This window comes from Bos javanicus, chromosome 15 (assembly GCF_032452875.1).
Source record: "Bos javanicus breed banteng chromosome 15, ARS-OSU_banteng_1.0, whole genome shotgun sequence".
NCBI lineage: Eukaryota > Metazoa > Chordata > Mammalia > Artiodactyla > Bovidae > Bos > Bos javanicus.
Window position 1 is genome coordinate 48,567,085 of NC_083882.1, and position 72,089 is coordinate 48,639,173.

The 72,089-nt window shown below is 40.7% G+C and overlaps 1 protein-coding gene and 2 pseudogenes across 1 annotated transcript; 2 read left to right on the forward strand and 1 right to left on the reverse strand.

The window, feature by feature from the left end:
- The first annotated feature begins 10,049 nt into the window (after positions 1 to 10,049).
- LOC133260981 (olfactory receptor 51Q1-like) lies at positions 10,050 to 10,995 on the forward strand (annotated as a pseudogene).
- Positions 10,996 to 22,251: 11,256 nt separating this feature from the next.
- Positions 22,252 to 23,665, reverse strand: LOC133261288 (olfactory receptor 51B6-like). Its single transcript, XM_061439791.1, is given in 2 exon segments — positions 22,252 to 22,466; positions 22,469 to 23,665. Coding segments are annotated over 2 exon segments (924 nt in total). The 5' UTR covers positions 23,178 to 23,665.
- Positions 23,666 to 28,967: 5,302 nt separating this feature from the next.
- Positions 28,968 to 52,790, forward strand: LOC133260982 (olfactory receptor 51B4-like; annotated as a pseudogene).
- Positions 52,791 to 72,089: the final 19,299 nt, after the last annotated feature.

Sequence of the window (72,089 nt, forward strand, 5' to 3'; positions counted from 1 at the left end):
CCATAAAATGCTACTCTTTTCACACCAGAGCACTACAATTGAAACAACAGAAAATGACTCAGTGTGTTGTTAATAGACATGGAGCACCTGGAATTCTCATGTGTTGATTGCAGGAGAGTGGAATTCTTTCATAACTGGAGAAATACTCAAGAGTTGAGATATCGAAGCATGGCATATTTGTATAAATCTCTCAAGGTCTCATAGAAAGGCTCAGAATCTGAATAAGAACTCAACTCTTTATAAAAATGCAAGTCAGTGATGTATTAGACAAAGTCTTAATTTTTCAGTCCTTCATATTATCTATTGGAAATGACTTTTCAGACTACTTTATTATTTTGTGCTTTTCTATATTGCACTTCAAAGGTCATGTTTATTTGCAAATTGAAAGTGCATAGCAACCCTGCATGAAGCAAATCTATCAACACCATTTTTTCCCCACAGCATTTGTTCGTGTCTATGTCACATTTTGGTAATTCTCTCTATTTCACACTTTTATATTATTACTATATTTTCTATGGGGATCTGTGATCAATGATCATTGATGTTACTATTATAATTATTTTGGGCTGCTGCCAACCACTCTGATACAAGATGACAAGCTTTATCAGTAAATGTTCTGATAACAGCATTCTGACTGCTCCACCTACAGGCTGATTCTCCATCTCTCCCCCTCTCATTGAGCCTCCCTATTCTCTAAGTTTCAACAATATTGAAGTTAGATCTCAAATAATAAGCCTACAGTCATCACTAATTGTCTAAGCAAAAAGAAGAGTCACACATCTCTCACTTTAAATAAAAATCTAGAAAAGATTAACCTTCAACAATATTGAAGTTAGATCTCAAATAATAAGCCTACAGTCATCACTAATTGTCTAAGCAAAAAGAAGAGTCACACATCTCTCACTTTAAATAAAAATCTAGAAAAGATTAACCTTAGTGAGAGAGGTGTGTAAAAGCCAAGATAGGCTGAAGACAATCCTTTTGTGCCAAAAATAAAAGAAAAGTTCTAGAAGGAAAGTAAAAGTGCTACTCCAGTGAACACATGAATGATGAGAAAGCAAAACAGCCTTATTGCTGATATGGAAAAAGTTTCCATGGACTAGATAGAAGATCAAATCAACTTTGACATTCCTTTAAGCTAAAACCAAATCCAGAGCAAGGCCTTAATTCACTTCAATTTCATCAAGGCTGAGAGAGGTGCTGCTACTGCTAGCTAAGTCACTTCAATTGTGTCCAACTCTGTGCGACCCCATAGATAGCAGCCCACTAGGCTCCCCCATCCCTGGGATTCTCCAGGCAAGAACACTGGAGTGGGTTGCCATTTCCTTCTCCAATGCATGAAAGTGAGAAGTGAAAGTGAAGTCGCTCAGTCGTGTCCGACTCTTACCGACCCCATGGACTGCAGCCTACCAGGCTCCTCCGTCCATGGGAGTTTCCAGGCAAGAGTGCTGGAATGGGGTGCCAGGAGGAAGCTACAAAAGAAAAGCTTGAAGCAAGCGGTGATTGGTTAATGAGGTTTAAATAAAGAAACCATTTCTATAACGTGAAAGTGCAAGATGAAGCAGCAAGTGCTGATGTAGAAGCTGCAGCAAGTTATTCAGAAGGTCTAGCTAAGACAATAAATGAAGGTGGCTACATAAAGCAACAGAGTTTCAGTGTAGATGAAACGGTCTTATTTTCAGTTCAGTTCAGTTCAGTCACTCAGTTGTGTCCGACTCTTTGTGACCCCATGAATCACAGCATGCCAGGCCTCCCTGTCCATCACCAACTCCTGGAGTTTATTCAGACTCATGTCCATTGAGTCGGTGATGTCATCCAGCCATCTTATCCTCTGTCATCCCCTTCTCCTCCTGCCCCAATCTCTCCCAGCATCAGGGTCTTTTCCAATGAGTCAACTGTTCACATGTGGTGGCCAAAGTATTTGAGTTTCAGCTCAGCATCAGTCCTTCCAATGAACACCCAGGACTGATCTCCTTTAGGATGGACTGGTTGAATCTCCTTGCAGTCCAAGGGACCCTCAAGAGTCTTCTTCAACACCACAGTTTAAAAGCATCAATTCTTTGGTGCTCAGCTTTCTTCACAGTCCAATTCTCACATTCATACATGACCAGTGGAAAAACCATAGCCTTGACTAGACAGACCTTTGTTGGCAAAGTAATGTCTCTCTCTGCTTTTTAATATGCTATCTAGGTTGCTCATAACTATCCTTCCAAGGAGTAAATGAGCATCTTTAATTTCATGGCTGCAATCACCATCTGCAGTGATTTTGGAGCCCAAAAAAAATAAAGTCTGTGTTGCAAGAGGGTATCAGAGGGCAAACACACTGAAACCATAATCACAGAAAACTAGCCAATCTGATCAAACAGACCACAGCCTTGTCTAACTCAATGAAACTAAGCCATGCCATGTGGGGCCACCCAAGACGGACAGGTCATGGTGGAGAGGTCTGACAGAATGTGGTCCACTGGAGAAGGGAATGGCAAACCACTTCAGAATTCTTGCCTGGAGAACCCCATGAACAGTATGAAAAGGCAAAATGATAGGGTACTGAAAGAGGAACTCCCCAGGTCGGTAGGTGCCCAATATGCTACTGGAGATCAGTGGAGAAATAACTCCAGACAGAATGATGGGATGGAGCCAAAGCAAAAACAATACCCAGCTGTGGATGTGACTGGTGATAGAAGCAAGGTCCGATGCTGTAAAGAGCAATATTGCATAGGAACCTGGAATGTTCGGTCCAGGAATCAAGGCAAATTGGAAGCGGTCAAACAGGAGATGTCAAGAGTGAATGTCGACATTCTAGGAATCAGGGAACTAAAATGGACTGGAATGGGTGAATTTAACTCAGATAACCATTATATCTACCACTGTGGGCAAGAATCCCTCAGAAGAAATGGAGTAGCCATCATGGTCAACAAAAGAGTACTAAATGCAGTACTTGGATGCAATCTCAAAAACGACAGAATGATCTCGGTTCATTTCCAAGGCCTTATTTTGGAAGATGCTATTTAGGACATTAAAATTTTTTTTTAAATTTTTTTTTCTTATATTACTATTGTTTGAAAGAAAACAAAAGTGATTTATTTAAAACATGACTGTTGATAGAAGAAGAGTTTAGATAAATTACTGTAGTATATTTATTAGAGTTTCAGACTGATTGTTTAAATTCTTTCCTTGTACCACACCATTGTTCCATTGTATAGGTTTTTTTGGTTTTGTTTTGTTTTTTTTAGTTATTTAGGACTTTTATAGTTAGAGAGGAGAACTCAATGCCTGGCTTCAAAGCTTCAAAGGACAGACAGGCTGCCCCTCTTGTTAGGGGCTAATGCAGCTGGTGACTTAAGAGCTGAAGTCAGTGATTATTTCCTATCCCCAAACCCTAGGGACCTTAAGAATCATGATAAATATAATCCATCCCAACTTTCAGCAACCACTACCCTCATCAGTCATCAACATCAGTTCAAGACCCAACACCAACAAAAAGATTAGGACAAGCAAATAAAATCAAAACCAAAATATGTAATAAAGAAGATTGTTGGAAGTTCCTGGCTCAGTGTTTCATATGATGAATACTTTGAAAGAGAATTTACTCCCAATAATTTTTCTCTTTAGAAAGAATTCCAAAAATCCTGTTGAAAACATCTCTAGAGAAGCCATCTGTACAAAATGTTTTATTGTTTATTTGGTTGGTTGTTTTCTGATTTTGATTTGATGTTGCTCAGGTTTTCCCTGAAAATCAGCTTGGAATCTCTGTGCATTTTTTTTTGTCCCTTGTCCAGATGTGATCCAGAGCGGTCCAAGTCACACAAATCTTCCTTGCTTCTGTTCCATGGGATCCTGTAAACAAAGATGCTATCTCCTTCCTTGAGAACTTGAAGGAACATCTACAAATCCTTCTATTCTGCAGGGTGAGAAGTTCTACAGAAAGCTGAAGGTGCTGGCAAGCTGAGACAGGTGAGGTACATGGTCATAGAATACTGGAAAGATGTGATAGGAAGTGAGGCTGAACAAGAACTGAATTGTTCTGTGAACTGAAGAGAGAAATGTGTGCCACTAAAGAGCTGTAGAAAGGAAGGGTGGGGCTGGGGGAGCTTGAAAAAAACATTATCTAAAGCTCTAGATCATGTTATGATAATTCACTGGAATTGCACCGAGACACAAATTACTGAAGGAAATTTTCTATGGGTAACTTTTCTGGGGTAGAGAGGGTACCAAGGAGAAGGTTTCTGAATGATGGGAAAGGTGCTGGGACTCTGAGGCTATCAGTATGGGGGCAGGATAGTGATGGATCAGCAGAAACAGATTGTGTTTTCCATAGTCTTGGATTTCATCCTTTCCTGCTTTCTTCTCCTCCTTTACTGTACCAGTCTTCACAATGATTTAGATAACACCTATGATGACTCTCATTTGCTGAGGGATTCCTGAGTACCAGTTTTTATTTTCTGATGGAGGGCAGAAATACCAAGACATTTTGAGTTCTTCAAATGTAAGTTTGGGGAAAATAACAGGGATGTTTTGCCAGATAGCAACATTAAAAACAAACTGATGAAATAGTTTACCCAAACAACTGTACAGAAGGAAAACAAAATTTCCCTTTACCCTCTTCTATATTTCTGGCTGAATTCCCCTGTAATAAAAGACAGATAAAGAGGAGGAAAGGCTTCCCTGGTAGCTCAGCTTGTAAAAAAATCCACCTGTAATGCTGGAGACCCCAGTTTGATTTCTGGGTCAAGAAGATCCCCTGGAGAAGGGATAGACTACCCACTCCAGTATTTTTGGACTTAATTGGTGGCTCAGATGGTACAGAATTCACCTGAAATGAGGGAAACCTGGGTTCGATCCCTGGGTTGGAAAGGTCCCCTGGAGGAAGGCATGGCAATATACTCCAGTATTCTAGCCTGAAGAATTCCCATGGACAGAGAAGCATAAGGGGCTACAGTCCATGGGGTCGCAGAGTCAGGCAGGACTGAGCGCCTAAGCATAGCGCAGTACAAAGAAGAGGAAAATAAAAGTTTAATAATATGTATGCCTCCTGTATATGAGGGAAATACTCAAGCAAACTGAGTAACTACTTGAAACAACACAAGACATAACTTTAAATGCCATTTGAAGCTAAATAAAAAGAAAGATGTTGGCTGGTGGGGCTGCTAATGAGAGATTATCAGGAAAAGTACAGTGAACAAGGGTAAAGTTATACAGAGTTAGGGCCTAGTCTTCTCCATTGGTAAGAGTTTGCAGGGGTTTACTCATCCTTCTCTTCCTGGTAAGGGGAGCAAGACACATTTACAAATAAATTTCTTCTTTATACATGTAAATATCTCTTTCAGATAATTAACTTCTATTCAGTTATCAGAGATTTTCCTGTCTGCTGTTTCTTAAAATGAAGCAGTTATTCTTCTGCCTAAGAGGCATATTTGGGGGTGGCAGATTCTTTCCTCCTTCACATCAGTCAGTATGAACTTAAAAACCTTACAGGAAACTGCTGGCTTGTCAAAAAGAAAAACACTCTTTTATGCACCAAAAGGATCTTTCAACTTAATCCAGCCCTGAGACTGTTCCTACAGAGATGCTCCAAGCTGTGACAGTCTTTTTCAGAAAGTGCTTCCTGGGCTAGTTTTTTTTTTTTTTTTTTTAATATAGGATCTTCTGACAGAATCTGGCATCCAAGATATACCCACCTGATCTAGGTCCTTTTCTAGTCTGTCTATCAACAGAGTCCCTATACCATGTAGCATCTAACGGTTCTTCTTTCTCAAGATCCCTAGGCTGTAAAGACAGGCATTATCTTTCCCCATTCCTCACCTCAGTTCTTTTCTCTCTTTGTGACTTTGTTGGCTCAAAAAGTTAACCAGTTCAGTTCAGTTCAGTTCAGTCGCTCAGTCATGTCCGACTCTTTGCGACCCCATGAATTGCAGCACGCCAGGCCTCCCTGTCTATCACCAACTCCAGGAGTTCACCCAAACTCATGTCCATCGAGTCAGTGATGCCATCCAGCCATCTCATCCTCTATCGCCCCTTTCTCCTCCTGGCCCCAATCCCTCCCAGCATCAGGGTCTTTTCCAATGAGTCAACTCTTTGCATGAGGTGGCCAAAGTATTGGAGTTTCAGCTTTAGCATCAGTTCTTCCAGTGAACACCCAGGACTGATCTCCTTTAGGATGGACTGGTTGGATCTCCTTGCAGTCCAAAGGACTCTCAAGAGTCTTCTCCAACACCACAGTTCAAAAGCATCAATTCTTCGGCACTCAGCTTTCTCGACAGTCCAATTCTCATATCCATACATGACCACTGGAAAAACCATAGCCTTGACTAGATGGACCTTTGTTGGCAAAGTATGTCTCTCTCTGCTTTTTAATATGCTATCTAGGGTGGTCATAACTTTCCTTCCAAAGAGTAAGTGTCTTTTAATTTCATGGCTGCGATCACCATCTGCAGTGATTTTGGAGCCCCCCAAAATAAAGTCTGACACTGTTTCCCCATCTACTTCCCATGAAGTGATATGACCAGATGCCATGATCTTCATTTTATGAATGTTAAGCTTTAAGCCAACTTTTTCACTCTCCTCTTTCACTTTCATCAAGAGGCTTTTTAGTTCTTCTTCACTTTGTGCCATAAGGGTGGTGTCATCTGCATATCTGAGGTGATTGATATTTCTCCTGGCAATCTTGATTCCAGCTTGTGCTTCTTCCAGCCCAGCGTTTCTCATGATGTACTCTGCATAGAAGTTAACTAAGCAGGGTGACAATATACAGCCTTGATGTACCCCTTTTCCTATTTGGAACCAGTCCATTGTTCCATGTCCAGTTCTAACTGCTGCTTCCTGACCTCTATACAGGTTTCTGAAGAGGCAGGTCAGGTGGTCTGGTATTCCCATCTCTTTCAGAATTTTCCACAGTTTATTGTGATCCCCACAGTCAAAGGTTTTGGCATAGTCAATAAAGGAGAAGTAGGTGTTTTTCTGGAACTCTCCTCCTTTTTTCCATGATCCAGCAGATGTTGACAATTTGATCTCTGGTTCCTCTGCCTTTTCGAACACCAGCTTGAACATCTGGAAGTCCATGGTTCACATATTGCTGAAGCCTGGCTTGGAGAATTTTGAGCATTACTTTACTAGCGTGTGAGATGAGTACAATTGTGTGGTAGTTTGAGCATTCTTTAGCATTGCCTTTCTTTGGGATTGGAATGAAAACTGACCTTTTCCAGTCCTGTGGCCACTGCTGAGTTTTCCAAATTTGCTGGCATATTGAGTGCAGCACTTTCAAGCATCATCTTCCAGGATTTGAAATAGTGAAACTGGAATTCCATCACCTCCACTAGCTTTGTTCGTAGTGCTTCTTTCTAAGGCCCATTGACTTCACATTCCAGGATGTCCGGCTCTAGGTGAGTGATCACACCATCGTGATTATCTGGGTTGTGAAGCTTTTTTTGTACAGTTCTTCTGTGTATTCTTGCCACCTCTTCTTAATATCTTCTGCTTCTGTTAGGTCCATACCATTTCTGTCCTTTATTGAGCCCATCTTTGCATGAAATTTTCCCTTCATATCTCTAATTTTCTTGAAGAGATCTCTAGTCTTTCCCATTCTGTTGTTTTCTTCTATTTCTTTGCATTGATCACTGAGGAGGGCTTTCTTATCTCTCCTTGCTATTCTTTGGAACTCTGCATTCAGATGCTTAATTCTTTCCTTTTCTCCTTTGCTTTTCACTTCTCTTCTTTTCACAGCTATTTGTAAAGCCTCCCCAAATAGCCATTTTGGTTTTTTGCATTTATTTTCCTTGGGGATGGTCTTGATCCCTGCCTCCTGTACGATGCCACGAACCTCCATCCATAGTTCATCAAGCACTCTATCAGATCTAGTCCCTTAAATCTATTTCTCACTTCCACTGTAGAATCATAAGGATTTTGATTTAGGTCATACCCAAATGGTCTAGTGGTTTTCCCTACTTTCTTCAGTTTAAGTCTGAGTTTGGCAATAAAGAGTTCATTATCTGAGCCACAGTCAGCTCCTGGTCTTGTTTGTGCTGACTGTATAGAGCTTCTCCATCTTTGGCTGCAAAGAATATAATCAATCTGATTTTGGTGATGACCATCTGGTGATGTCCATGTGTAGATTCTTCTCGTGTTGTTGGAAAAGGGTGTTTGCTATGACCAGTGCATTCTGTTGGTAAAACTGTTAGCCTTTGCCCTGCTTCATTCAGTATTCCAAGGCCACATTTGCCTGTTACTCTGGTGTTTCTTGACTTCCTACTTTTGCATTCCAGTCGCCTATAATGTAAAGGACATCTTTTTTGGATGTTAGTTCTAAAAGGTCTTGTAGGTCTTCATAGAACCATTCAACTTCAGCTTCTTCAGGGTTACTGGTTGGGGCATAGACTTGGATTACTGTGATATTGAATGGTTTGCCTTGGAAATGAACAGAGATCATTCTGTCATTTTTGAGATTGCATCCAAGTACAGCATTTAGGACTCTTTTGTTGACCATGATGGCTACTCCATTTCTTCTAAGGGATTCTTGCCCACAGCAGTAGATATAATGGTCATCTGAATTAAATTCACCCATTCCAGTCCATGTTAGTTTGCTGATTCCTAGAATGTCGACGTTCACTCTTGCCATCCTCCTGTTTGACTAATTCCAATTTGTCTTGATTCATGGACCTAATATTCCAGGTTCCTATGCAATATTGCTCTTTACAGCATCAGACCTTGCTTCTATCATCAGTCACATCCACAGCTGGGCATTGTTTTCACTTTGGCTCCATCCCTTCATTCTGTCTGGAGTTATTTCTCCACTGATCTCCAGTAGCATATTGGGCACCTACCGACCTGGGGAGTTCCTCTTTCAGTACCCTATCATTTTGCCTTTTCATACTGTTCATGGGGTTCTCAAGGCAAGAATACTGAAGTGGTTTGCCTTACCCTTCTCCAGTGGACCACATTCTGTCAGACCTCTCCACCGTGACCCGGCCTGACTTGGGTGGCCCCACACGGCATGGCTTAGTTTCACTAAGTTAGACAAGCTGGTGGTCCTAGTGTGATTAGATTGACTAGTTTTCTGTGATTATGGTTTGTGTGTCTGCCCTCTGATGCCTCTCACAACACCTACCATCTTACTTGGGTTTCTCTTACCTTGGACGTGGGGTGTCTCTTCAAGGCTGCTCTAGCAAAGCGCAGCCGCTGCTCCCTAACTTGGACGAGCGGTATCTCCTCATAGCTGCCCCTCTTGACCTTGAATGTGGAGTAGCTCCTCTTGGCCCTCCTGCACCCCCACACCTAAAAAGCTAATAGGTGTATTGAATTGATTTTTACATTTCCTGGTCTTTGCTCTTTCCTTCTAACTTTTTGAAAATATATATATGTTTCAACCTTTTGTTTTTATTTTATTTATTTATTTATGGCTGCACTGGGTCTTCACTGGTTTGTACAGGCTTCTTCCAGTTGCAGCAAGTGAATGCTGCTGTTTGAGCAGAGGATAGTCTTCCTTGTAGTGTGCAGGCTTCTCAGTGAGGTGGTTTTTCTTGTTGCACAGTGTAGGCTCTAGATGTGCCAGCTTCAATAGTTGCAGCATATGGGCTTAGTTACTCCACAGCATGTGGGCTTTTCCTGGACCAGGGATCAAATCCATGTCCCCTGTATTGACAGGTGCATTCCTATCCACTGTGCCATCAAGGACGTTTATCTCCTAACTTTTTGATATCAAAGGATATCCTATAGTAAAATCTTCTCCACATCTATTTTCTCCAAGAGCCATAAAACACTCCTATACCTTCCTTCTGTAAAAGCATAACTGCTTTCTGGACATATAAAGATTCCCTTGGGTAAAAATCAAAATCGCTTTTATGATCTTAACTAAGAAAATAACAAAAGAAGAGATGACAAGCAAACACAATAAAACATCCATTAACTTATGTCCCTGCTGTTTCCCTTCCCCAAGTCTTCCTTGATGATTTATTACATAGTGATTTCAAGTGGTCATAGAATGTTTGCTCAGTTTCTATATTTTCCACTTTTCATAGATTAGACAAAGAACTCTGGTCTTGTGGCTGCCTCAAGTCATGTTTTTGGTTACTAGCTCCACTCAAGTCCCCTTCTACTTCATCCTCATGGGCATCCCTGGTGTTGAGGTCTTCCATACCTGGATTTCCATCCCATTCTGCTGTCTCTACACTATCTCTATCATAGGCAACAGCATCATACTGGCTGTCATCAGGGCAGAGCCCTCTCTGCGTGAGCCCATGTACTTTTTTCTCTCCATGTTGGCCCTAAGAGACCTGGGACTTACTATCACCACTTGGCCTACAGTCATGGGGATCCTCTGGTTCAATGCCTCAGGGATCAGCTTTGAGGCTTGTTTTGCTCAGTTCTTCTTCCTCATAGATTCTCCTATATGGAATCTTCATGGTGCTGTTGACCATGTCCCTTGACCACTACATGGCCATTTGCCACCCCCTCTATTAGTTTTCCATCCTCACCAGGAAGGCAATCTGTGGAATAGGTCTAGCTATCGTTTGCTGCTGTCTTCTGGCTGTTCTTCCTGCATTGTTCTTGTTGAAAGGGCTCCCCTTTTGAGGCTCCCATCATCTCTCCCACTCCTACTGCCTCCATCAAGACATGATTCACCTGGTGTGTGCTGACACCTCTACAAATAATGGGTATGGATTTGTTCTAGCTCTGCTTATTATCATACTGGACCCCTTGCTCATTGTGCTGTCCTGTGCACTCATCTTGATAAGTGTCCTCAGAATTGCTTCCCAGGTTGAAAGTCCCTGGGCCCTCAGTAACTGTCTGTCCCACATTTTAACTGTTTTCATCCTCTATGTGCACCTGGTAGGTGTGTCCATGACTCACTGCTTTGCCAAGCATGCCACTCCAATTGTACATGTCAGTATGGCCAATGTTTATGTACTAGCACCTCCTGTGATGAACCCCTTTATCTACAGTATAAAAGCTAAACATATCCATCAAGGGATTTTTCACCTCTTTACTTCTAAACAGTTCTAAACAACTTTTTCTTTTTGCTTATATTTACTCATCATATTTCTGTCCTTAATTCTACCTGGCTAATACTATTCTTGTTGTTCAGTTGCCCAGTCGTGTCCGACTATTTGTGACCCCATAAACTGCAGCACACTAGGCTTCCTTGTACTTCACCAGTGCCTGCAGCTTGCTCAAACCCATGTTCATTGAGTCAGTGATGCCATCCAACTATCGCATCCTCTGTTGTCCCCTTCTCCTCCTGCCTTCAATCTTTCCCAACATCAGGGTGTTTTCCATTGAGTTGCTCCTCTCATCAGGTAGCCAAAATATTGGAGCTTCAGCATCAGCAACAACCTCTCTAATGAATATTCAGAATTGATTTCCTTTAGGATTGACAAGCTTGATCTCCTTGCAGGCCAAGGGACACTCAAGAATCTTCTCCAACACCACAGTTCAAAAACATCAATTCTTCAGTGCTCAGCCTTCTTTATAGTCCAACTCTCACATTCACACATGACTACTGGAAAAACTGTAGCTTTGACTAGACAGACCTTTGTTGGCAAAGTAACATCTCTGCTTTTGAATATGCTGTCTATATTGGTCATACCTTTTCTTCCAAGGAGCAAGCATCTTTTCATTTGATGGATGCAGTCACCATCTGCAGTGATTTTGGAGCCCAAGAAACTAAAGTCTCTCACTGTTTCCATTGTTTCCCCATCTACATGTCATGAAGTGATGGGACCAGATGCCATGATCTTAGTTTTCTGAATGTTGAGCTTTAAGCCAATTTTTTCACTCTCCTCTTTTACTTTCATCAAGAGGCTCTTCAGTTCCTCTTCACTTTCTGCCAAAGGGTGGTATCATCAGTATATCTGAGGTTATTGCTGTTTCTCCCAGCAATCTTGACTGCATTTTGTGCTTCATCCAGCCCTGCATTTCTCATGATGTACTCTGCATATAAGTTAAATAAGCAGAGTGACAATATACAGCCTTAACACACTCCTTTCTCAATTTTAAACCTGTCTGTTGTTCTTGTTTGGTTCTAACTGTTGCTTCTTGACCTGCATACAGATTTCTCAGGAGACAGTCAGGTAGTCTATATTCCCATCTCTTAAAGAATTTTCCACAGGTCTTAAACTATTTAAGACTGTAGAATACTGTTGATACTATTCTTATCTGTTAATTATTATTAATTCTTGGCATCCATGATTTTATTAATTCTTGGCATCCATGATTATAAGCATAGCATCTTCTTCAGGCTTCATCATATAGATTTTGACTTCATCATCTTCTGCTCTCTCTGGATAAAAAGACTCATTTTAATTACCAAGGAGGAAGAAATTCTCCTCTTCCCTTCAGGTTTTTATGGTTGGTGTAAAAATTAAATTGATATGAGACAGATTATCAGGTAAAAATCATGTGAAAGTTTAATTACATGTATGGGAGAGATCAGGAAAACTGAGCAACTCTTTGAAGTGGCCAAAGCCCTCAACTTAAATGCCATCCTCAGCTAAAGATGAAAGAGGATTTTGAGGGTTGGAAAAGTCAAATACAGAATATTACCAGAAAAAGCACAGTTAGTAAGGTTGTGGTTGTGATTGTTATGGGGATTTAAGTCATTGCCTTCTGCACTGACAAGAGTTTCTGGTTATTTGGTCATCCTCAGCTAGGGAGATACCTTTACAAATGAAGCTTTCCCTTATAAATGTAAATGTTTCTTACAAAATGTGAACGTCTACTTGGTTTTCAGAATTTCTCTCATGCCTGTTGTTTCTTAGAAAATCGTATGCCAAAGAGAAATATTATGGCATGGTAAATTCTGCTCATTTACCATACATGCAGTTGACCCTTGAACAACACAAGTTTCAGTTGCATGGATCTACTTATTCATGAAATTGTTTCAATAAATATATATAATAGTAGTTCATGATCCAGGATTAGTTGAATCTATGGATAGGGAACTGAGGATATGTAGAGATGACTTAAAGTTATACATGGATTTTAACTGCATGGTGGATGATGCCCTTAAATCCCATGTTGTTAAAGGCTTAATCATATATTGTACAGATCTAACATGAAAAAGAACTAGCTAAGAAGTGATCAAACAGTATAAAATAGTGCTCAGTTCTGTGATTGGCCTAAATGATTTTGCATTATATTGGATTATTTAATAATAATCAAATCCCTCATTACCAAGCAAGTAGTTTTATTTTCATGCAAAGCTGTTGCTAGCCTAGTAATATAAATAACACTTTGTGTTTGCCTTCTCTTTTCCCATACTTTTATCTTTTCCCTCTTTCATTTTCACTGTATTCAGATTGTTTCCTCCAATAAAGCATTAGCCCATAGATTTTTCTCAAGTTTTGTTTTCTAAAACTTTCTCTTATTTTAGTTTCTGTCATCCAATTGCGGAGACGGCAATGGCACCCCACTCCAGTACTCTTGCCTGGAAAATCCCATGGGCGGAGGAGCCTGGTAGGCTGCAATCCATGGGGTTGCTAAGAGTCAGACATGACCTACCTTCTGAGAAATGTGTATGTAGGTCAAGAAGCAACAGTTAGAACTGGACATGGAACAACAGACTGGTTCCAAATCAGGAAAGGAGTACGTCAAGGCTGTATATTGTCACCCTGCTTATTTAACTTATATGCAGAGCACATTATGAGAAATGCTGGGCTGGATGAAGCACAAGCTGGAATCAAGATTGCCGGGAGAAATATCAATAACCTCAGATATGCAGATGACACCACCCTTATGGCAGAAAGTAGGGAAGAACTAAAGAACCTCTTGATGAAAGTGAAAGAGGAGAGTGAAAAAGTTGGCTTAAAGCTCAACATTCAGAAAACTGAAATCATAGCATCCGGTCCCATCACTTCATGACATGTAGATGGAGAAACAATGGAAACAGTGAGAGACTTTATTTTTGGGGGCTCCAAAATCACTGCAGATGGTGATCGCAGCCATGAAATTAAAAGATGTTTGCTCTTTGGAAGAAAAGCTATGACCAACCCAGACAGCATATTCAAAAGCAGAGACATTACTTTGCCAACAAAGGTCCATCTAGTCAAGGCTATGGTTTTTTCAGTAGTCATGTATGGATGTGAGAGTTGGACTATAAAGAAAGCTGAGCACTGAAGAATTGATGCTTTTAAACTGTAGTGTTGGAGAAGACTCTTGAGAGTCCCTTGGACTGCAAGGAGATCTAACCAGTCCATCCTAAAGGAAATCAGTCCTGAATATTCATTAGAAGGACTGATGCTGAAGCTGAGACTCCAATACTTTGGACACCTGATACGAGCAACGGACTCATTTGAAAAGACCCGTATGCTGGGTAAGATTGAAGGCAGGAGAAGGGGATTACAGTGGTTGAAATTGTTGGATGGCATCACCTACTCAACAGACATGAGTTTGAGTAAGCTCTTGGAGTTGGTGATGGACAGGGAAGTCTGGTGTGCAGCAGTATACGGTTTAGCAAAGAGTCAGACATGACTGAGCTTCTGAACTGAACTGAATAATTATTGTCATGGTTGCTTTTAAGTCACGATTTGGTAGCCTGTAGCATTTTCTTCCGGAGAAGGCAATGGCACCCCACTCTGGTACTCTTGCCTGGATGGAGGAGCCTGGTGAACTGGGTCTATGGGGTCGCACAGAGTCAGACACGACTGAAGTGACTTAGCATCAGCAGCAGCAGCATTTTCTTCTTAAACATTTTCTGTTTTTCTCAAAAAATCACCTGTAAATGCTCTACAAGCCACAAGGTGGCAGGAGTGTTTTATGGAACTGCTGACTCACCTGGGGCCATCCAGGAGCCACTCTGAAGGAAGGACTTGCAGACCTGATATAAGGAGGGTGGGAGATAGATGAGAAAGTAAGGTGTTTTTCCCCACTTCTTTTTCCCAATGGTAATGCTAAAAAAAAAAAAAAAGTCTTTTCTTTCCATTGTTGACAGCAAAGACAACAAGTGTATCATTAAAACCATGGACTTCTTTTGGGGTCTTAGTCTATATTCACTTTAATCCAAGAATGTACACAAGCCAGCACTGCTCTTAGTGTAGCAAGATGGAAACAGCCCCACACAACTCCTGCCTCCAGCCAACAAGACTGTATGTTTGAGTTTCTCATATACGTTTATCTAAGTGTGAAGAAAAAGGGCCGAGGGTTAAAAGAAGGAATTCTCTTTAAGGAAGATATGAAGGTAGAAGTCAGGGGTCTTTCAATTTATTTTTAATGTGTATGAATTATATCTATTATGTTATATTTGTATTATAGAACTATTTAAAGTATTCTTGGAAATTTTAAAAGATTCAATTATTTACTGGTTACATGATCTTAAAGATTTTCTCAAATACCAGATTTTTAAAGTAAAAATAAGATGTAAAAAATCTTTTCTTAATAGTGAATCTAATAGTGCTATGTGCAGCTCATAGTGGCTGCTAAAATACCATGGCTCATGGACTTCTAACATTAATCATCATTCTGTGCCTACCATCTCACACATAAGCACTCACATCTCTCATGCTGGCCTCATGCTGCTGCTACTGCTGCTAAGTCACTTCAGTCGTGTCCAACTCTGTGCAACCCCATAGATAGCAGCCCACCAGGCTCCCCTGTCCCTGGGATTCTCCAGGCAAGAACACTGGAGTGGGTTGCCATTTCCTTCTCCAATGCATGAAAATGAAAAGTGAAAGTGAAGTTGCTCAGTCGTGTCCGACCCTCAGCGACCCCATGGACTGCAGCCTACCAGGCTCCTCCATCCATGGGATTTTCCAGGCAGGAGTACTGGAGTGGGGTGCCATTGCCTTCTCTGGCCTCATAGTGTTAGATAATAAGCAGGTAGTTAAGTTACATTTGTGAATGAATGAGTGTGCATATGTGTGCTAAGTCACTTCAGTTGTGTCCGATTCATTGTGACCCCATGGACTGTAGCCCTCCAGGCTCTTCTGTCTGTGGGATTCTCCAGGCAAAAATACTTGAGTGGGTTGCTATGTCCTAAATACCTACCTTTAAAAACTTCATCCTCCCTATATGTCTAATTCTAGATCCTGATCATATAGCTGTATATAGATATAGATATAGATATCCAAATATTCTAGCACAGTTTCTACTTCAAAGTCACTTAACAAATGTTGATAAATGAGTGTCTGTATAATCCGGTCAACATAACTGCCATATGACCTAGGTTTCTTGGAAGTCTATATGTTACATATGTGAGGGCCACAAGAAAGACAGATGTTTTTGAGAAGACAAAGAAAAAAAAAAAAGTTTTTCTTCCAACATCCTCAGAAGAGAGTTCCTCTGATTCCTCATGAAAATGTGCAAATTCAACATTCTACTCTCAGGAACACTTGGGCCTACAGAAGAAAGCCACCACTAGATCTGCAGTCTTGGTTCTTCCTGTTTCTAAGATTAACAGCTTAAATCACTCAGTGTCTGGGAACCTCAGAAACCTTCTCATAGGGGCTTCCCTAGTAGTCCAATGGATGAGACCCTGTGCTCTCAATGCAAAGGAACCAGGTTCAATCCCAGATGAGGGTACTAGATCCCACATGCTGCAAATGAGACTTAATATGCTGCAACTAAAGATCCCACATGCCCCAAGAAAGATTGAAGATCCCATGTGGTGCAACTTAGACCTAGGGCAGCCAAATAAATAAATAAACATTTTTTTAAATACAAAAAATCTTCTGATAAATTGAGCTAAAACATCCACCAGGTCCTATTTTCTCACAGCATCATTGTAAGAATAGAATGCAAGTCTTTCCTTTAAAATATCTCACTTACTATCAAGAATTGTGCTTATAATCAAGTTTTGAAAAAGTCTTGGCTTTCTTTGACAGATCAGACCAGGTGTCTCTTCATCCTGAATATCAAATAATCCCATTTTCACAAAATTTCTAGTAATAGTAATAACTAAAACATCTATAACATTTACTATGAGCCAGGAACGATTAGGTGCATTACATGTACTAGTGCATTTAATCCAACACATCAAAGAGACCAAACAGATTAAGTGATTTGCTGGAGTACACAACCAGAAAGTGAAAAGTGACATTCTAAACCATACATCTGATTTCAAAACTATTGCACTAGCTTAGTCAATCCTCAAGGAAATCAGTCCTGAATATTCATTGGAAGAACTGAAACTGAAGCTGAAGCTCCAGTACTTTGGCCACCTGATGTGACGAGCCAACTCATTAGAAAAGACCCTGATGATGGGAAAGATCGAAGGCAGGAGAAGAAGGGGATGATAGATGACAAGATGGTTGAATGGCATCATCAATTCATTGAACATGAGTCTGAGCAAACTTCGGGAGATGGTGAAGAACAAGGAAGCCTGGCGTGTTGCAGTCCATGGAGTCGCAAAGAGTCGGACAAGACTGAGTGACTGAACGACAACAAATGTATATGCTCAGTTGCTCAGTCATGTCCGAATCTTCATGCCCCATGGACTGTAGCCCACCAGGTGCCTCTCTCCATGAAATTTTCCAGGCCAGAATATTAGAGTGGGGTGCCATTTCCTACTCCAGGGGATCTTCTCAACCCAGGGATCAAACCCAAGTCTCTTGTGTCTCCTACATTGGCAGGCAGATTCTTTACCATTAGCATCACTTGGGAAGCATATGCATGAAGAACCATGAAAGGATAAATTTTCAATAACCAGAGAGGTCGTAACTGGACTGGGGCTTTCCAGATGGCACTAGTGTTAAAGAAGTCACCTGCCAACGCAGGAGACATAACAGACTTGGATTTGATTCCTAGGTCGGGAAGATCCCCTGGAGGAGGGTATGGTAACCCACTCCAGTATTCTTGCTTGGAGAATCCCGTGGACAGAGGATCCTGGTGGGCTACAGTCCATAGGGTCACAAAGAGTGGGATACGACTGAGGCAACTTAGCACTCACACACATATAACTGGATTATCCATTCTGAGCTATATTAATGCTTGAAGATGCACCAAATCTGAGCAAGCTGGGGACTCCACAGAAGCAAAGAGCCAAGTGAAGCTTGGGTTACTTATAAGGTATAATTGGAAATGGGAGTAGTTTTGCTTTGGTAGAAGTAAAACTTTGAAGAATGTCTGACTCTTTACTAACTGCTGAGTCAGGACTGGCAAATGCTTTATCTTGATCGGATATGAGACATGAGACAATGAGAAGAGATACAGGAATAATGCTTAAGGAAAAGAATACATTAGAAAAGTCCATTCACAATTTCTGCACTGCAAATAGATTCATCTGTGCCATTTTTTAGATTCTACATTATATGCATTAATGTGTGATATTTGTTTTCCTTTTTCTGACTTACTTAGCTATGTATGGCAGACTCTAGGTGCATCTACATCTCTACAAATGACCCAATTTCATTTCTTCTTATGGTTGAATAATATTCCATTGTATATATGTACTACATCTTCTTTCTCGAGGAGTGGGGAAGGGGAAGTAAGATGAATTGGGAGGATAGCACTGACATATATATGCTATCATGTGTAAAAGAAAAGAGCTAGTGGGACCTGCTGTATAGCACAGGGAGCTCAGCTTCCTAGATGGATGAAGTGGGGAGGCGGGTGTATGAGAGGGAGATCCAAGCAGGAGGGATGTATATCCCCTCCTGCTTGGATCTCCCTCTCATAGTACAGCAGAAACTAACACAACACTGCAAACTATACTCCAATAAAAAATTATGGTAACACTGAAAACTGTATCGATACAATGTAAAAGGACAGACAGTATTAAAAAAAGAATACATCTGAACGTGTATATTTTGCTAGTGTCTCTGTTGTGATGAACCAGGGAATCAGAAACATGGTTTTTCATTTTAACTTCAAAAACCTCTGTTTAAAGTGGCTTTATTTCAGTTAAAAGTGAAATGACTAAAACCCAGTGGTTAAAGGACTTTGGAAGTTCACATGGCAGTGTTCATCATAGCTTCTCTTCCATCTGAACCACACTGAGACCTCAGAGACTATTCTTTCCCCCTTTCCTAGAGTCTTTCCTTCTGGGTCATTCACTGTAGGGGGAGGGGGAGTATTTGCAAAGCATGGGAGGGGAGTGGTTAGAGACCATAAGGTCTGTGCCTAAGAGATTAGACCCCCAAGTGCTGGAAGGAGCTAGAAGTTTGGGCCTGTGTCGCTTGGCTCAGATAACAGCTCCACCTCAACCCTCCTAAACTTGCATGCACAGGAACTCCTTTTGGGACTGGATAGGGGTTAGTCACCGGTGAAGTGTTGTTTTCTTGAATTTAAAATTTTATTCCAGAGATTTCAAGTCCCAGAGGAACACCCTGCTTCCTTTCTCCCTTTAGCATCCTACTGACAGACAGACCTTCCCCTAGACTCCTTTCTGAGCCTCACTTCAGTTTTCTAGCTGTTTCTCCTTTGTCTTCTATACTCCTTTTGCTCATTTTCTTTTCCCTTTATTCCACTGACCATTTAACTGACCACCTAAGGCCTGTTCGGAGAAGGCACTGGCACCCCACTCCAGTACTCTTGCCTGGAAAATCCCATGGACGGTGGAGCCTGGTAGGCTGCAGTCCATGGGGCCACTAAGAGCGACTTCACTATCACTTTTCACTTTCATGCATTGGAGAAGGAAATGGCAACCCACTCCAGTGTTCTTGCCTGGAGAATCCCAGGGACAGGGGAGACTGGTGGGCTGCTGTCTATGGGGTCGCATAGAGTTGGACATGACTGAAGTGATTTAGCAGCAAGGCCTGTTCTGGTTTCTTTACTCACTGCTTATCTTTCCCACTGGGGCTCATCTCTAAGGCATCTCAACTTTAGCATCAGCACAAAGCTGGACAAGCAATGTATGTCCCTAAGGAGTTCTTGAGTTATCAACTGCTCCATGGTCATGCTTCCCCACAAGGTGGTAGATTGATTCTAAGCGTCCCTCTAACTAGCTCCTTGCAGTGCTTCAGTTTGTATGTTAACCAGAGCAGAGGATGGTGCTGGTACTCCGCTCTCCATTCTGCATTCATGCCTCCTATGGCCACCTTCAGACTGCTCAGATTCCCCCAGAGAGGCAGGCAGAGGTCCTCTATGAATGGTTAGGGACATAAACTTCATCCTGTCGACAAGTCAACAGACATCGAGCACCTATATGGTGAAACAAGTAGATCTCTGCACCCATCTATAGAGGGCTTAACTGGATTAAATTATATATTCTGTCTAGGTGGTCTCAAGCCACATTATCATTCTGAAGCTGTGTCCTTGAGGCAGCTTCTAGTAGAGTGCACAGTCCAAGTACAGGGAAAAGGAGCCTCTGATTGCCCAGGTCTGGCTCACCAGTCAACTGGTGGTCACTTCCACTCTTCCAAAATCCTTGTATTTCACTGTCTATCTTTTGTTCACAAGAACATATTTTTGGTTCACTTTAAAACTTGTCATTTTAGTCATAGGTCCTGGCTCTTCAACTGGTCATAGAATCATGAACCTACTCTCCTTAAGCCTAGACTGAGAAAAAAATCAACTTTGATCGATATTTGGAGCTAGAAAAGGTCATTTTTTTTTCTACTTATCAGCATTGCCTCCATCCTCTCTATTTCTCCCCACTTTACACATATAACCAGCTCTATCTCCAGTCAAGTAATGTTGTTGGTAAAAATAATAATAGAATTATGTATCTGTTATATAAGTTATATAATCTGTTATATTATTTATATATATGTACATACAGGGGTAAGTCAGTAGGTAAAGAATCCACCTGTAATGCCGGATATTGTCTGCAAAGTGAGAGACCTGGGTTCGATCCCTGAGTCAGGAAAGTCCCCTGGAGAAGGAAATGGCTACTCAATCCAGTATTTTTCCCTAACCCTCCGTCTAGTCAAGGCTATGGTTTTTCCAGTGGTCATGTATGGATGTGAGAGTTGGACTGTGAAGAAAGCTGAGCACCAAAGAATTGATGCTTTTGAACTGTGGTGTTGGAGAAGACTCTTGAGAGTCCCTTGGACTGCAAGGAGATCCAACCAGTCCATTCTGAAGGAGATCAGCCCTGGGATTTCTTTGGAAGGAATGATGCCAAAGCTGAAACTCTAGTACTTTGGCCACCTCATGTGAAGAGTTGACTCATTGGAAAAGACTCTGATGCTGGGAGGGATTAGGGGCAGGAGGAGAAGGGGATGACAGAGGATGAGATGGCTGGATGGCATCACTGACTTGATGGATGTGAGTCTGAGTGAACTCCTGGAGTTGATGATGGACAGGGAGGCCTGGCGTGCTGCGATTCATGGGGTCGCAAAGAGTCGGACATGACTGAGCGACTGAACTGAACTGAACTGAACTGAACTAACCCTAACCCTCGCAGAAAGCAATGGCACCCCACTCCAGTACTTTTGCCTGGAGAATCCCATAAATGGACGAGTCTGGTGGGCTGCAGTCCATGGGGTCCCTAGAGTTGGACACGACTAAGTGACTTCACTTTCACTTTTCACTTTCCTGCATTGGAGAAGGAAATGGCAACCCACTCCAGTGTTCTTGCCTGGAGAATCCCAGGGACGGGGGAACCTGGTGGGCTGCTGTCTATGGGGTTGCACAGAGTGGGACATGACTGAAGCGACTTAGCAGCAGCAGCAGCAACCCTAACCCTAATTTTTCTGTGGAAATCCCATGGGGAGAGAGCCTGATGGACTACAGTCCATAGGGTGGCAGGAGTCTGGCACAACTTAGTGAATAAACCACCACTACCACATATATTAACAGTGATAATAATAATATTTAATAAATGTTTATTAAAATTTTAACTGAACAGACTTAGATATAATTAGATACACTTTCCCTAGAGTTGTCATTTTAAACTGAGGAGAGTAAGTCTCATTGCTTCACTTAGTGCAATTTTCTAGAAACTAGTTCCATAAAAAAAAATTTTCAGCAACTAGTTCCACATAAGAAAAAATACTGGATACATGTCTGGAGTTGAGTGAGTTTTTCCTAAATATATCAAAGCCTATACATGCAAAACATATTGAAAAACAATGAGCTTTGATTTAAATGCTGGTGGCCCATACTGTAAATCCAAGAATCATATATTGGGTGCCATAGGTTCACTCAACAGAATGAGCTATCTGGGAAAACAGCAAAGAGCAGTTGGACAATTGAGATATATGTTTAGTATGTATGTATTATATAATATGCAACTCAGCTACAAATGGGCAGTGTGATTATGATCCTCTAAATAGCAGAGAGGTTGGTTTATATTAACTTGGTTTTGTTTAGTTGCTCCCATTAACAAAGCTGTCAGCTTGCCGAGGTTCCCTGAATTATTCTTCAGAGAACAATGAGTCAAAGTTATGCTCTAGAATGAAACAGAGAGTAAAAGTGAATTATACCAGTCTGGATCTGCTTGGTTTTAATGCTGTAGGTGACAGGATTCATAAAAGGTGGGAAAAGGAAGTAGATATGGCTCATCATGATGTGGACCATATGAGGAGCATGTCTTCCAAACCTATGAATAAATGTCAGACCAACGACAGTGACATAGAATACCAGGATGCAGCAGATGCGTTGAGGTCCTTGGCCCTTCCTTCTCCAGAAACAATGCCCACGACAGTCTTGAGGATCAAAATGGAGGAGAAAAAGATGACAAGGAAGTCCAACAAGACCATTGAAAATACAACCACAACAGGATAGAGACAATTGAAGATGACATTGGCACATGGTAAATTGATGACATCTTGGTGTAGACAGAAAGCATGAGAGAGTATGTGGGATCAACAATAGGGGAACCAGGGAAGGAGAAGAATTATTGGTGTAATTGACGGACCGGCCCTTGTCAATACCTCCATCCCAATCTTTATTACCCCACTGTTGGTCAGGATGGAAGTATATCTCAAGGGGTTGCAGATGGCAGTGAAGCCGTCGTAGGCCACGGCAAGCAAAACACCAGACTCTATGATAGAAAGAGTATGAATAAAGTAGGCCTGGGAGAAGCAGGCCCTGTGGCTAATCTCTCTATGGTTCAACCACAGGATGCCCCAAACTGTGAGCATCATGGTCAGTGTCACTCCAAGGTTGGTGGCTGCCAACATAGCTAAGAAACAGTACATGGGCTCATGGAGGTTATGGTAATCCCTAGTGAGAAAGAGAAGGGTTCCACTACCAAGAAGTATGGAGACATAAACCATCAACAAAGGAATGGAGATCCAGTGATGTGCCTTCTCCATACCTGGGAAGCCAGTTAGCAGAAACCGAGAAGCAGTGGTGTTGAGCACCATCCTCCCCCATGAAGTCCACTTCCTACCTGCTCAGAGCCTCGCCTCCAGCCTCTTCCACATTCACTTTGCCCTATAGGCTAGTGATAGCAGCCTTCTTCTCGGCAGTAAAATGCACCATGATGTCAAGTTTTGGAACTTACAGGTGATTACAGAAGCATCAGAAGCAAGTCTGTGCTGCTGCTGGATGCTGTGGCCTTTTATTCTTTACTGCTGAAATTCTGCTTCCTTGCTCCCCCTTGTCTTAGAAGTCATTGGCCAAGGTTAGGCTGTGTCCCTCAGGGGTGGAGTCAGGTCAGCTGATGGTCAGCAAGGAAGATGTATTTTGAGTGTGTGATAACATGTTGGTTCCTGAGACATCCTTCCTTTGTTAGGTCCTCCTCCATCCTCAACACTATTTTCCACTCATTCCCCATTTTTACCCTCTGCTCTTCCCATGTTTTCCTCCACAATGGCACCCATCTCTCCCATTCTCCCTCACCCAGAATGGCCCATGGAGTGCAGCTAAGCACCAGACAAGGAAGGAGTTCTATTCAAACCATTTTAGTATTGGTTAAAGATAGTGAGATGGTGACAAAGACAAAAACATGCTCAAGATAGAAAATCTTACTGTAGACAAGAAACTCAATCAGTTCTAGCTCTCTTGAGGAGTGGATTATAGCCAAGATCTGGATTTTAGTTTTCCAGGGATGAAAAAAACAAAACAATACACACATATATGGTTACTTCAGGAAGCTGAATGGAAATGCAAGGGATCTACAGTAGAGCTAAGAGCTCTATCACAAATTAAAATATCCAAAGGTTATTTCATAGAGAGAACCGGCAGAATAAGCTTGCATCTTGTGCTTCCAGGGAACTCTGTCCATTTTTATGTGACAACAAGGGAAACTGTCTACTCTGGAGACGTTGCCCTGAGTGTTCTTCTTGATTTTCTCTACTTATTTATATAAGCGAGGCAGATAAGAAGTCTGAAATTATTTAAAACCATGACTTGTGATCACACTGAGGAATACATGAATTGATAAGAGAGGCTAGTAGTTGAAGTATGTTTAATGTTTGTTTAAGCCATCAGTGATGGAGACTTCAAAATTCTCTAGTGCCTTGTTTTGTTTTGAATTTTGATGGCCCTGTTGTCTGTAGGCTTCCCTAAGAACACATCATCATGAAATAAAGTATGCAACTTTTTCAACTGCAATCCACTGTTATTATACTAGAGTCCTGTTGATATGGTAAGGAATGGTGGAGGAGAAGCAGCCTATAATTGTATAATCAAAAAATCAGCCTTTAGTGGATCAGTTTTCCTGAGCTGTGACCTTCACAAGTATTTCTTAGCTCCCTGCTGCCCCCACTTAAGAAAAATAAGATTCCCTGGGCTAGACTACATAATCTAGGATGACACAATTTGAGCTTAAGAGAGCAGATATTTTATCACTAAAGTAGAAGACCAGTGAATGGACAAGAAACGTCTGGCTACACTGTGAAGAAATAGCCCTTGTGTGAATAAGAACATCTGTTTTTCTATATTTGGTTTGTAGGTGTTCTGCAAATTCTACATTTCTATATTTAGTTTCTATAGTTCTATATTTAGTTTCAGGTGTTCAGCAAATTGATTCAGTTATACAGTAAGCCCCCTATATATGAATGTTCAAGTTGCAAACTTTCAAAGATGTGAATTTGTGTTCCATTGACTTCAGGTGTGAGTGAAATTGCAGCTTGCTCTCCATCTCCTATTGCTGATGATCCTCAGCTCTACCATCTCCCACCTCTTCTCCGTCCTCCAGGCAGTAACTCTTCTTGCCTGTTCACGTGATGCCAGCCCCTGTACGCCAGCTGCTGTGCTGTACTACTATAGTTTTCAAGATAGTATACTTTAAGATAAAAAATCTTTTCTTATTTTTTTGTATATGTTTTTTTATGTTATTTGTGTAAACACGTTATGTACTGTAGTATATGTCTACTTATATTAGCTGATTATGTCAGTTGACTGAGTGCATGCTCAGTCATGTCCAACTCTTTGTGACCCTATGGACTGTAAGCTGCCAGGTTCCTCTGTCCATGAGATTTTCCAGGCAAGAATACTGGAGTGGGTTGCCATTTCCTTCTCCAGGAATCTTCTGAACCCAGGGACTAAACCCATGTCTCCTGCATCTCCTGCATTGCAGGTGAATTCTTTACTGCTTGAGCCAGCAGGGAAGCCTCAGTAGTTGGGTAACTAGGCTTACTTTGTTGGACCTAGGAACAAATTGGACTCACACATGCTCTCAGAATTGAACTCATTCATATGTATGGAACTTAATGTTTATATATATATATATTTTTTCAAATTGTTTTCCCTTGTAGTCTACTACAAAATACTGAGTATAGTTCCCTGAGCTATACAGTAAGTTTATCTATTTAATATATAGTAGTGTGTTTATGCTCTGAGAAGGCAATGGCAACCCACTCCCATACTCTTGCCTGGAAAATTCCATGTACGGAGGAGCCTGGTAGGCTGCAGTCCATGGGATCGCTAAAAGTTGGACACAGTTGAGCAACTTCACTTTCACTTTTCACTTGCATGCATTGGAGAAGGAAATGGCAACCCACTCCAGTGTTCTTGCCAGGAGAATCCCAGGGGCGAGGGAGCCTGGTGGGCTGCCGTCTCTGGGGTCGCACAGAGTCGGACATGACTGAAGTGACTTAGCAGCAGCAGCAGCAGTGTGTTTATGCTAATCCCAACCTTCTAATTTATCCCTCCCCAACCTTTCCCCTTTGATAACCATAAGTTTATTATATCTATGTGTCTATTACTGTTTTGCATATAAGCTCATTTGTATCATCTTTTGGGGGGCTTTCCTGGTGGCTCAGTAGTAAAGAATCCACCTGCCAGTGCAGGAGACATGAGTGGATCGGGAAGATCCCCTGAAGAAGGAGATGACTACCCACTCTAGTGTTCTTGCCTGGGAAATCCCATGGACAGAGGAGCCTGGCGAGCTACAGTCTGGGATTGCAAAAGAATCGGACAATTTAGTGAATAAACAACAATACACACACACACACACACACACACGCACACACACACACATCTTCTTTATCCATTCATCTGTTGATAGACATTTAGATTGCTTACATGTCTTGTCTATTGTAAATAGTGCTACTTCAAACATAAGAGTGCATGTATCTTTTTGAATTATGTTTGATATATTAATCAGTAGACTTAGGGCTCTTGGTTTCCAAGGCAAATTTCTATAGATACACATTATGAGGACAGTGACTCTTTCCTTAGACCTTGAGTATGAGGATCAGACATTGTCAAAGTCTAGGGAGTTAGAACCAGGCCCCATTAGACTAAAAGTTTGGGAAACAAATCCCACCTGCAGCAGACAGTATGAGTACGTCCCATTCTCTTTCCAGAGTATGGACACCAGTCTTCTCTTAATTTCAGAATGTAGAGTTGGGCCCTCTTCTTCTCCCTCATACACACTTCAGGTACATCCTTCTCTAGAAATGTCTTGGGGAACAGACCTGGCTTCCCTCCAGGGATCGGGCCCATCTCTTGCCTTCTTATTACTAAACGTTGTTGAGAAAGGTTCTAGGAAAGGTTATAGGGTTGAAAGACAGCATGTCTGTAGCTTAGTACAAGGTTGATGAATTCTGATTCTGAAGTCAGGTAGCCTGAATAGAGTTTCATTTTTACTTAGGTGCTTGTTCATTCAAACTCAATTATCTCAGCTGCCCATTTTTAAATATTTCACTTATTTCTCCTGTGAAATACCACATAATTGTCTCCTTCTCCCAGAAGAAAAACCCAAAGTTTAGAGAGATAAGTGATGGGATTATCCATGATACATCAGAAAGATTAAATGGTCAGAAAAAACTAAGATTATTCATTTATTGGCTATAAATTAAAATTAATAAAATAAAAATGTTATTTCTAAAGGTATTTAAATAAAAAGAACATTTTAAAAGAAATTCCAAAATTTGATAAAGACTAGCTCTTGCCTCTTAGGGAATTTTATAGCACTTGTACTTTGGTAAACTCTTTGCAGGATGCTAAGAAATATAAGATGCTTATATTTCCTTACTTTTTAGCAAGGAAAAGTAAAATATTTTATTAAAACTTTCTAGCTAACTATGACATATATACTAATCCTGTAGGTCAAATTATGTATTATCTTTAGGTGTTATTAGTATGGAGAATTATAGAAATTATAAATTTTAATAGATAAAAATAGATATTTGATTCCATTATATTTGTTCATAGTATTAGCTGAGGAAAAAAAATACTGCAGAACTTATTCTTCATCACAAATGTTTCTTTTTTATTTTCAATTTTAAAATCAGAAAATTATAAACACAGTTTATAAGCCACTGAAGATACAAAAAAACTGCTTAGTATTCTTGATTAGAGAGGCTATAACTTGATCTGCTTTCATAATCTGAATTTATCTTGTTATAGTAGAAATACATAGGATCAAAGTTCCTATTAAGTGATGCATTAGCCTAGAATAAATTGGGTACCAATAGGAGAAGGAAATGGCAACCCACTCCATTGTTCTTGCCTGGAGAATCCCAGGGAACGGGAAGCCTGGTGGGCTGCCGTCTATGGGGTTGCATAGAGTCGGACATGACTGAAGTGACTTAGCAGCAGTAGCAGCAGCAGTAGCTGGAAATTCTAATGGCTACCAGGCAGCAGGCCAATGTATATCTTCTGTTATAGTAATAATTGTGATGAAGGAGAGAATAGGCCCAACTACTAGCCAGGCAACAATCCTGCTTTTTAAACACAAGACCTCTGCATCAGCTCCCACAAAGATTGAGGGTGACTCTGAACCCCAGCTGGGTCCATTCCTAGAGGGATTTCTTTATGTTAGTGGTGGACAGCACAGGCATCGATGGTTTGATGGACCTCTGGGAGCACTGTGACTAAGGCAGAGCCAGAGATGCCTGTGTATGTTACTTAAGCAAGAGGAAACTTCACTAGGAAGAGGGAATGGAAAGCCAGAACCAGCAAGTTATTGCACACTTGTCTACGCAATGAACTTTGAAGGTAAAGAGCTGGAATCTGACAACTTAGAAAAATCACAAACTTCTCATTTTCCCATTTTATAATGTTACTTTCTTGGCTCCACTGATTTTTTTTGACCTTATAAAAAATTGCCTTCATTTACATTTATGATTAAATTTTTGAGAAATTCCAGGGTTTTTATGTCCAATTTAAATATTATTACCTAATGTATTTGATGAACTAAGCAACTCTGAATAGTTAGAAGGAATGAGACTATCACTGGAGCCAATGAATTGTAGCTTTCTAGGCTCCTCTGTCCATGTAATTCTCCAGGCAAGAATAATGGAGTGAGTAGCCATTCCCACTCTTCAGGAGATTTTCCCAACCCAGAAATCATACCCTGATCTCCTGCATTGCAGGCAGATTCTTTACCATCTGACCCACAAAGGAAGCCCTCATTGGAGCCAGTACTTGCTAATCTTCCTTCTTGCTACTGCACTAACATAACTCATTGGTCCATATCTCATGGATATTACTCAAGGTTTTAGCCAAGTAGTAATTTTCCAGCTTTGTTCAAATTTATTGATAGTAGCTCTAAAACATACATAAAAATCAATATTTAAATTTCTACCTAGAGTTGATTCATATGGAATTCTTCTAGGTATAAGGTTTAGAATTCTGTGTCCTAAGATTGGGAAGTCCTTGACTTGGTGACTTTGAATTCTAAAAGATTAATGACTAAAGTTTATTCCTAGTCATATTATCTTCAATATTTCAGATACTTGGTACTGAATCTATAACACAGCATGTCTCTTGAACAAGTAATCTACACATATGTGAAACAGGATAGATTTGAGGTTTTGAAACAGCAGGGCTTAAATGGGAGCAGTGATGATTATGGTTATATCCCACCCATTAACAAGATCATCTACTATGAGGAATTGTGAGAAACTAGGATCCTTTGTATTATATGGTCTAGTGAGGGCCATTAGTGATTGCTCCTCTCTCAAGTCACTTTCCATACTGTGCTGTGCCTTGCTAAGTCACTTTAGTCCTGTCTGAGTCTATGAGATTCTATGGACTGTAGCCTGCCAGGCTCCTCTGTCCATGGGATTCTCCAGGCAAGAATACTTGAGAGTTGCCATGTCCTCCTCTGGGGGAATCTTCCCAACCCAGGGACAGAATGCGTATCTCTTAAGTCTCCTGCATTGAAGGTGGGTTCTTTTACCTCTAGTGCCACATGGGAAGCCCCAAGCCCCTTTCAACCTTTGCTAATTCTAGCCCCAGAAGGGCTCTTTCTGAAACCAAATTATCACAACCCCTGTCTTACTGAGTCTGAGGTTTTTGTGAGGGAAAGGAAAACTTGTAGGGCCCTAGACCAACAAGCTGCTGTAGCCCCTCACTCTACTCTAGCCCCATTCATGCATTAATGTCACCAATTATTTCCTGCACCTGTTTTGTTTTTCTTTCCCTTCCCTTTCTTCTCCTGCTTCTTTTTCTTCTTCTACCCCTCTCCTTCTCCTCCTTCTTCTCCTTCTCTTCTATCTCATTCTCCTCCTCTTCTATCTCATTCTCCTTCTCCATCTCCTTCTCCTTCTATGTGTTCACAAGTTTTCTGGGACTTGTGGTGGGTGGCATTTATTTTATTTTGTTTTGTTTTCAATTAACAGAGGTAGGGAGATCCAGTGTTTTTCTCTTTCTTGGGTCTTGGGCTGGTGATAGCTGGGTGGGTCAGAAACTGTGAACATAGATAAGGGCTCAGGAGTACACAAAGAGGGGAGTGGCAAAGAGAGGACCAGCTAAAGACAACGAAAGCCAGGGTGCTTCTCTTACTGCTTTCAAAGACTCTGCCTTTCGTTTCCATACAAGTAGATAAGTGGAAGAGATTATGGGTTTGTGCTTGGGGTCTTGCATGGTTAACTGTTCAGAAATGCCTGGTAAGTATGCCCTGTGTAAAATATATGTGTGTGTGCATGATTATAAATATGTGAGTACTTCAAAATACCAAGGCTACAGTGACTAGATAGCATGAAAGACCTTGAAAGCCAGGGGGAAAATTCACTCTAATTTTAATTGCAATTAAAAATATATTTAATTTAAAAAGTTATGAAAACTAATTTGAATACCAAAGACAAATGCAAAATCACCTGAAAGAAAAAGAATGCTTCCCAGGCCAGAAACTCTTAACTATAATCTATGGGATGTTCTGATGTGTAAAAGTGTGTTAATCATTAGAGAACTGACCAAAAAGGGAAGTATAGGAAAAAAAAGATTGCTCTGTCGGCTTAGAATCTAGAAATGTTGAACCTCACCTAATATTTATGTTTAGTCCATATCTATCTTTCCCATGAAATGGATGAATAAGTCTGAACTTCCTGTCAAGATGCTTTTCCTTGGCATGACTGAATCCAGCTACTTGCCTTGTAACAGTTTGCTTCCTCTACTTTTACTTGATTGGTATAAGGAAAGCATGTATTACTCACAAAGACGTGAAAATTCAAGTTATAAATCCCAATGTAAATTAATACATAAGTACATTGATTTTTATTTTTAGGTTTGTGTGCCTTTTATTCTGACCAGAATAAGTGTTCAAGAGTCAACCTCAACCTACAAACAAATGGGCCACATTCTGAAACTAATTCGATCAAAGGTCCTGTTTGCTGAGGTCTAAATAATGCTGGTTGGCATTAACTATTTTGGCATTACTCCACTGACGTCTTGGTATGCATGTAGTGGTGGTTGCATATGTATGCATTCATGCATGCTAAGTTGCTTCAATTGTGTCTGACTCTTTGCAACCTGGACTGTAGCTTGCCGAGCTCCTCTGCCCATGAGATTCTCCAGACAAGAATACTGGAGTGGGTGGTCATGCCCTCCTCCAGGGGATCTTCCCAAGCCAGAGACCAAACATGTGTCTCCTGCATTGGCAGGTGTGTTCTTTGCCACTAAAGCCATCAGGGAAGCCCATTTATATGTATGCTGCTGCTGCTGCTGCTAAGTCGCTTCAGTCGTGTCTGACTCTGTGCGAAGACGGCAGCCCACCAGGCTCCCCCGTCCCTGGTATTCTCCAGGCAAGAACATTGGAGTGGGTTGCCATTTCCTTTTCCAATGCATGAAAGTAAAAAGTGAAAGTGAAGTCGCTCAGTCGTATCCGACTCTTAGCGACCCCATGGACTGCAGCCTACCAGGCTCCTCTGTCCATGGATTTTCCAGGCAAGAGTACTGGAGTGGGGTGCCATTGCCTTCTCTGATTTATATGTATTGGTGCCAACATGCATGCATGTGTGCTAAGTCACTTCAGTCTCATCCTACTCTGCGACCCTATGGACCGTAGCTCGGCAGGCTCCTCTGTCCACGGGATTCTCCAGGCAAGAATACTGGAGTGGGTTGCCATGCCCTCCTCCAGGGATCTTCCCGACCCAGGGATCGTACCTGAGTCTCCTGTGACTCAGGCACTGAAGGTAGATTCTTTACCACTGAGCCACCAAGGATGTCTGTAGGTGACAATATAAATATTAGCAATTGTTACTTTAGGAAATTAGGCTTTATTATGAATGATGCAGGAAACTATCAGGGAACTTTAGACAAAGAGATTACCATACACGATTTGCATTTTTACCATTGTGCTTTGGCTGCCATATTGGGAAGCCACTGTCCGGAACAATGGTAGAAGAAAGATCAGTTAGGAGTGTGCAGTAAGCATCTAGGTGGAGATTATATTGCCTTACACCAGGGAGGTGGTAGCAAGGGGCCAACCTGTGAATAAATATTTAAAGTGACACCAAGTGGATTTTCAAACAAGATGTGGAATTTGTGAGTGTTTGTATGTGTATGCACGTGCATGCCTGCACATGCTCTTGTACTTGCTAATTTCTGAATGTGAGTATCTGTGTGGGAGCATGTGAAAGCTGGACGAGAAGAGTCTTTACATTGAGTTTTGTCAATTCCTTTGTTCATCACACTAACTGCCTCAGAATTCTTGCTTTAAAATGAGGATAGTGATGCTTCCCTGGTGGTCCTGTGGTTAAGAAAGCACCTGCCATTGTAAGGGATACAGGTTCAATTCCTGATAAATTCAGGAAGATTCCATGCCACTGAGCAATTAAGCCCGTGGGCCACAACTGCTGAGCCTAAGCACTGCAGCTGCTGAAGTCTATGTACCCTAGAGTCTGTGCTCCACAGCAAGAGAAATCACAGTGAGAAGCCTAGGCACCACGACTGGAAAGTAGCCCTCGCTTGCCACTACTAGAGAAAGCCTATATGCATCAGTGAAGGACTAGGGCAGCCAAAATTAAATAAATAAAATAAAATGAAGATGGTGGATGGGTAGGTAGGAAACTCAGAAAGTATCTCTGGAGCATGTTCACACATTCAACTTTTAGCCAAAGTGACATGGAGAGTACAGCACTTCTTGAGTACTGATCAGGGGCCTAGAAGGTAAGACATTTTCCTGTGAGGCAGTAGCGCCAAGATGGGCCTGAGATGGTTCCTTAAGTCGAGCGTTGCCTGGTGTCATCCCCAGTCAGATCTGCCCAGCATGTCATGTTAGCAGATTAGGGGGTGCCCTAAAATAGTGAACAATGTTTTCCTGTTCCTGTTTCATGCCCCCTTCTTTCATCCTCATATCTCAGTCCATAACCACAGAACCCAGCAAAGTGGATGTGCAGTATGTGGAATCTTAAAAACGTGAGACCTAGGACTCCCCTGGTGATACAGTGGATAAGAATTCATCTTCCAATACAGAGGACATGGGTTTGATCCCTGGTCTGGGAAGATTCCACATTCTACAAAGTAACTAAGCCTGTGCTCCGCAGCTACTGAGCCTGCACCACAACTAACGAAGCCCACACACTGCTACTACTGAGCCTCCACGCTGCTGCTACTGAAACCCATGTACCTAGAGTATGCGCTCCACCAAGAGAGGACACTGCAGTGAGAAGCCCGCACACTGCAGTGAAGAGTAGCCCCACTCACTGCAACAGAGAAAACCCCCAGGCAGCAAGAAGATCCTAGTGCAACCATAAGAAAAATTTATGAAAATTTAAAAAAGTGAGATCTGGAAAAATTATTTAGTCATCCAGCCCTGACACATCTTTATATACTGGAGGCAATGGTTTATAAGGGCTCTGTCCTGGGTTATACAGGACATGAGAAAGAATCAGGACTTCTCTAGCAAAGGTTTCATGCTTTAAATTCCTCTGATCACATTTGATTTATTTTGTAAATGAAAAATTCATATGCATGTACTTCTAAGGTTTTCTTTCTTTCTTTTTTTTTTTTTCTCTTTTTCTGCTTCTGGCTGTGGGAGACTACCTGCAAGACGAATATGTGATGAACAATGACTGATCATTCAATGGCATCTATGGGACAACCAGAAATGCACTTTAAATCCAAAGGGAACATATTCCAGGATATGTCACATTCTGCCTCAGTATTCCTCTTTCCTCCTGATGCTGTCTCGAGTGGAGTTACAGTCAGGCAGTGTACTTCTCCTTTTTTGTCATCTGTCCTGTAAGCCTCTTGCTGGGAACACAGATAGCAGTCAACATGTGGGGCTGAGAACATCTGGCCACACACCCTAAGCCTCAGCATGACTCAGCATGACTCAGATGGCTGTTTTGGAGGCGGGAGCAGACTCTTGCCCTTAAGGCTAAGCAGACTGAGAAGATAGGGAGCAGGGCATTGACTCAGATCTAGGGGTGGCCCCGAGCATGAATGCCTATGGGAAGACAGCAGTGGAGGTTTAGACAAAAATGAATTATGAATTAAAGGGAAATTGGAGCTTATTTATTTGGAGATGATATGGTTGTAGGGGATAGAGGGGCCTGGGCTTGTAGGCAGGAGAGTCATTTAGTAAATGTTTTCAGCGAAGCTGTTATGTGGTAGAAACTAATGTCAGTGCTTGAATCATAAATAAGACATGTGTCTTGCTGTCCAGGAGTCCTAGTCAGAAATACTAGTTAATTACAATGTATATAATATTACAATATTTTACATACTTAATAGAGATAGATGTGGGAGATGAAAATTATGACTCTCTAATTTTCTTCTCTGCAAGCAGAATAATAGTTAATTAACTCGGCTGTTGTAATCATTTTGCAATGCATATGTATGGGCTTCCCTGGTGGCTTAGTGGTAATGCCTGCCAATGCAAGAAATGTGAGTTTGATCCCTGGGTGGGGAAGATCCCCTGAAGAAGGAAATGGCAACCCATTCCAGTATTCTTATTTGGAAAATTCCATGGACAGAGGAGCCTGGCAGGCTATAGTCCATGGGGTTGCAAGGAGTGGGACATGACTTAGTGATTAAACAACAACACCGCATGGTAGCTAGTTCTTGCATGAAACATGATGGAGAATGGGTATTCTTCATTACGAGAAACCCATTCATCTCTCAAGTCTAATCTTACATTTCTTTAATCCTATAAAATCTTTTGGTACATTATTTATTCCCCCAAAATAAAGACAGCATGAGGCCCAAACTGACCTTGGAGAAGTTACATATAAAACAGGGTCTTGCCCTGGTAACATTTGTGAGGACTCATTGTCAAAGCTCTGCAAAGGGAGTTTCAGGGAACTTGCAGACCTTCACATTTTTTGTACTCTTAACTCATCATCACAGCACTGCCCCTGGTGTGGTTTAGTGTCCTGAGTGCTTGGCACAAATTAAGATGTCACAAAGACCTAAATAAATAGATACGCCTATCTTTTAGGTTCATTGACTTTAATATACTCTCATCCTTAACCAAACTTGCTGCTTGGCCAAGGGGTCAAGAGGTCATTTGGGCCAGTATGGACTTAACCTACAATCCAACAATCTCTGTAGTCCAAGCTAGAGCCTCTTTTTAACCTGAACTTGTTTCCAATTCTTTTTCTTCTTTCTCTTACAAACTTTCCTACAGAGAGATACACCCATGTAGAGAAGGTATGGTCTGCAACCATGGCTTGAACCCTAATCTTCAATCTCCATGGTAAAAAAGGTAAGGAATAGGGGCAGCTTAACCTGCTTCTATTTCTTGGGTGCACAGTGGATGTCTGTGTTGATGTTTTGTTGTAGAAAGAGCAGAGTCTTTAGCAGCAAGAGAACTGGGCCTGCATCTTAACCTCAGTACTTACCAGCTCTGTGAACTTGGACAGTTTATGTCATCTCTTTGATCTTCAAGTCACCCACACTTTAAAAAAGACACTGTCATATAGACAATAGATGAGCTCAGAACACCTGGGTTCAGAAACTGGAGCCTATTATACAGAGTGAAGTAAGCCAGAAAGAAAAACACCAATACAGTATGCTAACGCATATATATGCAATTTAGAAAGATGGTAACAATAACCCTGTGTATGAGACAGCAAAAGAGACACTAATGTATAGATCAGTCTTATGGACTCTGTGGGAGACGGAGAGGGTGGGGAGATTTGGGAGAATGGCATTGAAATATGTATAATATCATGTATGAAACGAGTCGCCAGTCCAGGTTCGATGCACGATACTGGATGCTTGGGGCTGGTGCACTGGGACGACCCAGAGGAAGGGTATGGGGAGGGAGGAGGGAGGAGGGTTCAGGATGGGGAACACAGGTATACCTGTGGTGGATTCATTTTGATATTTGGCAAAACTAATACAATATTGTAAAGTTTAAAAATAAAATAAAATTTAATAAAATAAAATAAATTAAAAAAAAACAAACAAACAAAAAAATAAAAATTGACTACTTATTCAAGACATTTTCTTACATTTTCTGTGCCTTGGTTTCCTCATCACCTGAGAAACATTAATGGACTTCTGAATATTGGTAGAGGATAAACTAAGTTAATTCACATAATGAACTTAAATTATATCTTAGCATATATGAAAAACTCAAGAAATATCACTTATCATTAGCATGAATTATGGGGTCGTGAAGAGTCAGACACAACTTAGCAACTGAACAACGACAACATATTTCAGGATATATACTTCACAAAACTACCATATTAAAGGAGACTATTTAAATACCTAGAATGGTACCTGACATGTAGAAAGATTTCAGTAAGTGTTAACTCCCACCCTCTTTTAATTTTCCCCTAGTCTAAATCTCTTCTGTTTCTTCAAGTGTCTTTCCTGTGGTCTCTAGTTCCTTAATCATCCTGTTTCCTGTTCAACTTCTGGTCAGATTCTTAGTGGACCTCTTATGCTTCAGGATCTAGGGTTGTACATGATCCATGTGAAGTGAGATTTTCTTAAAGAGCAAAGTTGCTGTCAGCTGCCTTCATCTGCACCTATGCCTTTAGGAGTTTCAGCCTGAAAGCTAAGCTCTGGACTTTGACCACAGTACCTGGGAAGATGGCCCAACTTGGGGAGGGGAAGGCTCTGCTTATATAGCATCTCAGGCCATTGTTCAATGATGTACTGGGCTTTGAGACAGTCTGCACATCTTTAAGTGTGGTTGGTGTTATTTTCAAGAACTTACCTGTTGTTTTGAGATGTGTGGTCCCTAGTGAGCCCATAGCTCTAGCCTGAACTGCTGTTATTGGTCCTGACAGTGTGTCTTCAATAACCCCATAAAATAGTTACAGTTGTTATCCTTATTTTACAGATGTCAAGACTGTGTTCAGAGGAGCCAAGGCCCCCTTGTTTGGCTGGAGTGTCTCACGTGGTGGTAAAAAGTAAAATGGTGCTGTGCTGGGCCTCTCTCCCCTTTCCCCTGCTCACTTCTGTTCTCACAGTCTATCTGCCCTGAGACTCGAGACTCCACCCGAAGCCACCAACCTGACCTGACCACCTATCTGACTCAACAGACCTGTAGCCCTTCTGGGCCCTGATAGCCAGCAAGTAGTCTTGGCCCCGCCCTCTCTGTGACCTCTCTGTGACCTCTGATAGACACGTCTTGCACCCGAGCTCCCAGAGTCCCTGTGGAGACCTCGAGTTTGCTGAGTAAAGTTTGCTGAAGTTCAAACCCAAAGAAACTCCTGCTCCCAGAGTTATAGTCCCAGACTTCTCCAGGCCTGCCTCCTGCATCCAGAGCCCCATTGCTCTGCACTCCTAGACCTATCCATCTCATGCTCCTCAGCAGTGCAGCAAAGGGCTTGTGAGCTGTGGATTCAAAGTCTGATTAGGGTCCTAGAACTAGTGATATATCTTATATGTCTGACTTAGGTAACATTCCTTGACTCCTCTCAGGTTAGTCTTAGTCTTCTCATCTCAAAATAGAGATGATGATCTTATCCATTTTATAGTTTATGTGGGATTAGAAGAAAATATGACACACTGAAGCAGCAGCTTATTTAATTAGACTTTAGAATATAGAAGTTCTCAAGAAATAATAGACTTATCATCTATTAATCCTGTCCACCTTCTCACACAACTCTCCTACTCACTCCCCATCTCCTTAGTTCTCCATATTCCTCTTCATTCTCTCTTACTTATAGTGATTTCAGATGTTTAAAATGGGATTTGGGGGATAAGCCATTAACAAGTGAAGTGTTTCTTGAAGGAGCCATATTCATCAAATGGATCTTCTCAGCAGCATTCAAGGGGAGGAAAGGGGATGAAAGTCAACAGTGGGAGCCCAGGAGGGAACCCCAGGCAGCTGTACTCAAGGAACTGAGAGTAGGAAGCTGAGGACCAGTCTCTGGATGCTGGGCTCATAGGGAACTGCTTCAACGAAATGGGACACAGACTGGGAAAAGTAGTTTCAGACTGGAGGTAAGGACATTTTGATAGGACCAACTGAAGAGAGGATCTCTGGAGGTTTGGAGCAAAGGGATCCCTGTCACACTAAGAAAACCTGCTCCTTGTGGGCACTGGTCTCTTTTCTGTGCATATCCTATGGACTCCTGATTTTAGGACAGGCTTCACAAAGCCCTGACTTCCCACCAGCTGGACCCCTGAATGGGAAGAAAATATTGTGGTTTTCACTTGGAACTCTCTTTTCACTCTGGTTCCCTCTTTTCCTCAGCTCAGCATATCTACTTGATAATTTGATTCATCCAATGAAGAAGTGAGGGGGAGAGCCTTTTCTCGTGTGTGTCCATCACTGTGTGTATGATAGGGAAGAAGAGACTGAAATGTAACAGCACAGACCTTCATAGAGCTATGTGACTCTAAGAATTCATCAAGGACAATCTTCAGCTTACCCTGTTTCATACAGTCACGGAGAAGCACTTCCTCTTACAGGGAGGTACTCGTGGCTTTTCCACTGAGCCTGTACTTTTGTTAAACAGCATAATATTTACAAAGTTCTTATGCAAATGAAAATTCTTTAGTCCTGTGTCGCATAATAATACTCAAATCCCTGTTTCAGAAGATAACCTTCCCATATTGGCATAGTCATTTTTTACTATTGTCAAAAATATTGACTATAGTTAATATTTTTAAACCAAAATTGCATGCATTGCAATATGGTGACATACCAGTGACCCAGAGAGTCACAGTCCTTGACTTTACAAAGCCAACTACTTAAATGAAGACAATAATCATAACCACCACCCTTTTTCTACTTAGTATACTCTTCTTTCTAGTATACTCTTAGTATACTCTTCCTTCTCTCCTAGTATACTCAGAGAAATAAGTTAAATGATGTAAGTTACACAAAATCCTTGCTGAAATGTCTGGCACATTAGTAAGCTTTCAATAAATGCCAGTTGTCTTATTATCACTTTTACAAATACACTGGTGTAAAGTGCAGAATAAAATAGTGGTTGGCTCAATAAAAATGGCGGAAGACTCTAGAGCACTTAGCATATATAAGCCACAATCCTTGCGCATATTTACTCTTTCAATGTCACAACAATCTTCTGAGGATGTTAAAACCCCATTTTACAGGTGAGAGAATTGGGTCATACAGCTAGTAACTGGTCCTGAGTTCAGCTACTCAGACCATCTGACTTGATAATCGGTGCTCTTAACCACAGCTCTCTACCCCTAAGACTTCCTTGAAGGAAATGGTTCAATCTCTGAAGTGAGTTAGTGGAGGCAGCTAAGTGGGGAGGGTGTCAAGTTCTTTCCTAGATGTGTGAACAGAGAAGGGAAGAAGAGCGTGCTCTCTTCTCCACTCAGCAACCAGCACACACACACTAGTACCAGTGGGTTTGCTTAGGAGAATTTCCTAGCTGAATGAGAGACCTCGGGAAGTCTTGCTAGCTGAGTAGTATAGGGTTCAATAACACTTCTGGTTATTGAGGGAATTTACACATTTAACCAGCAGAAATTTTCTGTTGGTAGAATGACAATTTTATCTGCACAGTGCGCTAAGTCACTTTGTCCATGTCCAAAAGAGAAATCTGAAGCTCAGGGAAAGATGAGGACTTTATCAGTGTGATGTAATTTGTCATGGAAATGCCCAGGCTAGGACTCAAAGCTCCTGACTTGCTCCCCAGGGCACTTTCCCTAAGGCCCTTGGCCTTGAACTGTGCTCTTTCTGAGAGAAGGAATAGATGGAACCTAAAATATCTTAGGGTACTTTCCATGCTATAGCCAGGCTGGGATCAGTGATTCAGTTCAGTTCAGTTGCCCATTTGTGTCCAACTCTTTGAGACCCCATGGACTGCAGCACGCCAGACTTCCCTGTCCATCACCAACTCCCGGAGCCTACACAAACTCATGTCTGTTGTGTTGGTGATACCCTCCAACCATCTCATCCTCCATTGTCCTCTTTTTCTCCTGCTTTCAATCTTTTCCAGCATCAGAGTCTTTTCCAATGAGTTGACTCTGCATCAGGTGGCCAAAGTATTGAAGTTTCAGCTTCAGCATTAGTCCTTCCAATGAATATTCAGGACTGGTTTCCTTCAGGATTGACTAGTTGGATCTCCTTGCAGGCCAAGGGACTCTCAAGTGTCTTCTCAAACAGCACAGTTCAAAAGGATCAGTTCTTCGATGCTCAGATTTCTTTATAGTCCAACTCTCACATCCATACATGACTACAGGACGAGCCATAGCTTTGACTAGATGGACCATTGTTGGTAAAGTAATGTCTCTGCTTTTTAATATGCTGTGTAGGTTGGTCATAGCTTTTCTTCCAAGGAGAAAGTGTCTTTTAATTTCATCGCTGCAGCCACCATCTGCAGTAATTTTGGAGCCCCAAAAAATAAAGTCTCTCACTGTTTCCATTGTCTCCCCATCTATTGCCCATGAAGTGATGGGACCTGATGCCATGATCTTACTTTTCTGAATGTTGAGTTTTAAGCAAACCTTCTCACTCTCCTCTTTCACTTTCATCAAGAGGCTCTTTAGTTCCTCTTTGCTTTCTGCCATAAGGGTGGTATCATCTATGTATCTGAGGTTATTGTTATTTCCCCCAGCAATCTTGATTCCAGCCTGTGCTTCATCTAGCCCAGCATTTCTCATGATGTACTCTGCATATAAGTTAAATAAGCAGGGTGACAATATACAGCCTTGACATACTTCTTTCCTGATCTGGAACCACTCTTGTTCCATGTCCAGTTCTAACTGTTGCTTCTTGACCTGCATACAGATTTCTCAAGAGGCAGGTCAGGTGGTCTGGCATTTCCATGTCCTTCAGAATTTTCCACAGTTTATTGTGATCCACACAGTCAAAGGCTTTGGCATAAAAATAAAACAAAAGTAGATGTTTTTCTGGAACTCTTGCTTTTTCGATGATCCAGCGGATGTTGGCAATTTGATCTCTGGTTCCTCTGCCTTTTGTAAACCCGGTTGAACATCTGGAAGTTCACGGTTCACGTACTGTTTAAGCCTAGCTTGGAGGATTTCGAGCATTACTTTTTTAGCACGTGAGATGAGTACAATTGCGTGGTAGTTTATAGGCTATTTCAATGAAAACATGCTGACCCTGACTGTAGGAAAGTAAATATAGACAATACGTAGTTAATTTTCCCTGGTGACTCAGATGGTAAAGAATCTGCCTTCAGTGCAGGAGACCCAGCTTTGACCCCTGAGTGGAGAAGATCCCCTGGAGAAGGGAATGGCTACCACTCCAGTGTTCTTGCCTGGGACAGTCCATGGACAGAGGAGCCTGGCAGGCTACAGACCATGAAGTCCCAAAGAGTCAGATACCACTAACACTTTCCAATCCAACAAAAGTGATGGATACAGCATTAGGATGAAGGTCAGAATTTAATTTTCAATAATAAAAAAAGATAGGTTTTTTTTTCTTGGGCTCCAAAATCACTGCCGGTGATGACTGCAGCCATGACATCTGATGATGCTTGCTTCTTGGAGAAAAGCTATGACAAACCTAGACAGCATATTAAAAAGCAGAGACACTACTTTGCCGACAAAGGTCCATATAATCAAAGTTATGATTTTTCCAGTAGTCACGTATGGATGTGAGATTGGAGGCTGAGAGTTGGAGCCATAAAGAAGGCTGAGCACCAAAGAATTGATCCTTTTGAATTGTGGTTTTGGAGCAGACTCCTGAGAGTCCCTGGATAGCAAGGGGATCAAACCAGTCAATCCTAAAGGAAACCAACCCTGAATATTCATTGGAAGGACTGATGCTGGAACTGAAGCTCCAGCAGTTTGGACAACTGATGCAAAGAGCAGACCCATTGGAAAAGACCTTGATACTAGGAAAGATTGAAGGAAGGAGGAGAAGGGGATGACAGAGGATTGGATGGTTGGATGGCATCACCAATTCATTGAGTTTGAGCAAGCTCTAGGAGATTATGAGGGAGAGGGAAGGCTGCTGTGCTTCAGTCTATGGGGTCACAAAGAGTCAAACATGGCTGAGTGGCTGAATAATAACAACAAATCAGAAGGAACTTAAAGAATAAGACTTTGAGTTTTCTGACAGTTGGCACTGGACTAGAATGCGTGATCTGAGGCCTTGTAGTTCCTGTTTAGCTACCCTCAGGTAGAAATCTCTGCAAAGAACTAGTGGTCCTCCAAACTAGTGCCCTGAGATAATATTTTTTCTCATGAAAAAAGTCCAAGCAAGTCCTTTTCCTATTCCCTGAAATCAGCAGAGAATGACTCTGGCCCACCTTCAGGGAGAGGGAAGATTTGAGGAGTTTGAGACAGTGACTTTAGGTGTTCACAATCTTCTTTGTCCACCAAGTTTAACACTCCTGTCTACTTCCACAGCTAACACAGTAGGTGAGAGACTGGAAATGCTGAGAACCTGGGATCTCAGATGCAGGGAAAGAGGAGATATTAGTGTTAATTCCCTATTTCTTCTTCTTTTTTTAATTGAACTCTAATTTATTTACAGTATTAGATTACTTTCAGGTGTACAGCATTGTGATTCAGTATTGTTACAGGTTATATTCTATTCAAAATTATTGCAAGAGAATGGCTATATGTCCCTGTGCTATACTATATGTCCTTGTTGCTTGTCTATTTTATACACAATAGTTTGTATTGGGTTGACTAAAAGTTTGTTCAGGTTTTTCTATAACAGCTAATGGAAAAACCCAAAGGAAGTTTTTGCTAACATGGTTCTCTCATAATCCTACTTCCTTAATTGGTCCCTCCCTTCCCTCTTCCCTTTGGTAACCATGGGTTTTCTTTCTGTATCTGTGAGTCTGTTTCTTTCTTCCATATTTTTGTATTTGTATTACTCATTTGTATTACTTTTTATATTTCACATATAAGTGATCTCATACCAGTCATTCATTCCTTATTAACATTATTAACATGCTCCTGAAACTTTTTAGTCCAATCATTTTGGAAGTATGAGTTGTAGGTCAGAAATTGTTTTTAATTTTTTAATTGAAGGCTAATTGCTTTACAGAATTTTGTGTTTTTTCTGTCATGCATCAACAAGAATCAGCCATAGGTACATCCATGTCCCTCCCTCCCAAACCTTCCTCCCATCTCCCTCCCCATCCCACCCTTCAGTCTGTCACAGAGCCCCTGTTTGAGTTCCCTGAGTAATCTAGCAAATCAAAATTTTTAAAAAAATATTTTGGCTTCCTTTGACATCAGAATTTAACCTAGGCACTAATGAATTAAACAAGGCCCGATATCTCAGATCTGAGACTTAGTCTTTAAGTCCCCTCCCTTCATCCCTGTCCCCATTACCACAAACTATGCAGTCTAGTTTCCCACGCTGAATCCAGAGTGCAATGGATAAGCCTTGCCCTTGGAAAGCCACCCTAGTGATCAAGGTATGTCTCCTGCCAGGTAAACATAAGACTGGGACTTTTCAAACAGGGTAAGGAGACAATCATGAAGGGAAGATTTAATTCATCTATCTGTTCATCTATTCACCACCTATCTATAATATTCATTCATTCATAAATGTAAGCAAAAAGCTTGAAAGTGCTCAGGTCCTTGTGTGTGTGTGTGTGTGTGTGTGTGTGTGTGTGTGTGTGTGTGTGTTTGTGTGTGTCTGGGTTGAACTTAAGTGGAAGTACAACTCTGCTGCCCCTCCGTGGTCTTCAGACTACCCTGCAAGTCTCTGTCAACTCCTTAGCTTGATTTTGAGATGCTATGTAAACCCTGCCCTCTCTATGTTTTAATTTCCTCAGGATAATAATTTTCAAAATAGAATAATCGTGTCATATGTAGGAGGGCATTTTCAAAAATTAGACAAACTTAGATTTGAGTTCAGTCTTTGAAACATATTTATGGCACAGAGAAATTTAATTAACTTGTATGAATCCAGAAGTCTTCAGGATGAAATTTGTATAATAGGGTTATACTATTTGTATATATAGTATATATTTCTGATGCTCTACATACTTCCTATAGTTCCTAGCATAAAGTAAGACCCTTATAAATATTATCTTTTAATATATGTATTATAAGCACCTTCAGCATATTATTCCCTGGTGGCTCAAATGTTACAGAATCTGCCTGCAATGTGGAAGATCCGGGTTTGTTCCCTGGGTCAAGAGGATCCCCTTGAGAAGGGCATGGCTACACACTCTAGTATTCTTGCCTGGAGAATTCCATGGACAGAGGTGCCTGGAGGGCTACAGTCCATGGGAATGCAAACAGTCAGACACAACTGCCTATGTTCTTTGAATGATTTGAGCTTTACGTGCAATATCTCACTTAGTCATTAATACACTATGCATAAATCACTTATTCCCCTTTTCCAAGTGAGTAACGTATAAATTAGAATATGTAAGAAAATATTTAAGCATTATATAGCTAGAAAATAATTTTATTTATAGAATACTCCAACAATACAAACACTCATAAACTGAAAATTGATAGTTCTTATCCTACAGTCCTACTCTCATTCCTCTTCCTACAGGAAACCAGCCTTAGCAGTCTGGTGTGAATCCTTCCAGAATGTATTTCTGATTCATGGGGATGGGTGTGGCAGAGAGGAAGAGAGAGAGAGAAAGAGGAACAGAGGGGTGAGGAAAGAGATTCAATATTTGTTTATCTCTTGAAAAAGCTTTTCCTATTATGTTAAATTGAAGGTAATATTTCCTTTTTGAAATCTGGGATAAATAAAGACAGATTAATATTTAAAATCATTTGAAGGTCTGTGACATTTTGAAAATGTAACTTTATGTTTTACTATTAGAAATGAGAAAGAGAGTGTAGCCATTTCCTCAGGGGACATTACTGGGGAGAGGCACTCAAATACCTTGTCTCTGCAAGGTGGGAGCACCTACCTTCAGTCAAGAGACCTCTTCAGCACTCCCTTCATAGGAGGCTCCACCCATCTTAACCTGGTAACTACATGAGTATGTCCACCCCTCTGAAGGCCATAGCAACAGCAGCAGCCTACTTTTCTAAACAAATCTTCCAGATATATATTAGAGAGTGTTAACACCCTGATAAGATAAAAAATATATAGTTTGTCCTTTTTTATCATTATGATTACCACTGACATTCTCAGTCTTTCATGTGGTCACTCTGGTTACACTGAAGGTCAGTTGGCTATGAAACATTAAATCAGAGAAAAGGTAACCTTATCCTTACAGGTTTAAGCTGAAACAGTTAAGCAGAGTGAATTAGAAAGCTTACAAATATTTTCCAGAAAGTGTGAAATGAGTCTTCTCCAAATTAGTGCATAGAGAAGAATAGTGGACAATGGACCCTGTATTAGGATGAGCAACTCTAGCATAAATCTTCACCAATTTTTAGTCCAGACACAAAGACAGGCTATGTGGATCATGCCACGGAGGCAAGAGGTGAGAACTGATGGGAGCAAGAAACAAAAAGCCGTTTGATCTGGGAGAGTAGAAAAGAACATAACAACAGTCGATTGTGATGCTAACAGTGCAAAAGAGATCCTGGTAAAGAGATGGAGGCATAAGGCAGGGAGTAGCAGACAACCACGTGGTAGTCAAAGGATTTGGCCATCAGGAAAAGAATACCATAAAGAGTAATCTAAGGATGGAGCAATATTAGGCTTAAAAGATAAGCTCTGAGGCATTAAAGCACAGGATTCCATGACTGTGAGGAGGATGGTGAAGGTTAAGTTGTTTTTCAGTCGCTAAGGCATGCCCTACTCTTTGCAACCCCATGGACTAAAGCACACCAGGGTTACCTGTCCTTTACTATCTCCCAGAGTTTGCTCAAATTCATGTCCATTGAGTTGGTGATACTATCCAACCATCTCATCTTTTGCAACCCTCTTCTCCTTTGCCTTCAATTTTTACCAGAACCAGGGTCTTCTCCAATGAGTTGACTCTTCGCATCAAGTGGCCAAAGTATTGCAGCTTCAGCTTCAGCATCAGTCCTTCCAAGGAATATCCAGGGCTGATTTCCTTTAGGACTGACTAGTTTGATCTCCTTGCAGTCCCAGGGACTCTCAAGAGCCTTCTCCAGCATCACAATTCAAAAGCATCAATTCTTCAACGCTCAGCTTTCTTTAGGATCCAACTCTCACATCCCTAAATGACTACTGGAAAAACCATAGCTTTGACTATATGGACCTTTGTTGGCAGTGATGTCTCGGCTTTTTAATACACTGTCTAGATGTGTCATAGCTTTCCTTCCAAGGGGATAGCACCTGTTAATTTCATGGCTGCAGTCAGCATCGGCAATGATTTTGGAGAAAATAAAATTTCTCACTGCTTCTACTTCCCCCCCGCCCCCTTCTATTTGCCATGAAGTGATGGGACTGGATGCCATGATTTTAGTTTTTTGAATGTTGAGTTTTAAGCTAGATTTTTCACTCTCCTCTTTCACCCTCATCAAGAGCTTAAGTTCCTCATCATTTTCTCCCATTAGAGTGGTATCATCTGCATATCTGAAGTTGCTGATATTTCTCCTGGCAATCTCAATTCCAGCTTGTGATTCATCCAGCCTGGCATTTCACATGATGTACTCTGCATATATGTTAAATAGGCAGGGTGCCAATATACAGCCTTGTCATACTCCTTTCCCAATCGTGAATCATTAAGTTGTTCCACGTAAGGTTCTAACTGTTACTTCTTGACTCTCATACAATTTTCTCAGGTGAAGATAATGACCAGATGCATCTATCTCACATGGAGAGGAACATAGGCTCACTAAAAAAGGGTTCTTTCCTGATGTTGGCCAGAACCACAGCACTGCCCACTGGGTCATGTAGAGCTAACAGAATGAGATAGAGATTCTGGAAGAGAGGGCTAGGTATGCCTGTGAGACTGAAGCAGGAGCTTCTTGGTGTTAGTCACTGTGGGTGTGACTGGTAAAGGAACCACAGAGGCCTTTGTCTTAAAGTCACTCAGAAATCTGGGCCACAGTTCAAATCTCAGATGCATAAGAATGCAACAATGGATTTAGATAAAGCTCAGTGGTTCCTTACATTCCATGAATGTTGATCAATTTAGGTGAACTTGGGAAAATGGGCAAATGTGGGGAAAACTAAGAAACTAAGAGAATCTTTTTCATTTTTGGAGGTCTGGAAGTGATGGTCACTTTATCCTAAGTGCGAACTTTAAATGACACTGTAATAAAAAGCAGGATTGGAGTAAAAGCAAACAAAAAGGCAGAAACAAATACAAATGTACAGTATCTTACACATGATCTGCCTCAATAGTTTTGGGAACTTTCTCATAAATTAGTGTTTATTTATTGCTTATGTCATGCACAGATACTGATTATTAGGTAGTTCTCCTGGGTGCTCACCTTCAAGCAGAGGCACAGCATTTGAATTCTCTACCTCAGAATTCTTTTATTCCTCTCAATGGGAGGAGAGAGGTATGGGGACAAATGATGTGATGACACCCCTGATTTTTCCAGGAACACACTATTACCTTCATATTCCTTTATCCAAACCAGTCACATGGCCAGCTTAATCACAAGGGCTGATGGATCTGATAGAAAGAATATAGATTTCAGGACCCTGCACTGTCTCTGCCATACTGGTCACTAGCATTTAGCATTATCTCAAAATCTTCTTGGTTCCAGAAAGAACAAAGTCACTAAAGGGAAGTTCCTAGTAATGTACAGAGATTTTTGACTGGAGTACAACATATGCTAATATATAAAAATTTTGCAAGTTAAGTAATGAATGATTTGAGAATTTCAAAGTTCATAGAACATTTAGAGGCTTTGTACAGTCATCTACATTTTACTTGGATATTTAAAATGCTAGTAAATAAGTGTGTTTCTTTTTTTCAGATATTTATAGCACTGGGCAAACTTTGAGATAGTCTGTTCCATTTGTGTACAGCTCTGATTGTTGAAAAGTCTTTCCTATATTGATCTAAAAATGTGCCTCCTTGTAACTTCCCACAATAGATTTTAGTTATTTTATATAAAGAAACTCATATTAGTTTTGCTTAAAATGCCACTCTATGTTACTACCTATCTTATTTTCTTTACATAAAGTTCAGTTCTAATCTCTTCTCAGTTTCTATCTATGATCAGAAGATCTTTGCCACTCTTATTTTGTTTTCCCTTCCAATTCTTTCGTATGTATAAAATGCTAACCTCAATTCATATTTAATAACAGGTTAATGGGTGCATTTTCAGCACTCAAAGACAGATTTAGGCTTAAATGTCTAGCCAGTATAAATATTACCTTTTAAAATGTATTTGTTGTATTCATCTGTTCCATCATGACAACATAATGAGGACAGCCACTATGGAGAACAGTGTGGAGATTCCTTAAAAAACTGGAAATAGAACTGCCTTATGATCCAGCAATCCCACTGCTGGGCATACACACTGAGGAAACCAGAAGGGAAAGAGACACGTGTACCCCAATGTTCATCGCAGCACTGTTTATAATAGCCAGGACATGGAAGCAACCTAGATGTCCATCAGCATATGAATGGATAAGAAAGCAGTGGTACATATACACAATGGAGTATTACTCAGCCATTAAAAATAATACATTTGAATCAGTTCTAATGAGGTGGATGAAACCGGAGCCTATTATATAGAGTGAAGTAAGCCAGAAAGAAAAACACCAATACAGTATACTAACACATATATATGGAATTTAGAAAGATGGTAACAATAACCCTGTGTACAAGACAGCAAAAGAGACACTGATGTATAGAACAGTCTTATGGACTCTGTGGGAGAGGGAGAGGGTGGGATGATTTGGGAGAATGGCATTGAAACATGTATAATATCATGTATGAAACGAGTCGCCAGTTTAGGTTCAATGCACGATACTGGATGCTTGGGGCTGGTGCACTGGGATGACCCAGAGGAATGGTATGGGGAGGGAGGAGGAAGGAGGGTTCAGGATGGGGAACACATGTATACCTGTGGCAGATTCATTTCGATATTTGGCAAAACTAACACAATATTTTAAAGTTTAAAAATAAAATAAAATTAAAAAAAAAAAGACTGCAGGTAACGAATAGAGTACAATTCTAATTTAGTCTATCAAAAATAATACATTTTAATGTCTATTCCCAAAGCAATCTCCATACAATTTGTGTACCTGAATCACTTCAAATTCCAAAATCCAAAATCTTCAGTTCAGATTTTACAAGTCCATGTCATTTAAGCAAGTTTGGATTTTTCTCCTGCTTCCTTCCTCTTGTCCACTTACTGGGTGACAGTTGGTCCTAATAGGTCATCTGTACATATCCCAAACAGCAAACTTTTGCATTTATCCATTCTCTTTCTTTTCATTTCACGAGTTTTATTATTTTAGAAATACAATTTTGAAAGGTTAAGGGGTTGGTTAGGTAGGAATGGTGATTTATGATGATTTATACATCAGGTAAATAGGCATTGACAAGGGAGCCCCACAGGGGTCATAGTTCAGTGGATCAACTTAGTGGCAATCTCATCAGTACCCACATCAACAAAGTACCTGCCACTTCAATGTCCAGACTGATCTTTTTGTCATTGACAGTATTCCCTGAAGTGGTGGTCATTTCCACAGAACATTCATATTTCCTTTGTCCATCTCCACTCACCACCCACTGCTCTTTATTAGATACGTTACTATATGCAAAATCCTCAAAAATCTATTCTTATTTTTATATTTTTATGAAATGGAAGTGGTACAAAGATTGTTGTCATTTCATTCTTTCTAAATTCCTCTTCAGAGATATCAGTAATGATGATAAGAGAAAACAAATAATTAACAAGACTCTGGGTAGGTTACTAGGAGGAAGTGATACTTAGGGACTTCGGGAAAGTCATGTACACACTGAGATATTTAAAATGGATAACCAAAAAAGACCTATTGTACAGTACATGGAACTCTGCTCAATGTTATGTGCCAGCCTGGATTGGAGGAGGACTTGGGGGAGAATGAATACATGTATATTTACGGCTGAGTCCCTTCTCTGTTCACCTGAAACGGCCACAACATTGTGCTAATCAGCTAGACTCCAATATAAAGTGCTTTTGGTGTTAAATAAAAATTAAAAAAACAAAAGACCCTGGGTACATATAGGTTTAGTTGAATTTGGAAGAAACTAATGTTTCTCTTCAGAGAGGGCAATGGCATCCCACCCCAGTACTCTTGCCTGGAAAATCCCATGGACAGAGGAGCCTGGTAGGCTGCAGTCCATGGGGTCGCTGAGAGTCAGACATGACTGAGCGACTTCACTTTCACTTTTCACTTTCATGCATTGGAGAAGGAAATGGCAACCCACTCCAGTGTTCATGCCTGGAGAATCCCAGGGACGGGGGAGCCTGGTGGGCTGCCGTCCATGGGGTCACACAGAGTCGGATATGACTGAAATGACTTAGCAGCAGTAGCAGCAATGTTTCTCTTATGTTAAATGTTACTTGCTCAGTCATATCTGACTCTTTGCAACCCCATGGACTATAGCCCGCCAGGCTCCTTTGTCCATTGAGCTTTCCAGGCAAGAATACTGGAGTGGGTTTCCATTCCATTTGCTAGGCTATCTTCCCAACTCAGGGATCAACAGGGGTCTTCCCAACCCAGGTCTCCTGCATTGCAGACAGATTCTTTACCCATTTGAGTCACTAAGTTACTGCGATCAGCTTGCTGTGAAATTTCTTGGTTATAGGCAATCAAAGCTAACTTGATTTGATAAGAGTATACTTAATAAATATTTCATATTTCAAAATTTTCTATAGAAGCCTATTCTTAATTTTTTCTGGTTATAAGCTTTCTAAATTCATAAATACAAGAAGTTTTATATGATGCCTCCATTAGCAATATAGCAGCCATCTTTTTCACTCTGGGAGCCTCATCTTTTCCATAGAGATGGCTGTGTAAAATTTATGCATTCAGTTATGAATTTTTGATATTGCTTTTGTCATTCAGATACTCACGATTTTTTAAAATCTATGACTCAAGGCTTCTGAGACATTTGTTCCAGGAGTTGTCTTCCTCAAAATGTTTCTTGTGAGAGCTCTCAACTGCCATCTCTTTTCCTGTTTTACAGTTTGTGTCCTGGTGTTTCAGGCCTCAGGTCTTCTGCAGTACAGAAAATGTCCTCAGCCCCCGTGTCTACGGAGTGGGGCTCCATATACCTTGCCAAAACGAGTTTACCAACTCTTCCCACTGGGGGGCGCTAGTGGTAAAGAACCCACCTGCCAATGCAGGAGAGGAGATGTGGGTTCAGTTCTCAGCTGGGGAAGATCCCCTGGAGAAGGGAATGGCAACCGGCTCCAGTATTCTTGCCTGGAGAGTCCCATGGACAGAGGAGTCTGGGAGGCTACAGTCCATAGGGTTCCAAACAGCTGGACATGACTGAAGTGACTTAACATGCATGCATGCATGCCCACTTATTCTGATTTCTCTAGACTTTCACAAGTCATCTCCTTATTCAAATTCCTCTTTAGATATCACTATTGATATTTCTCAAATATTTCTTGGTGATGGACTCAATTCTATGGATTAATCATTTTCTTCAGTGATTAACCATTGACACAAATATCTGATTGATTTCAAGAGAGAAAATGTTAATTGGTTCATATTGGAAAAATGACTAAATGTGAAAGATTATATGAAGAGGAATAAAGGAGTGAAGAGTATGAAATAGAGCCACAGAATCATTTGGGTAACTAACCATAAAGGCTAGAAACATAGATGTGTGATTGATAGAATAAAAGTTGGATGCTGAAGAGTAAATTGTTGAGATTGGTTAGTATTATGTTTATTATTCCAGGAAAAGGCTTTGCAGATAGAGATTTATAATTAATTAAGACTGAGACAATACATACATTCTTGTACATTTAAGGAAAAAAATGGCTTGATAATATGCTGTAAGAGGATGGAGAGAAAGAACAAATACCATATAATAAGAGTGCCTTGAACAAGGCACTTCACCTGCAAAACCTACCCTGTGGTCCAGCAACAGAGCAGCTCCCTTCTTGCTGACTGGTTTCCTGGGCTTAAAAGCAGTTCACCGCTGGATCCCTCTTCCTTTCTTTATCATATACCCCTCCATCCTTTCTGGCAATGGCACGCTGCTCGTCCTTATTTGGATGAACACAGTCTTCATGAGCCCATGTACTACTTCCAGGCTATGCTGGTAGGTACAGATCTTGGGATGATGCTAACTACAATGCCCATAGTCCTGGGTGTCCTATTGCTGGATCGGAGGGAAATTGCCCAGAGTGCTTGTTTCACTCAATCCTACTTCATTCACACACTGGCTATCGTAGAATCAGGTATCTTGCCTGCCAGGGCCTATGACCGTTTCATTGACATCCGTAGCCCTCTGAGGTACAGCTCCATTATCACCATTTCCTGGGTGATGAAAATAGGACTGTGGGCATTAGTGAGTGACTTTGTGTTCATTGTACCCCCAATTCTGCCACTCTATTTGTTCCCATACCGCCATCCCCATGTTCCTTCTCATGCCTTTTGCCTCCACCAGGATGGCATGAAACTCACCTGTGCTGATATTACATTTAATCATGTGTACCCAGTTATTCTGGTTGCTTCAACTTTCTTCCTAGATGCTCTGATGATGCACTGATGATTCTCGTCTCTTCTCGTCTCATCTAATCTTTAAGACAGTGATGAGCATTGCCTCTGGAGAGGAGCGAGCTAAGGCTCTCAACACATGTGTCTCCCATATCAGCTGTGTCCTGGTCTCTTACATCACTGTGATTGGCCTGACTTTTCATCCACAGGTTTGGGACGCATGTGCCACATTACCATGAGCTATGTCTAATTTCTCTTTCCTCCATTCATGAATCCCCTTATATACAGCATCAAGACCAAGCAGATTCAGAGAAGCATTGTTTGTCTATTTTCTGTGAGCAATAGGCTTGCTTTAGCCTTGTTTCAGGACCTTGAGATCTCTAGGATACTTTGGCCTTTCTCATTATCGGAAGAGAAACTTGGTTTTATGCTCACTCGTTCTTTTCCAAGATAGATGAGATTTAAATTATTACATACAGCTGTAAGTTGACTTGAGCAGGTTATATATATTACTTATTTACTATTTGGCTATAGAGTATATATTAGAATAAATACATAAAATATTCTAATAATGAATATAATGTCAGTGATCTTGGGGAAAGGGACACAGGAAATAGTGAGATGGGACATTCTAGATCATGAATGTAAAGGAACAATAAGTATCAAGATAAATAGATGAAGAGAGAGAGGATGAGATGGTTGGATGGCATCAATAATTCAATGACCATGAACTTGGGCAAACTCCGGGAGATAGTGAGGGACAGGGAACCTGGTCTTCTGCAGTCCATGGTATAATGAGAGTTGGACACAGCCTGGTGACTGAACAACAACACAGCCTGGTTCAAACTTGGTTGGTCTGAAAAATATATGTACAATTGAAAATACATTCTGTGTGCTCTATAAAATAGAATTATAATGATATCATCTTCCCTTATCTATGTTTTGAATCTTTCTTAGAAATTATGTTGTTTCATAAGTAAGGAAAACTAGCAAATGTCTACAGCTCTAGAAACTTACTCCTGAAACTTCAGTTTCCATTAGCAAATCCATATGTTTTATATTATTAAAGGGAAATTGATACAATAAAAAATTAAATAGCAACCAACCAATTTCCTATCACCTAGTTTTGAAGTCAGATCCCCTAGCACACCTTTCCTTTTTCCCAGTAAACATCAATATACTAATTTTCTTCTTTCCAATTTTCTAATTGGCTTCCTGATGTTTCACTTCCTGTTTCCGTCTCTGCTCACTTCCTTCTGACAGTGAAGAACTCAGAGCATTTTTACTTTACGAAATTTTTCTGCTGATGAAGACAGAAAACCTGTCAGTAGTAATGCTGTGTGCTGATTGAATAGGTTTTTCCTTCATCTTTCTTCAAAATCTTTGTGTTTATGCTGTTCATTTTGGTTGAAATAGTCAACAAAAATACAAAAGCTTTCACCAATCTGGAAAGAAACATGTAAAGTGGGGCAGGGATAAATTAGGAGTTGGGATTAAAATATACACAGTACTTTATATAAAATAGGTAACCAATAAGGACTTACTATATAGCACAGGGAACTATACTCAGTATCTTGTAATAAACTATTATAGAAAAGAATCTAAAAAAGAACATACTTATATGTCTGGATTACCTTGCTATACACTTGAAATGAAAACAACATTGCAAATCAACTATACTTCAATAAAAATTAAACAAAGAAATACAGCTTACAGTCTGTTGCTCCTGTTATGTTATGCTAATTAACATTCATCTGCTGTTGTTTCTGTGCTACTATATGGAGCTAGGCTAGTCCTGAGCATGTGATCTAAACAGTTAGCGCTCATTGCTCTCTGAGGATTGTCCTTATTTGTATTTCTAAGTTGGTTTTTCTACTTGGACCTCCTCCCCACATCCTATTTTCTGATTAGATCTTATATACAAAGCCCAGGATATAGCAAGTCCAGTCTAGGTTCTCTCTGCCTCACCTCAGAGACTCTCCATACTGATGCTTATCCAGACAGTGAGCTCTGTAAAAATATTCCAGCAACTTCAACATGGAAAAACCTCATCTGTCATTTTCTCTCAGCCAGAAATCTCCTAGATCCAAATCTTAAGGGCTAGATCCTCCTATCTTCGTACCTCTCTTACACACCTTATAGAAATCACAGGTACCTTGGTGTCTCTATATTACATATATAATTTCCTTTATTTTCTGTCCATCTTTTGTATACTCCTCCATGACAATCTTCCCCAACCACTTCCTTTATCTGACTTCTTACTGATTTCCTTTGTAGCCTTCAGTAGCCTTGACTGCTCTGATAGCCCACCCAAGCCTCTTAGCATGATTATCAAATGTTATCACTGTTGAACAGCTGTATTCAAAAATATTGTTGACAGATAGGGAAGGGAACAAAACTAGCGAAATGTAGTTTTGTAATAGGGATAAGCATAGGTACTGCATTTAAGATTAAGACTCAACTCTGTAACTTATAAGTGGAAAATACAGGTATTTTTAAGGTTGTTTGAAAAGCTTAGGTATAAACCTAGATTCTAACATGATTTCAGGAGGTACTAATATTAATGGGATAAAGTCAATTCTGTGGTCAGATCTTCCTGTTGCTAATGTCCTGAGAGCTTCAAACTTTTCTCTAATTAAGCAGCATGAAAATTGAATTACTTTTCATTGTAATTCCCAATATACCGATGAAGGAACTGAGACTTAGGTGGGCTACTTAAGGTTTTGTTGTTCAGTTGCTAAGTTATGTCCAATTTTTTGCAACCCCATGGACTGCAGCACACCAGGCTTCCCTGTCCTTCACTATCTTCCAGAGTTTGCTCAGATTCACATTCACTGAATCAGTGATGCTATCCAGCCATCTCATCCTCTATCATCCCCTTCTCCCGCCTTCAATCTTTCCCAGCATCGTGGTCTTTTCCGAGTCAGTTCTCAGCATCATGTGGCCAAGTATTGGAACTTCAGCTTCACCAGCATTCCTCCAATGAATATTCTGGGTTGATTTCTTTAGGTTAAGTATTTTATCCCAAATCATATATTGTGAAACTTAAGAAGATATAATGATACAAAGAGAGTTTGTGGTGCAAGTGAAGGGAGTGTTTCTATCTGGGGTTCTGGGCAGATAAAAATAAGTAGAATATTGAATCCATTCATCACACTTTAAAAAGGACCTTACATATCTGCTGAAGTCTTGGGTGAGGGTTGCATGACTCAAGATATCATATCCTAAATATATATGAGAGGGTGAGCCTATAAAGGAGAAGAAGATTGGTAAGGCAAAGTTTGTGAGGGTATTCGTAAGATTCACACGATGCTTGTCTGTGTGAAGAGGCTATATTTATGAATAGTGTGTTTGTGAAGGTGTGCCTGTTTGCTCCTAAATCTCCTGGTGTGCCTAGAGGTATCAACTACTTTCAGCATATAGATGTCTATTCCTCTGCAATATCTCTATGCCTGGGTATAGAGTCTCTCCTTCCCTGAGTCTCAGTGGAAAGTTTGTATCATAGTGTATATCTAATAGATACCTGAGGTATCATTTAAAATTTATCCATTCACCAAAACTCATTAAGTGTCTAAACTGCCTCAGATCCTACAATAGGTACTGGATTAACAAAGGTGAATAGAATACAATCCTTAATTTAAAGGGCAGTTTAGCCTAACTAGGGAGATATACAAGAAATACAGATTCGAAATATGTGAAATGAGAATATAAGAAATCCAGCTTATTTATCAAAAGCTTCTGGGATCATAGAACAGAGGGTCAGCTCACACTGCCAGGGGTAGATAAGAAAGAGTTAACTAATATGAAGTGACTTTAAAAGAGAAAATGTATCAAAAATTCCCTTTCCTTATCTCCTTATCATGTTGTTGTAATGAAACAGATGAATACAACAGATACGTTTTAAAAGGTAATATTTATACTGGTTAGACGTTTTAGCCTAAATCTGTCTTTGAGCACTGAAAATGCACCCAGTAACCTATTATTAAGTATGAATTGAGGTTAACATTTTATACCTATGAAAGAATTGGAGAGGGAAAAGCAAAATAAGAGTGATGAAGATCCAATCGTAGATAGAAACTGAGAAGAGATTAAAACTGAACATTATGTAAAGAAATAAGATGGGTAGTAACATATCTGTAGAGTGGCATTTTGAGCAAAACTAATATTCCATATTCTGAGTTTCTTTATATAAAATAATTAAAATCTGCTGTGGGAAGATGCAAGAAGGCACATCTTTAGATCTATATGGGGAAGATGTTTCAATAATCAGAGCTGTACACAAATGGAATAGACTATCTTAAAGATTGCCCACTACTATAAATATCTGAATAAAAGCAACACATTTATTTACTAGCATTTTAAATATCCAGGTAAAATGTAGATGACTGTACAAAGCCTCTAAATGTTCTATGAACTTTAAGATTCCCTGGTGGCTCAGATGGTAAAGCATCTGCCTGTAATGCGGGAGACCCAGGTTTGATCCTCGGGTTGGGAAGATCCCCCGGAGAAGGAAATGGCAACCCATTCCAGTACTCTTGCCTAGAAAATTCCATGGGTGGAGGAGCCTGGTGGGCTACAGTCCATGGGGTGGCAAAGAGTCGGACATGACTGAGCAACTTCACTAACTCACTCAACGGTTCATTACTTAACTTACAATGTTTTTATATATTAGCATATGGTGTACCCCAATCAGAAATCTGTGTACATTACTGGGAACTTCTCTTTAGTGACTTTGTTCTTTCTGGAACAAAGAAGATTTTGAGATAATGCTAAATGCTAGTGACCAGTATTACAGAGACAGTGCAGGGTCCTGAAATCTATGTGCTCTCTATCAGATCCATCAGCCCTTGTGATTAATAGGGCCATGTGACTGGTTTGGATAAAGGAATATGAAGGTAATAGTGTGTTCCTGGAAATATCTCATTCTGTTAGCTCTACATGTCCCAGTGGGCAGTGCTGTGGTTCTGGCCAACATCAGAAAATAATCCTTTTTTGGTGAGCCTATGTTCTTCTCCATGTGAGATAGATGCATCTGGTCATTATCTTCACCTGAGAAAATTGTATGTGGCTCAAGAATCAACCATTACAGAGTGAAGTAAGCCAGAAGGAAAAACATCAATACAGTATACTAACGCATATATATGGAATTTAGAAAGATAGTAACAATAACCTGATGTACGAGACAGCAAAAGAGACACTGATGTATAGAACAGTCTTATGGACTCTGTGGGAGAGGGAGAGGGTGGGAAGACTTGGGAGAATGACATTGAAACATGTAAAATATCATGTAAGAAACGAGTTGCCAGTCCAGGTTCGATGCACGATACTGGATGCTTGGGGCTAGTGCACTGGGATGATCCAGAGGGATGGTATGGGGAGGGAGGAGGGAGGAGGGTTCAGGATGGGGGACACATGTATACCCATGGCGGATTCATTTTAATATTTGGCAAAACTAATACAATTATGTAAAGTTTAAAAATAAAATAAAATTAAAAAAAAATTTGTTTCCATATTAAAAAAAAAAAAAAAAGAATCAACCATTAGAACCTTATATGGAACAACTGAATGGCACAGGACTGGGAAAGGAGTACGACAAGGCTATATATTGTCACTCTGCCTGTTAAACAAACATATATGCAGAGTACATCATGTAAAATGCCAGGCCAGATGAATCACAAGCCAGAATCAAGATTGCTGGGAGAAATATCTGCAACTTCAGATATGCAGATGATACCAATCTAATGACAGAAAATGATGAGGAACTAAAGAGGGTGAAAGAAGAGAGTGAAAAAGCTAGCTTAAAACTCAACATTCAAAAAACTAATATCATGGCATCCAGTCCCATCAGTTCATGGCAAATAGAAGTGGGAAAAGTAGAAGCAAAGATAGATTTTATTTTCTCCAGAATTATTGTGGATGGTGACTGCAGCCATGAGGTTAAAAGATGCTTACCTCTTGGAAGGAAAGCTATGACACACCTAGATAGTGTATTAAAAAGCAGAGACATCACTTAGCCAACAAAGGTGCATATAGTCAAAGCTATGATTTTTCCACTGGTCATGTAGGGATGTGAGAGTTGGACCATAAAGAATGTTGAGCGTTGAAGACTTGATGCTTTTGAATTGTGATGCTGGAGAAGGCTCTTGTGAATCCCTGGGACTGCAAGGAGATCAAACTACTAAGTCTTAAAGGAAATCAGCCCTGAATATTCATTGGAAGAACTGATACTGAAGCTGAAGCTCCAATACTTTGGCCACATGATGTGAAGAGTCAACCCATTGGAAAAGATCCTGATTCTGGGAAAGATTGAAGGCAAAAGGAGAAGAGGGTTGCAGAAGATGAGAGGGTTGGATAGCACCACCATTTCAATGGACATGAATTTGAGCAAACTCTGGGAGATAGTGAAGGACAGGTAAGCTTGGTGTGCTTTAGTCTATGGGGTTGCAAAGAGTAGGACATGACTTAGTGACTGAAAAATAATTTAACCTTCACCATCCTCCCCACAATCTTGGAATCCTGTGTTTTAATGCCTCAGAGCTTATCTTTTACACCTAAGTCTAATATTGCTCCATCCTTAGATTACTCTTTGTAGGATCCTTTTCCTGATGGCCAAATCCTTTGACTACCACGTGGTTGTCTGCTACTCCCTGCCTTATGCCTCCATCTCTTTACCAGGATCTCTTTTGCACTGTTAGCATCACAATCAGCTGTTGTTATGTTCTTTTCTACTTTCCCAGATCAAACGGCTCTTTGTTTCTTGCCATCGATTCTCCCCTCTTGCCTCCGTGACATGATCCACATAGCCTGTCTTTGCGTCTGAACTAAAAATTGGTGAAGATTTAAGCTAGAGTTGCTCATTCTAATATGGGGTCTATTGTCCACTATTCTTCTCTATGCACTAATTTGGAGAAGACTCATTTCACACTTTCTGGAAAATATTTGTAAGCTTTTTAATTCACTCTGCTTAACTGTTTAAGTTTAAACCTGTAAGCATGAGGTTACCTTTTCTCTGATTTAATGTTTCACAGCCGATGACCATCAGTGTAACCAGAGTGACCACATGAAAGGCTGAGATAGTCAGTGGTAATCATAATGATAAAAAATGACAAACTATATATTTTTATCTTATCAGGGTGTTAATACTCTCCGATATATACCTGGAAGATTTGTTTAGAAAAGTAGGCTGCTGCTGTTGCTATGGCCATCAGAGGGAAGGAGATAACTGATGTAGTCACCAGGTTAAGATGGGTGGAACCTCCTATGAAGGGAGTGCTGAAGAGGTCTCTTGACTGAAGGTAGGTGCCCCCACCTTGCAGAGACAAGGTATTTGGGTACCTCTTTCAGCTTCCTTTTCCCCAGTAATGTCTCCTGAGAAAATGGCTACACCCTCTTTCCCATTTCTAATAGTAAAGCAAAGGATAGTAAAATATCAACTTATATTTTCACAATGTCACAGACCTTCACATGATTTTAAATATTAATCTGTCTTTATTTATCCCATATTTCAAAAAGGAAATATTACCTTCAATTTAACATAATAGGAAGAGCTTTTTCAAGGGATAAACAAATATTGAATCTCTTTCCTCACCCTTCTGTTCCTCTTTCTCTCTCTCTTTCTCTCTCCCACACCCATCCCCATGAATCAGAAATACATTCTGGAAGGATTCACACCGGACTGCTAAGTCTGGTTTCCTGTAGGAAGAGGAATGAGAGTAAGACTGTAGCATAAGAACTATCAATTTTCAGTTTATGAGTGTTTGTATTGTTGGAGTATTCTATAAATAAAATTATTTTCTAGCTATATAATGCTTACATATTTTCTTACATATTTTGATTTATACGTGACTCACTTGGAAAGGGGAATAAGTGATTTATGCATAATGTATTAATGACTAAGAGAAATATTACATGCAAAACTCAAATCATTCAAAGAACATACGCAGTTGTGTCTGACTGTTTGCAATCCCATGGACTGTAGCCTGCCAAGCTCCTCTGTCCACGGAATTCTCCAGGCAAGAATACTAGAGTGTGTAGACATGCCCTTCTCAAGGGGATCCTCTTGACCTAGGGGACAAACCTGGATCTTTTGCATTGCAGGCAGATTCTTTACCATTTGAGCCACGAGTGAAGCCCAAATAGTATGCTGAAGGTACTTAAAATATATATATTAAAAGATAATATTCATAAGGGTTTTATTTTATGCTAGGAACTATAGTAAGTATGTAGATACATTAGAAATTAAGATCTAATTTGTATAGTCTGGGGTCTATAAATAGGAGACCATTTATAGACCTATAATATGTCTCCCAAATAGGAGACCTTATGATACAAATTTCGTGCTGAAGACTTCTGGACTTATACAAGTTAATTAAATTTCTCAATGCCATATATATGTTTCAAGGGCTGAACTCAAACTTCAGTTTGTCTAATTTTCAAAAATGATGTCCTACATATGACACAATTATTCTATTTTGAAAATTATTATCCAGAGGAAATTCAAACACAAGAGAGGGCAGTGTTTACACAGCATCTCAAAATCAAAACTAAGCAATTGACAGAGACTTGCAGGGTAGTCTGGAGACCACGTGGAGGCAGCAGAGTCGTACTTCCACTTAAATTCAACGCAGACAGAAACACACACACACAGGGACCTGAGCACTTCATACTATCTGTGAGCTTTTTGCTTACATTTATGAATGAATGAATATTATAGATAGATAGGTGGTGAACAGATGAATAGATAGATGAATTAAATCTTCCCTTCATGATTGTCTCCTTACCCTGTTTGAAAAATCCAGGTCTTGTATTTACCTGGCAGGAGAGACACATGATCCCTAGGGTGGTTTTTCCAAGGGCAAGGCTTATCCATTGCACTCTGGATGCAATGTGGGAAACTCAACTGTATAATTTGTGGTATTGAGGATAGGGATGAGGGGAGGGGGCAGAAACAGTAGGTCTCAGATATGAGATATCTGGCCTTGTTTAATTCATTAGTGCCTAGGTTTAATTCTGATGTCAAAGGAAGCCAGAATATTTTTTTCTTAAAAACTGATTTGCTGTATGACTCAGGGAACTCAAACAGGGGCTCTGTGACAAACTGAAGGGTGGGATGGGGAGGGAGATGGGAGGAAGGTCTGGGTTGATTCTTGTTGATGTATGACAGAAAAACCACAAAATTCTGCAAAGCAATTATGCTTCAATTAAAAAACAATTCTGACTGGCAAATCATATTTCCTAGATGATTGGACTAAAAAGTTTCAGGAACATGTTAGTAATGTTAATAGGGAATGAATAAGATCACTTATATGTTAAATATAAAAAATAATACAAATGAGTGCATATGCAAGAACGAAACAGACTCACAGATATAGAAAGCAAACCAGTGGTTACCAAAGGGAAGAGGGAAGGGAGGGACGAATTAAGGAAATAGGATTATCAGATAACCCATGTTAGCAGAAACTTCCTTTGGGTTTTTCCGTTAAATGTTATAGAAAAACCTGAACAAACTTTTTGGTCAACCGAATACAAACTATTGTGTATAAAATAGATAAGCAACAAGGACATATAGTACAGCACAAGGAAATATAGCCACTCTCTTGTAATGATTCTGAATAGAATATAACCTGTAAAAATACTGAATCACTATGCTGTACACCTGAAAGTGTACAGCATAGTACAGATATAATACTATAAATACTGTATTTCAGATATAATACTGTAAATCAATTAGAGTTCAATAAAAAAAGAAAAAATAGGAAATGAATACTAATATCTCCTCTTTCCCTGCATCTGAGATCCCAGGTTCTCAGCACTTTCAGTCTCTATCCTACTGTGTGAGCTGTGGAAGTAGACAGGAGTGTTAAACTTGATGGACAAAGAAGACTGTGAACCCTCAAAGTCACTGTCCCAAACTCCCCAAGTCTTCCCTCACCCTGAAGGTGGGCCAGAGTCATTCTCTGCTGACTTCAGGGAATAAGACAAGGACTTGCTTGGACTTTTTACATGAGAAAAAATATTTTCTCAGGGCCCTGGTTTGGGGGACCACTAATTCTTTGCAGAGATTTCTACCTGAAGGCAGTTAAATAGAAACTACAGGTCCTCAGATTATTCATTCTAGTCCAGTACCAACTCAAAACTTATTGAAAACTCAAAGTTTTATTCTTTAAGTTCTTTTTGATTTGTTGTTATTATTCAACCACTCAGTCATGTTTGACTCTTTGTGACCCCATGGACTGCAGCACACCAGGCTTCCCTGTTCCTCACAATCTCCTAGAGCTTGCTCAAACTCATGTCCATTGAGTTGGTGATGCCATCCAACCACCTGATCCTCTGTCATCCCCTTCTCCTCCTGCCTTCAATCTTTCCTACTATCAGGGTCTTTTCTAATGGGTCAGCTCTTTGCATCAGGTGGCCAGAGTATTGGAGTTTCAGCTTCAGCATCAGTCCTTCCAATGAATATTCAGGATTGATCTCCTTTAGGATTGACTGGTTTGATCTTTTTGCTGTCCAGGGGATTCTCAAGAGTCTGATCCAACATCACAGTTCAAAAGGATCAATTCTTCATTGCTCATCCTTCTTTATGGTCCAACTTTCATATCCATACATGACTACTGGAAAAATCAAATCAGAGCTTTGACTATGTGGACCTTTCTTGGCAAAGTAATGTCTCTGCTTTTTAATATGCTGTCTAGGTTTGTCATAGCTGTTCTTCCAAGAAGCAAGCCTCTTTAAATTTCATGACTGCAGTCACCATTGGCAGTGATTTTGGAGACTGAGAAAATAAAATCTGTCTTTTTTATTATTAAAAATTAAATTCTAACCTTCATCCTAATGCTGCCCTAGTCACATTTTTTGGGTTGGAACTGTTAGTCGTATCTGACTCTTTGTGAACTCATGGTCTGTAGCCTGCCAGGCTCTTCTGTCCATGGACTGTCCCAGGCAAGAATACTGGAGTGGTAGCCATTCCCTTCTCCAGGGGATCTTCTCCACTCAGGGGTCAAATCTGGGTCTCCTGCACTGATGGCAGATTCTTTACCATCTGAGTCACCAGGGAAAATTAACTATGTATTGTCTATATTTACTATCCTAAGTCAGGGTCAGCATGTTGTCATTGAAATACCTTGCAACGCCTTTCCTGGATTTTCTATGATGTGTCAGGCATACAACTAGATGCTATATATTAATTATCACATAATTGTGTTAGTTTCATAATATTTATATTGTAGATAAAAAACTGAGGCCTAGTTTTTATTTTCTGACTTTGTATGGCTTTCTCTTTGGTTTACCACAATGTATTGTAACTTTTTCCAACAGTAACAAATGAAAGCTATTGTGAATATATATAAGCACAAGAAAGTTGTTGTGAAATTAAATCTATTGCCAATTTATAGAGGGAAAATGTATGCACTTTCCCATTAAGTCACTGAAGAAAGAGAAACAAGAAAAAAAGTTGAAAAAAGTAAATTTTTCAATGATGCCTTAACTATTATGCAAAGACAAGCATGTGGGCCTGGGAAGAGAGATATGATCCATGTCAGGTGTGGGCTGAGACAAGGGTTTGCGTGGGATGGCATATAGTGCAAAGACCTCACCATCATTTTGAGAGCAGCGAGCTCTTTACCTCTTTACAGCTGAAGCACACAAAAAGGGAAGCAGGCTCTACATAGACCTCTGCACTTCCTTCCTTTTCTTAGGGAGAGAAGAGTCATTACTGAGTTTGTGGACTATAAGCCCTTTCTCCTCTCTCCCCACCAGCCTCCAGGTCTGAATGATAGGTTTGTTCCTGTCCCAGGCTAGGCTGACTCATGTCAAGGCCCAGTCATGGGAGGGGCCCTGCCAGGGCCCTGATAGCATTATCTGTAGAACCAGGACCTGGAAACAGCAGCTTTTCCCTCCCAGCCCCTGAGCAGGGTTTGCCTATTTCTGTATTCAAATGACATATTTATTTTTAAAGAACTAACCAGGATCCCACCCAGCCTGGCTATAGCAGGGAAACTACCCTAAGATATTTTAGGTTCCATCTATTCCTTCTCTCAGAAAGAGCACAGTTCAAGGCCAAAGGGCCTTAGGGAAAGTGCCCTGAAGAACAAGTCAGGAGCTTTGAGTCCTGTCCTGGGCATTTTCATGACAAATTACATCACATTGAGAAAGTCCTCATCTTTCCTTGAGCTTCAGATTTCTCTTTTGGACGTGACTACAGTGACTTAGCGCACAGTGTAGATAAAATGGTCTTTCTACCGACAGAGAATTTCTGTTGATTAAATTCGTAAGTTCCCTCAACACTTAAACCAGAAGTGTTATTGAACCCTATACTTCTCAACCAGCAAGACATCCTGAGGTCTTCTCATTCACCTAGGACATTCTCCTAAGCAGACCCACTGGTAGTAATGTGTGTGTGCTGGCTCCTGAGTGGAGAAGAGAGCATACTCTTCTCCCCTCTCTTCTCACACCTCTAGAAAAGAGCTTGACACTCTCCCCACTTAGCTGCCTCCACTAACTCACTTCAGAGATTGAACCATTTACTTCAAAGAAGTCTTAGTGGAGTAGAGAGCCATGGTTAAGAGCACAGACTATGGAGTCAGATGGTCTGAGTGGCTGAACTCAGCACGTTACTTGCTGTATGACCCAATTCTCTCACCTGTAAAATGGGGTTTTAACATCCTCATAAGACTGTTCTGACACTGAGAAAGTAAATATATGCAAATTTTGTGGCTTATATATGCTAAGTGCTCTAGAGTCTTTTGCCATTTTTGTTGACTATTTTATTCTGCACTTTCCACCAGTGCATTTGTAACAGTAATAATAAGACAACTGGCATTTATTGAAAGCTTACTACTGTGCCAGACATTTCAGCAAGGATTTTGCATAACATATCATTTAACTTATTTCCCTGAGTATACTACGAAAGAAAGAAGAGTATACTAGAAAGAAGAATTTACTAAGTAGAAAAAGGGTGGTGGTTATGATTATTGCCCTCGGTTAAGTAGTTGGCTCTGTGAAGTCAAGGACTGTGACTCTCTGGGTCACTGGTATGTCACGATGTTACAATGCATGTGATTTGGGTTTAACAAATATGTATGTGACTATTCCAATATGGGAAGGTTATCTTCTGAAACAGGGATTATTATGTGATGCAGGATTAAAGAATTTTCATTTGCTAAGAACTTTGCAAGTATTATGTTGTTTAACAAAAGCAAGGGCTCAGTGGAAAAGCCACGAGTGCCTCCCTGTGAGAGGAAGAGCTTCATCATGACTGTATGAAACAGGGTAAGCTGAAGATTGTCCTTGATGAATTGTTAGAGTCAAGTAGCTCTATGAATATCTGTGCTGTTACATTTCAGTCTCTTCTTCCCTATCATACACACAGTGATGGACACACACGAGAAAAGGCTCTCCCCCTCATTTCTTCATTGGATGAATCAAATTATCAAGTGGATGTGCTGAGCTGAGGAAAAGAGGGAAGCAGAGCAAAAAGAGAGTTCCAAGTGAAAACCACAATGTTTTCTCTCCATTCAGGGGTTCACCTGGTGGGCAGTTAGGGCTTTGTGAAGCCTGGCCTAAAATCAGGAGTCCCATAGGATATGCACAGGAAAGAGATCAGTGCCCACAAGGGGCAGGTTTTCTTAGTGTGACAGGGGTCCCTTTGCTCCAAACCTCCAGAGCCCCTCTCTTCAAACTGTCCTATTAAAATGTCTTTACCTAAAGTCGGAAACTGTTTTTCCCAGTCTGTGTCCCATTTCGTTGAAGCAGTTCCCTATGAGCCCAGCATCCAGAGACTGGTCCTCAGCTTCCTACTCTCAGTTCCTTGAGTACAGCTGCCTGGGGTTCCTTCCTGGGCTTCTGCTGTTGGCTTTCATCCCCCATCCTCCCCTTGAATGCTGCTGAGATGATCCATCTGATGAGTATGGCTCCTTCAAGAGATAATTCACTTGTTAATGGCATCACTTCATGGAAAATAGATGGGGAAACAGTGGAAACAGTGTCAGACTGTGTCAGACTTTATTTTGGGGGGCTCCAAAATCACTGCAGATGGTGACTGCAGCCATGAAGTTAAAAGACGCTTACTCCTTGGAAGGAAAGTTATGACCAACCTAGATAGCATATTAAAAAGCAGAGACATTACTTTGCCAACAAAGGTCCGTCTAGTCAAGGCTATGGTTTTTCCAGTGGTCATGTATGGATGTGAGAGTTGGACTGTGAAGAAAGCTGAGCGCCAAAGAATTGATGCTTTTGAAGTGCGGTGTTGGAGAAGACTCTTGAGAGTCCCTTGGACTGCAGGGAAATCCAACCAGTCCATTCTGAAGGAGATCAGCCTTGGGATTTCTTTGGAAGGAATGATGCTGAAGCTGAAACTCCAGTACTTTGGCCACCTCATGTGAAGAGTTGACTCATTGGAAAAGACTCTGATGCTGGGAGGGATTGGGGGCAGGAGGAGAAGGGGACGACAGAGGATGAGATGGCTGGATGGCATCACTGACTTGATGGACGTGAGTTTGAGTGAACTCCAGGAGTTGGTGATGGACAGGGAGGCCTAGTGTGCTGCGATTCATGGGGTCACAAAGAATCAGACATGACTGAGCCACTGAACTGAACTGAATGGCTTATCCCCCAAATTCCATTCTAAACATCTGAAATCACTATAAGAAAAACAGAATGAAGAGGAATGTGGGGGAATAAGGAGATGTGGATGAGTAGGAGAGTTGTGGAGAAGATGTACAGGATTAATGGATGATAAAATCTACTATTTATTGAGAACTTTTATATTCTAAGGGCTTCCCTGGTAGCTCATATGGTAAAGAGTCTGCATGAAGTGTGGGAGACCCAAGTTCGATTCCTGGATCAGGAAGATCTCCTCAAGAAGGAAATGGCAACCCATCCCAGTATTCTTGCCTGGAAAATCCCATGGACAGAGGAGACTGGTAGGCTACAGTACATGAGGTCACAAAGAGTTGGACACGACTGAGCGAGTTCACTTTCCTTTCCTTTTTTCTATATTCTAAACTCTAATTAAATAAGCTGTTACTTCAGAGTGTGTCATATTTTCTTCTAACCCCACATAAACTCTAAAAAATTGGATAAGATAGATCATCATCCTTATTTTGAGATGAGGGGATGAAGATCAAGCTTAGAGGAGTCAAGGCATGTTGCCTAAGGTCAGACATGTAAGAGACATCGCTAGTTCTTGGACCCAAATCAGACTCTGAATCCACAGCTCACAAGCCCTTTGCTGCACTGCTGAGGAGCATGAGATGGATAGGCCTAGGAGAGCAGAGGAATGGGGCTCTGCATGTAGGAGGCAGGCCTGGAGAGGTCTGGGACTGTAACTCTGCAAGCAGGCATTTCTTTGGGCTTGAACTTCAGCGAACTTTGACTCAGCAAACCTGAGGTCTCCACAGGGACTCTGGGAGCTGGGGTGCAAGATGTGTCTATCAGAGGTCACAGAGAGGGCGGGGCCAAGACTACTTGCTGGCTATCAGAGCCCAGAAGGGCTACAGGTCTGTTGGGTCAGATAGGTGGTCAGGTCAGGTTGGTGGCTCCGGGTGGAGTCGCGAGTCTCAGGGCAGATAGACTGTGAGAACAGAAGTGAGCAGGGGAAAGGGGAGAGAGGCCCAGGACAGCACCATTTTACTTTTTACTATCACGTAAGACTCCCCAATCCAATTAGGGGGGCTTGATCCTCTGAACACAGTCTTGAAATCTGTAAAATAAGGATAATAATTACATCTATCTTTGGGGTTATTGAATACAAAAAGATATAGACACCGTCAGGACCAGTAACAGCAATTCAGGCTAGAGCTATGGGCTCACTAGGGACCAGATGTCTCAAAACAACAGGTAAGTTCTAGAAAATAACACCAACCACTCTTGAAGATCTACAGACTGTCTCAAAGCCCAATACATCATTGAACAATGGCCTGAGATGCTGTATAAGCAGAGCCTTCCCCTCCCCTAGTTGGGCCATCTTCCCAGTTACTGTGGTGAAAGTCAAGAGCTTAGCTTTTGGACTGAAACTCCTGAAGGCATAGTTGCAGATGAAGGCAGCTGACAGCAACTTTGCTCTTTTAGAAACTCTCACTTCACATGGAGCATGTACAACCCTAGATCCTGAAGCATAAGAGGTCCACTAAGAATCTGACCAGAAGTTGAACAGGAAACAGGATGATTAAGGAACTAGAGACCACAGGAAAGACACTTGAAGAAACAGAAGAGATTTAGACTAGGGGAAAATTAAAAGAGGGTGGGAGTTAACACTTACTGAAATCTTTCTACATGTCAGGTACCATTCTAGGTATTTAAATAGTCTCCTTTAATATGGTAGTTCTGTGAAGTATATATCCTGAAATATGTTATTGCTGTTTAGTTGCTAAGTCATGTCTGACTCTTCACAACCCCATAATTCATGCTAATGATAAGTGATATTTCTTGAGTTTTTCATATATGCTAAGATATAATTTAAGTTCATTATATGAATTAACTTAGTTTATCCTCTACCAGTATTCAGAAGTCCATTAATGTTTCTCAGGTGATGAGGAAACCAAGGCACAGAAAATGTAAGAAAATGTCTTGAATAAGTAGTCAATTTTTAATCTGAATCCAGGTGTTCTGAACTCACCTATTGTCCATATGACACTGTCTTTTTTATAGTGTGGGTGACTTGAAGATCAAAGAGATAAAATAATCTGTCCAAGTTCACAAAGCTGGTAAGTAGTGAGGTTAAGATGCAGGCCCGGTTCTCTTGCTGCTAAAGACTCTGCTCTTTCTACAACAAAACATCAACGTGGACATCCACTGTGGACCCAAGAAATAGAAGCAGGTTAAACTGCTCCTATTCCCTACTTTTTTTTTACCATAGAGATTAAAGATTAGGGTTCAAGCCATGGTTGCAGACCATACCTTCTCTACATGGGTGTATCTCTCTGTAGGAAAGTTTGAAAGAGAAAGAAATAAAAAAGAATTGGAAACAAGATCAGGTTAAAAAGAGGCTCTAGCTTGGACTACAGAGTTTGTTAGATTGTAGGTTAAGTCCATACTGGCACAAATGACCTCTTGACCCCTTGGCCAAACAGCAAGTTTGGTTAAGGATGAGAGTGTATTAAAGTCAATGAACCTAAAAGATAGGCATATCTATTTATTTAGGTTTTTGTGACATCTTAATTTGTGCCAAGCATTCAGGACACTAAACCACACCAGGGGCAGTGCTGTGATGATGAGTTAAGAGCACAAAAAATGAGAAGGTCTGCAAGTTCTCTGAAACTCCCTTTGCAGAGCTTTGACAGTGAGTCCTCACAAATGTTACCAGTGTAGGACCCTGCTTTATATGTTAACTTCTCCAAGGTCAGTTTGGGCCTCATGCTGTGTTTATTTTGGGGGAGTAAATAACGTAAGGTGAGTCTTGAGAGATGAATGGGTTTCTCGTTATAGAGAATACCCATCGTGCATCATCCTTCATGCAAGATACATAGAACTAGCTGCCATGCAAGGTTGTTTAGTCACTAAGTCATGTCCCACTCTGTGCGACCCCAATGACTGTAGACTGCCAGGCTCCTCTGTCCATGGAATTTTCCAAGCAAGAATACTGGAGTGGGTTGTCATTTCCTTCTCCAGGGGATCTTCCCGACCCAGGGATCAAACTCACATTTCTTGCATTGGCAGGCATTACTGCTGAGCCACCAAGGAAGCCACAATACTGTGAGGCAGAATAATTGAGCCTTAGTAAGGAACCCCTTAGTCACAGACTGAGACTTTTTCACTCACCACAGTAAACTCTCTCTTCTTCTTCTTTCCTACATCAGAGGTTTCATAAGTCTATTGGGGCCAGGAAAATTACGTAAAGGTAGATAGTGTATTAAGGTCTTCAGTGACTACAAGACCATTCCTAATCAAATAAGGATGACAATGCTTTAGTCAAATGTTACCTTGAGGAACTGGAAGCGGTTCAGTGATCCCTTATATAACCTTGGGCAAGATTCTTAATGTCTCCATGTGTCTGAAATATAGGATGATAATATGACTTATAGGGTAAATCATGAGAATTAATTTATTGTGTAAAGAGATAGGGACACAATATATGTTCACTAAGTATTATCCATTACAGTCACAACTTACATCCAAAGGATGATTGGAGATATAGATATTTTAAGTCTTTTTTTTTTGCTTTCCTTTTTAAATAAAAATAATACCTGTGTTAAGTATACAACATGATGATTTGATATATATCATATATATATATATATATAGTATATATACATGGTGATGGTGATGGTTTAGTTGACTCTTGAGACCCCATAGACTGTAGACAGCCCAGCTCCTCTGTCCATGGGATTTCCCAGGCAAAAATACTGGAGTGGGTTGTCATTTCTTACTTCAGCAGATCTTTCCAACCCTGTGATCAAACCCATTCCTCCAGCACTGCAGGCAGATTCTTTTACCACTGAGCCACCAGGGAAGCCCATACATATGCATAGCAAAATGATTACAACAGCTAAGTTAGTTAACTAATACCCTGCTTTGCAGAGAAGAAAATTAGAGAGTCATAATTTTCCCCTAACACATATACCTCTATTAAGTATGTAAAATATTATAATATTGTATATATTATACATTATTAACTATTGTTTCTGACTCCTGGACAGCAAGATACATGTCTTATTTATGATTCAAGCACTGACATTAGTTTCTACCACATAGCAGCTGCTCTGAAAACATTTACTGGATGACTCTCCTGCCTAAAAGCCCAGGCCCTTCTATTCCTTCTAAACATCTCATCTCCAAATAAATAAGCTCCAATTTCCCTTTAATTCATAATTCATTTTTGTCTAAACCTCCACTGCTGCCTTCCCATAGGCATTCATGTTCGGGGCCACCCCCAGATCTGAGTCAGTGCCCTGCTCCCTATCTTCTAGGTCTGCTTAGCCTTAGGGACAAGGGTCTGCCCCCACCTCCAACACAACCATGCTGAATCATGCTGAGTCATGCTGAGGCTTAGGGTGTGTGGCCAGATGTTCTCAGCCCTGCCTGTTGACTGCTATCTGTGTTCCCAGCAAGAGGCTTACAGGACAGATGACAAAAAAGGAGAAGTACACTGCCTGACTGTAACTCCATCCAAGACAGCATCGGGAGGAAAGAGGGATACTGAGGCAGAATGTGACATATCCTGGAATATGTTCCCTTTAGATTTAAAGTGTATTTCTGGTTGTCCCATAGATGCCATTGAATGATCAGTCATTGTTCATCAAATATTCATCTTGCAGGTAGTCTCCCACAGCCAGAAGAAGAAAAAGAAAAAAAAAAAAAAGAAAGAAAGAAAAACCTTAAAAGTACATGCATATGAACTTTTAATTTACAAAATAAATCAAATGTGATCAGAGTAATTTAAAGCATGAAACCTTTGCTAGTGATGTCCTGATTCTTTCTCATGTCCTGTATAACCCAGGACAGAGCCCTTATAAACCATTGCCTCCAGTATATAAAGATGTGTCAGGGCTGGATGACTAAATAATTTTTCTAGATCTCACCTTTTAAAAATTTTCTTAATTTTTTTCTTGTGGTTGTGCTAGGATCTTCTTTGCTGCCTGGGGGTTTTCTCTGTTGCAGTGAGTGGGGCTACTCTTCATTGCAGTGTGCGGGCTTCTCACTGCAGTGTCCTCTCTTGTTGGTAGAGCCCATACTCTAGGTACACGGGTTTCAGTAGCAGCAGCGAGCAGGCTCAGTAGTAGCAGTGTGTGGGCTTCGTTAGTTGCGGTGCAGGCTCAGT